General features: G+C 44.9%; 3 protein-coding genes across 3 annotated transcripts; all 3 read left to right on the forward strand.

Moving 5' to 3' along the window:
• Positions 1-9,375: 9,375 nt before the first annotated feature.
• On the forward strand, positions 9,376-14,543 carry LOC124655714. The gene is made up of 13 exons (XM_047194567.1): positions 9,376-9,434; positions 9,785-9,870; positions 10,030-10,221; positions 10,305-10,447; positions 10,555-10,824; positions 10,907-11,061; positions 12,791-12,852; positions 12,951-13,019; positions 13,103-13,276; positions 13,350-13,474; positions 13,554-13,922; positions 14,066-14,208; positions 14,486-14,543. The coding sequence occupies exons 1-13, from the start codon at positions 9,376-9,378 to the stop codon at positions 14,541-14,543; spliced, it is 1,905 nt and encodes a 634-aa protein (XP_047050523.1).
• A 20,812-nt stretch (positions 14,544-35,355) lies between these two features.
• Positions 35,356-37,083, forward strand: LOC124654290 (zinc finger BED domain-containing protein RICESLEEPER 2-like). Its single transcript, XM_047193305.1, has 3 exons — positions 35,356-36,102; positions 36,190-36,747; positions 36,830-37,083. The coding sequence occupies exons 1-2, from the start codon at positions 35,357-35,359 to the stop codon at positions 36,734-36,736; spliced, it is 1,293 nt and encodes a 430-aa protein (XP_047049261.1). The 5' UTR covers position 35,356; the 3' UTR covers positions 36,737-36,747; positions 36,830-37,083.
• A 1,253-nt stretch (positions 37,084-38,336) lies between these two features.
• On the forward strand, positions 38,337-45,135 carry LOC124657992. Its single transcript, XM_047196446.1, has 15 exons — positions 38,337-38,425; positions 39,604-39,783; positions 40,120-40,205; positions 40,365-40,556; positions 40,640-40,782; positions 40,890-41,159; positions 41,242-41,396; positions 43,125-43,186; positions 43,285-43,353; positions 43,437-43,610; positions 43,684-43,808; positions 43,888-44,256; positions 44,400-44,542; positions 44,631-44,699; positions 44,821-45,135. Exons 2-15 carry the CDS (start codon positions 39,725-39,727, stop codon positions 44,855-44,857), a joined length of 1,953 nt encoding a protein of 650 aa, XP_047052402.1. The 5' UTR covers positions 38,337-38,425; positions 39,604-39,724; the 3' UTR covers positions 44,858-45,135.
• Positions 45,136-72,089: the final 26,954 nt, after the last annotated feature.

The raw sequence follows: 72,089 nt of genomic DNA on the forward strand, positions 1-72,089 counted from the left end.
AGTTGTAATAGGAGGTGTTGTTTGTAATCCGCGGGATGAGTTAGAAACCGTCCCGACTCGTAACTTGTACAAAACGAAACCCTCGGCTCCGCCTCCTATATAAAGGGGGAGTCGAGGGACGAAGAGATCATCGAATCATTGTTCACAAACCCTAGTTTTCATAATCGTCGAGTACTTTTCGGCTGAAACCTTCGAGATCTACTTGCCCTCTACTTCTAACTAAACCCTAGCCTATAATCCATAGGCATTGACAAGTTGATACCTTGTCAGTCGTGGGCGGTGCTTCCGGGCCCGCTTGTATCCTGCCTCCGGGTCGTTCTTTAGATCATTGACCCACTTGCAGTTGCGGTTGGTGTGAGTGGACTTCCCTGTAACCGGATCCAGGTGGGCCAGGCAGGGCATGTCTCTATACTCCTCGTAGGTTTGCGGGCGCGGGATCCGCCGGCTCGTGACCTCGGTGCCGTGCTGCCGACCCTGCCGGCTCCGCCTCCACGGCCGCGTCCTCTTCCGCTTCCTGAACCTCCGCGTTGGAACGCCATGGCGACCATCTCGGATCCGCCACTCTTCTGGTCATCAGGGTTTTTGCGTTTATGGCTGCTGCTGTTGCCGTTATCACGGATCTTCTTTTGTTTATGTAGGGGGATTGCTGTAGCTGCGATGTCACTGCCTGCGTCATCATCGGCGGCAGTATGGTCACTGGCAATGGAGATCATTTCATCCAAAGTCAGTTTATTTGCGTTAGCCAAACAAGTGAGCTTATGCCTCAGACAATCCTCCTCTCCGCTAGCCCACCAATGAAGGCGTACATGGCAGTGGGTGTGGTCGACGTTTTCACACTCGTTCCTCGCATGCCAACCATAGTGTGAGGAAGTTTCTTGAGGATTCTCCCTTCTTCTCGGATACAAGCTTGTAAGTCGCTTGCCGTGGCAGGTCTTTTGTAGGTGCCCCTGAAGTGTTTCTCGAAAGCGGTCTTCGAGTCAAACCAACAAAAGATGGAGTTTTTCTCGAGGTCGCCGAGCTAGATCCCGGCTGGACCTACAAGGTACAACTCGGAGCATGCGGCGAGCGATATTAGGGATTCCTCCGGCGAAGGTTACCGCATTATAGTAATCCTCAATCCAGTATCCGGCCTTTCGGTGCCATCATAATGCTTCAGTGTTTCCGGGTAGCTTGAGGTTCATCCTTGGCTTTGGTTCCTCTCGAATCATCCTGCCAAAGCACTTCGGACCGATGTAGTCGGTTCTGTATTCGTTGAGGCGTTCCCGCGCGTCGCGCGAGCCGTGGCGGGGAGACTGTGAGCGAGAGCGAGATCTCCGGCCGCCGCCTCCGCCTCCACCTCCGCCGCCACCGCTAGGTGGTGGTGAGGGAGACCTGCGAGGGGGCCGATCCGACTTCTTGCTTCCGCCTTCAGATTCTCCCCGGCCTTCCCGGTGCTGGCTCCGGCTCCTGTGGCTGCCTTCGCCGTGGCGCTGGCTGCCCTGGTCGTTCCGGCTCCGGCGAGGTTCCGGGTCGCGCTCCTTGTTCCGACTCCTCCTGGGCTCGGGCTCACGATCATTGTTTTGGTTCCGGCGAGGTTCCGGCGTGCGCTCCCTGTTTCTGTTTCTTGAAGGCAGCACGTTGTCGCGGATAACAATTCCACCATGCCCCTGGGGCCTGGTGTTTCCGGCTGGACTACGGCGGCGAGGGGGACGCGGGTAACCATTGGGTGGAGGAGAGGGGTTGCGGTACTTGTCCCGTCCGGAGTACATTGCATCCTTTCCCTTTCTTGGATCTGACGGAGGCGTCTTTGATGGTACGGGGATCGGATTTGGATGTTCTCTGGCTTTCCTTCTGCGTTCCGAAGATCCGGTTCGCGATTCGTCATCTCGATGGTGATTGCCGTGGGCGTCCTTCTGCGCGGTGGAGACGCAATGCTCTGGGTTAGACTCTAACTTGCGCGAAGTGTCTGCCTTGCTCTGCTGCCTTACTGCTGAAGCAACGAGCATGCGAACATAGTCGATGTCAATCTCCTCGTTGTTTTTCTTCAAGATCTCCGCAGCCTTCGTCATATTGTCCTTTGGGGTTGCGAACGGCTGCTGCTCCGTTGGAGTTGCGAAGGTGATCCTGCGGGGAGCTATCAACTCACGCCGGACCTTTTCGATCTCCTGATGAGCTTCAACGATCTTGTCCTCCCAATGCTTTCGGAGTTCCTTGACCTTTGCCAGTCCTTCGTCCACCTCCTGCTCACGCTGGATGAAGTCTTCCACAAAAGCTGCAGCGTGCTTCCTTTCCTCCAGCATGGCGGCTGCGGTGTCCTTAAACTTCTTGGCTGTGGCCAGCAGCTCCACTCTCTTAGCTTCTAATGCTTCTACGTCTTCGGGAGTGATGGGTTTGTTAAGAATATCCGAGTGATAAACCGCATCCATGCCTGCTTGTGCAACCATCTCTTCAGGCGACAGGAGGTCCTCCGACGAAGAATCCTTACGGGGTCGCTCCCGCGACATTGGAGATCCTTGATGGATGGCTGGGGGTCGGATTGGGTGCCAGCCTCTTCTGATCCATGTTCTCCCAGCGCCGCTACAGTCGCGAGTACCTGCTTTGGCTGGGCGGAGTCAACTTCAGGCTGACCACCGTATCCATATTCCTTCACCTTGCGATCGAACTCTTCAGTGTCCATGGATTGGGTATCTCCGGAAATTGGGCTTAGGTTGCCCAAAATTGACTCTTCAACCGGATCTCCGCTTTCTCCGACAGCCTCTTGCTGATCCGGAGCAGCGTTGTTTTCCGGGGCCACGACCTGCTCGGGACCAGCCCCGACTTCTTGAGGGGCTGTTCCGGCGGTATGGGCCAAGAAGTGCACGAAGTGACACCTTTGCTTCTCTAACACCTGGCAGACCCAGGCGGATCTGCATTGGTCTTCCACCTTTATTTCCTGCTCAGGGGCGGATTGGGTGGGTTTTGATTTTTTTAGATCTAAGGCGGAATCTTCGCTAGGAAGTTCCTGCGTCTCAGATCGGATCTTCGCGACTGCGTCCTGCTCAGCGGCGGTCGCGTCAGCGCTACTTACCAGTGGGTTTCCGTCGGAATCGACGGTTTCCCCGATGAAGATGTGTATACCGCCAACTGGGACGATGGAGAGCTTGACGGGGTCGGTTTTAGCCGGAATCCAGCACTCATCCGGAGGGACGATCGGCAGATTTCCGGCGTAAAGGACACGCCCCACAGCCGATGGTGTCGTCGTAGCTTCCCATGGCGGAACCCTCCCGGCTCCGGCCTCCGCACGCCGCAGCCCCACGGTGGGCGCCAACCGTCGCTGCCTCATCGACGGTACCTCGGAGGAGGGATCCTCACGAGGGGAGAAGAGGTAGGGGCCATAGGGCGGAGTGCACACGGGACGGTGGTACGCGATTTACCCAGCTTCGGAACACCCGCACGATGACAGGGCCTACCGTCGCTTGTCCGGAATTATCTGGGCGTTTTCGCGTTGTTACAATGAGTTGTGGTTGTCCCTCTTGGGCTCCCGGGATCCGGCTTATAAAGGCGCACGGATCTAGGGTTTACATGGAGAGTCCTAGCCGGTTTACAGGTTTGCCTAACTACGGTACTATGTCTTGCCGTGTACGTCAAGGATCCGCCTTCCTCTATACGTCGTCCCGGATCCGGGTTCCTACAGGACCTTCCTAGATCCGGGTTCCTCCTAAGGTCGGTCGGATCCGGCTCCCCTGCTCCTGGGCCGGACATCTTCTGCCAGGATCAACAGCAACTGGGCCGCCCGATGGGCCACACGCCTCATCACCATCTGTGGGCCACCCGGGCTTGCCGGATCTAGGCACTGTCGATGGTATACCCATGAAGTATACCCACAACAGGCATCGAGCTGAGAAATCGCGGCGCCCTCGTACAGAGGCTTCTTAGCCGCGGCAATCATACCATAGAAGGCCTTCGCGGTTGGCTCTGGTTCCTCCGGTTCTGGCGGCGCTCCGGTTCCGGCGGCGCCTCCGGTTCGGAGGTGGCGAATCCGGACATCGGCATGGACGAGATCATCTAGAAAGTCTCTAATTCCATCGTACTCATTGCCATTGAGCCGCCGCCGCATCACCTCACCTCCGTCACGTTCGCGCTCATCAAAGTCGATTTCCGTGACGTACCCATGCATATACCCATATTGCGGAAGGTGTCTATACATTTCATCCTTCCCACGACGTTGACGCTTCAAGCAGCGAACACAGGGCAAAGTGCCCGAACCAGCCCCTTTGTACCACGCGCTAACTCATTCACTAGAAAATGGGTCTTCCTTGTCCACTCAGCTGTTTTCTCGCCGCACTAACACGCTCATTGTACATCCACCCATTATCAGCTATCCTCTGCTTTATTGGGAGCCAAACCACATACATAGCATTTATATCAAATAGGAAATTAAATGCATCATATTTTTATTTATTTTACCGGGCGAAACGCATGCATCAACCTACATCTCTACTAGGTGGGCTCCTAGCAGCCGCCGGATCCGTAGTTGGCTACGTTCTCCATGCTCTACCCGGTCCAAGTCAGAACTTCGGCAGCACCTCCCCGCTGCTCTCCCGATACACGTCTCGGCAAAAGCCGAGAGGATGTGCATCCGGAGAACAACAGGGAGGCGCCGCCGAAATCCTGACTCGGACCGGAGTAGAACATGGAAAACGTAGACAACTACGCATCCGCCGACTGTCCCGTAAATGCCGCAAGCGTTACGGTTTAAAATATGCGAATTGATCCTATTGATAATACATAGAAAGGGCATGTTATCTCTATCAAGATGATTCCAAATTCGTCAGATATTATTTATTCTAGTATCTGGAACACGAAATAGATAGAGCGGATCAAAAAAATGGAACTATGATTCACCACTAATGCATATTTATCCGCGTAACGCTCGCGGACGGGAAGTGACACCTAGCTTACGCAACTTGACTTGGAAAATGAATCTAGTGACATAAGAAAATGCGGAGAAGGGGAGGCGATCTTTTAGCTCACCCTCGGCGGACGGAGAGAATCACGGACACGACGACAAGGCGGTCACGACGGGGCGGTCACGACGGAGCGGTCACGACGGGCCGGTCACGAGGTCGGCGGTCACGACGGCACCTAATTCCATTCAATAAAAAACAAATTATTTCACATTTCACATTTTCTATTTGTATTTCTATTTCACATTTTCTATTTCACATTTTCACATTTTCCATTTTCACATTTCACATCTATTTTCAAATTTCACAAACATTTCACATTTCACAAACATTTTCTATTTTCACATTCTACAAACATTTTGTATTTTCACATTTCGCAAACATTTTCTATTTTTATTTCTAAGTAGCATACAATACAAGAAATAAAAGTTACAAAAAATGAAAAAAAAATTGAAAATGAACTTCCCGGAGGTCAGGTCTCTGACGGAAGCTCAGAGTCTCTCTACTGAGCCGCTACTTCGCTCACAGGGCGAAGCGCGGCGGTACAGGTCTGGCCAGCGGCGGATTGATACCACCAAGGCGGACGAGCAGTTCATGGCACAGTGGCGCAGAGACCATCCCGGAGACATCGAGGCAATGCGCGCATTCTGGAAGGACAAGCAGACGTACAGGAGAGAGAGGAGGGCGGGAAAGCGGCAGAGGAAGGCCGCGGTTGAAGCAGAGTACGCCAAAGGAGAGGCGTCGACATGGGGGGAGAATGATGAACGGTGGTCGTGGAACCTCACAACCACCGCTTCAGAGGACACCCCCAGCGAGGATGAAGATTTCGACTTCTCTGATTAATATGTGTGTGTCGAGTCCGTGTGTCTAGCGGGTCATGCGTCGATCCGGTGTTAAGTGCTTTGTTCGTGTGTGGGTGTAGTTCTTTAAATGTTTTGGTTTGTGTGTGGGTCTAGTTCTTTAAGTGTTTTGGTTCCTGTGTGGGTGTAGTTTCTTTAAGTGTTTTGGTTCCTGTGTGTGGGTGTAGTTCTTTAAGTGTTTCGGTTCGTGTGTGGGTCTAGTTCTTTAAGCGCTTTGGTATGTGTGTGGGTCTAGTTATTTAAGTGTTTAGTATCGTGTGTGGGTCTTAAGTTCTTAAATGTATCACTTTTCTCTCCAGTTCACCTCCGAGGGAGTTCCCCCTATACATCCAGAATCTGCCTAAGTGTAGGAACCCCCTGTCCGAGAAGCCGGGCACACCTTGGGGGGTAGCCTTGGATATAAAACCATCTCAAATCACTTTTGTGCATGCCATGTGGACACACACAAGTTTTCCAGCGATTCCGACGCTCCGGTGGTCTGTATCTTGGAAAACCCTAGGGCGGGACCCCGCAGATCTACCCCTATAGCTTTCTCCGTGCGAGGGTTTACCAATGGACTTTTTTATTTGTTTTGATTTGTTTAGGACATATGTACATGGAAACCATATGTTGGGCATACTTTACCATAAAATAGGCTCTGTTTGAGCCGTGGCAGGAGTTTCCACATACAGATCCTGGATTTTACCAAGTGCTAGCACATGTATGCGGAAATCGTCAACGCCGGGTACAGACAAGGATAGCCAAACCCTAGGGCGGGGACCCCGCAGATCTACCCCTAGGGTTAGGGTTAGGGATAGGATCCGGGTGAGGTTTAGGGTTACCAAAATGTTCGCAAAATAGAAAGTTGGCCCGCAGAAGCGGGAAACCCTAGGGCGGGAATGGCCTCGGTTAGGGTTAGGGTTGGAGTTAGGGTTAGCAATGGAATTGTTCCTAAATGTTTAAGGACATATGTACATCGATATCAGAAGTTGGGCCTAGTGGCTCCGGTTGACCCGTCTGCGAAGAGCGTCACCCGTGGGACCTACATATATGCCATCTACGAATTCTTAAAAAATAGAACCTTTTTTACATAATTCATACTAGTAAATAAATAATAGAAACATAATATAAAGTAATATGAGAGAGAGAAAAAAGAAAAAACTAAAAAAAAAAGCTATATGCCGAGGGTGGCCGTCGGCATAGGGGGGCCATGCCCTATGCCGAGGGTAGCCCTCGGCGTCTTACCTGACGCCGTGAGAGGGCAGTGACGGCGCGGATGGAGCAGGCCCTATACTGGTGTCTACGCCGAGGGCCAGGTAGACGCCGACGGCTGCCCTCGGCATAGCAACCTCTACGCCAACGGCAAGTATACGCCGACGGTCGTCTTCCGGCGCTGCCCCGGCGAGGCCGTACGCCGACGGCCCCGATAAAATGCCCTCGGCGTAGGGTTTGGCCGTCGGCGTCTCAGGCCATTCCTGTAGTGGCAATGGACCGTTATATTGTTACAGCTCTTTTTTTTTCCTTTGAATTATGCTCGCAACATATTAGACGAGTGAGAAGGTACATGTGCTTTCCTATTTAACCATACTTTCCAGTTGACATGGACATAATTGGTTGATGTGTTCAACTCAAATACCTCAACAACCATGGATATGATCGGATACAACTATGGTGTTAAATCAATTGCACATTAGCTCATTTTTTATGTATCTTCTAATATTGTCTCACAATGATTAAACCAACATACACATGCAATCACCTGCGGACGGACGAAGGGAGTAGTCATTATGGCCTTTAGTAAAATGTTGTCCAGAAACAATCTGTGAAGGGTAACGTTAGAGCTAGCTCTTGGGTTGTATATCTTTCACCAAATATTTTAGGTTGTAAGTACGGAGTATATGTTTTACATGTACTCTGTATTGTGTGTATGTAAGAGGTGACATTCGGATCAATTAAGAAAAGCCTTATAAACACGTGCACGTTTACTAGTTGAGGTATAAAACTGTCTAATTTCCCCCCGAAACACATAGGCCACGAGACAGGACCCAACGCCGCCGCACGTCCCCAGTGTCGCCGACCGTCCTGCGCGGCCGTCGCCGCCGCCCTTCAGCAGATCGGCCTTCGCCAGCGACCGTCCCCAGCGCGCCGCCCGTAACCAGCGCGTCCGTCCTCGACGAAGCCGTGTTCCCGGACACCTCCACCCTGCCCGTCTCGTGTACGCCGCCGCCCGTCGCCTGCTCCCAGCTCGAAGGCTTACTCCCCCACTAAGCCCGCATCCCTGCACACGGATTATTCGACGCAGAAATCTGAAGGTACTTGAATTGCATATTCTGAACCTACCTAATATAAGCGGATTCCCTTTGAGATCGAAACCTAGGCTACAATAGATGGAACGTGAGCTGGATATATGTGTACTTCGTGGTTTTTGCTGTCTTGTTGTTTATTCCATCAAGATGTATATTATTCAATCTAATATTGGGGCATGAGTCCATGGAAAGGTATACAATTAATGGTAAAGTGAATGATATGGCTTTCCTGACAATTTTGAGTTGCGTTAATTCAGAGATATTTGAAATATAAATTATAGTGCCTGAAGCAATTGATCTGTGCAGAAACATCATACTTACTCAGCCTTTTAACAATTTCTAAATAAGGAATGAGTTTGGGTATGTAAAAATTTGCTTGTGTGCAAGTTTTGGAAAAAGTACTTATCTACTTGAGTCGTTGTTTGATTTTACGAAGAGGACAACTTTGCCAGTTTCCTTTTGTATTTGTGAGATTTTGATTAAATTTGCATTGCATGGTCTGTCAGCTTATATTTCTGTTTCTTGATGATTTTTTCCCTAGGTTAAACTGAGAGCACGTAGGAGAGACATTGCCATTAGCCGGCTCTATTAGAAAAACAATACCCTGAGCTTACCATTTGCAAGCTTGTGGTGTAAATTTCACTTTATTTATTTGGTAAGTCTATTGGATTACTAGAATTGAGACGTTTATCTCTTTCTTGATCGGAACCGCCGCTGGTACATCACCCTCTGACTGCCACCGATGTCGATCCTGAATGTCTCTTTCCTGGCACATATACGTATGGATCTGCATCTAAAGCTAGCTCCTTATCTAAGAAATATATGCCGTTACCTGAATGTCACTTTCCTGCACATGCATATGGATCTGAAACTGTCGGAACTTCTTATGAGTTTGTAATTTCTTTTGAAATAATTAGTTATTTATTGTGTTACAGTTTTCATTGCTCAGTGCTATAATGTCCACGAGGTACTTTGATTTGTGATATTAGTATGCCATTCATATATTTTTCACATCAAGTATCTAATCTGGGCAATGCTATTTTGGTTTGGGATACTAATCCCTATATTGTACTCCGTATATCAGATCTGCTTGGTCTCTTCGACAGTTATCCATGATGTTCTTAATACAATTGTCTGATGGATTTACTAATGTGGTCCTTTGCGCTTGGTGCTGCAGCTTATAAGTATTTCACTAATCTGCACGTGCAACATTACTAGTAACAAACAGGGGGACAAAAACCTCCAACCCTAGCTGGCAGGGCACGCTGTGGAACATTCCGCAATCTCGATCGCCGAAGACCGGCGATGTCTGTTTTCTCCAGTTCTGCCCCTGCTCCTTCCCCAGCTGCGAAAAGCTGCGCGTTGTGAGTGTCTCTATCTCCTCATGTGCTTAATTGCTCATGGAGCAGTTGTCCAATCGAGTCGATCCCTCATAGACTCGAAGATTCTAACTCAGTTATGTTTCAGTTCTGTCTCCAATCTCCACTGCGGATTGTTTTTCCGTCAATCCATTGTTGTTTTTCCGTCAATCGTAGTCACCCCCTCTCTAATCACATCAATAATTAGGTCAATTTACCAATTTTAGATTTCAGTTTCTGCTTTCCTTTAACCCAACTCTCTGATTGTGCCATTTATAAAATATAATGGGATTTCGTGAGGTTTGTTTATTTAAATAGGTATGCACATATATTTTCTGAGATATTTTATGTCGCAGAACTGCAGAGATCACCATCACGGAGGAGAGCAGCGGCAGTCGGCGGACCTTTCGTGTGGATGAATCCGTTTTGAAGAAGTGGCAATGTGAGTCCTGGATCGATCTTTGAGCTCTCTTGTTGCAGCTGGTTCTTCCTTTCATTTCTTGTACTTGCTAGGGCACAGTACTGCACGCCTAATTAGCTGCTGGGTCACTCACGATGTGCTCGTTTATCATGCATGTTCTTTTTAATTCTTTTCATTTAGTTGAACGGGATATGATAAAGGAGCAAGACGATGAGGAACAGAAGTACAGGAATGAGATGAAGGAAAAGATGATGGATGCTGCATTCATACCGGAAGCATTTGGTGACCCAGTCAGCATTTACCAAAAACCACACCACACTGACCAAGCTTCACTTTTGATATCCAGTGTTGTCTCAATTGCTTTGTTCAATGGTGATTATTCTGCTATATGCATAAGATTATCCATTCTTCTGCATTCCTTACCAGTTAATGATCTAAATCATGATCCTGTGCAGGAGACGTGTTGGTATATGCATGCTCCGGAATAGCTGTACGCCACTGGCATGGTAATATAAAAGATTTCCATACAATATTTGCGACTTCTGCACGTTTGGCCCAGAAATTTAATGACAATAGAACCAGAGATGATAATTTGAGGGTTGGTGCTTCTACTCACTGTTGTCATATTTATTTTGCTTCGCGTATCTTGAAGATAATTGGGGTCAATCATTCTGTGATGTTGTACTGAGGGTTTTCTCACTGTAGATCGAAGTTCGTACTTCTGATAATAGAACTCTAGTTGGCTTTTTGGGACTATATGATGAAAAGAATGGTATCGCTATTGTCACGTCTTTGAGCGTTGAATGTGTCTACACTATGGATACCTGTAATCCTGTGGATCTGTCCCGAGGCCAACCCGATGGTGAGCTATTTGCATTTGGCTGTGCTACCAATGGCACTTTGATGAGAGCAAATTGTTCCCATCCTGTTTTCGAGGATAAAGACCTTGTGTCAGTCAACTGTATGATAACAGAGGTACACTCTTGCATTTGTTTTCTTGCTTCTTTGGCATTATTTGTGCCAACCTTTTCCTTTCTGATTCCTGACACTTTACTAGAGTGGATGTGGAGGGCCAGTTATGTATTTTGACTTTGGTGAATCTGTACATATTGATATTGCTGGGCTTATCGTTGAATCTTGTCAAGGCAAGATCACCCTTCTATCAGCGAAGAAACTTCATAATTGGTTGCAGCATGTTCTTCTGATAACCAGGTATATCTTCTTTGCAAGTCTAATATTTATGAGCCACTAGTAAATAGTCCGGGCAGAAAACATATAAAAACATTAATTAAATTGTTGCCCTATTTGTTGAGTGAGCACTTAGAGCTAGTTCCATGCAAGTAGGTTCTCCGACAGAAATGGTTATTTAGAAGAAAGATTGTAGAGGGAAAGAACCTATTCAAGTAACATCTTAGCCGAGGAATAATAAAATTATATTTTATGCGTAGCACTCACCCAAAGAACTTGGCAGCAACCTAAAATAAGTGGCAATAACATTGGGAGACTGTTCCAAACTTGAAATTTAAATGCAATCACCATTTAAGACACAACTAGTGCAGAAACAGGATATACTATGTTCTAGAATAATCACTACTTGTTTGTCTTTCCAAACAAATAACAAAAGGAACACTTCTTACAAAAGATAATGTTCATTGAACTATTTACAGTTATGCTACAGAGGTTGTAGCTCATGCTCAATACTACCACATTAAAATTCATTTATCATACCAGAAATGTAACTAACATAGTATGGTGGCATGGTCTATACAAAGGTCACGAAAATTAAGATGCAGTAGCTTATTATTTGCGTGCCGCTTGTCCAAGAAGCAGCAACTTGCTTTTTTCCATCATATTTTGAATCTTGCTATGCATGTCGATCCAATGCCAAGAAGTATTGGCCACTCTCAGGTTCATTCGTAGTTCAATTTTTTGGTTTGGAAGTTTGTAGATCAACCCATCTGTTGCCCACAAAATGCATTTTAGACTTATAAGTTGAAGAAACAAAAGACAAATCAATACTGCCTGTAGTGATGGATTTAACTTACTGCCTTTGCCACTATCTCAGCTTGTGCTGGAATGTGTACTTTAACCTCAGATTAAGAGAACTACTTACTTGGGAAAGTATCAAGTTAACAATTATCTAACATTGGCACTCCAGGGCAAGTACAAAACAGATATGTTGAGTTCAACTCAAAATAGGTAAGAGGCACCGCTAGCCAACACCAACAACAAAGAGTTTAGACAAAGCTGTACATGTATTGTGGAGTAACATCCAACATGGTCTACGACCAATGTACAACTAAACAGGCATACAACGGGTTGCTGAATACCACCACAGTATCATTTTATTACATGTCTATAGTCCACTGCAGCAAAGTAAATTATCATCAAACTATCACATTGCATAAATATAATGATGATTACAAGGTAGAATGACAATGTCAGGTGGGATCCAACTGGTGACAGACTTTGAATGGTATTACCAAAGTCTATAGGAACTGAGAAAGAAAACAATAGACATATGCAGACCAAAAAGACAGAATAGGAAAAAACTAACAGAAGGGCAGGCCAGATAAAGAGCCAATTATTACAGAAGACTACATACGCATGGTAGATCCAGAAAATATATAGAGCAAGAATATGAAGTCCAAAGGCTTTGCTCATAGGCTCGTGGGTAGTTTAGTCATGTTTGTTCAGGAAGTTTATTTGCCTATGTGCAGTGTTCTATAAGTATTGACTTCATATTCATCTTCATCTTCATCCTCACGTCATTTTTTTAACATCTTCATCCCCACGTCATTTAAAAAAAAATTATAAGTTGATATCCAAGTATTATTGAATTTTTATAAGTTGATATCCGAGTATTATTCATACTTGTCTCCTGTTGTAAATTTTGGTTTATGTGCACTTTTTAACCTGTATTCAACATGTTTCTTTGCAGTACAACTTCCCACTTTCGTGGATATTCATTGCCTGAAGGTGTAGAAACAGTCATCCCTTCAGGTGTGAATTATCATGCTTGCCACCATTCTAAATGTTGCCTGCTGGCCATTAATTTTGCGCACCATATTGATTATGTGAATGACACCTTGTTGCATCAGGATTTATGGTAGAATCTAAGATTCTTCAGTCCTTGGGCTATCCCCTGCCGCCGCCACTCTTGTTTGAGCGTAAGTGGTGCTTTTATATTGCTCACTTCTCCCTTGTGCACTTGTTCATTGCTAACTTGTGTACGCCTGTCCTAATAAACCAGTCAATGGGAGATTGGCTGGTAGTTTTGAAGAGCATTTTGGTCAACTTCATTATTGGGAAGGGTACCCTTTCGATTTCTCTTACGATTATGGGAGGTATCCTATCTGGGATCAACTTGGTGGAACATTAACTCGGCAAATTTCCGAAAGTGTTGTCTCGGTTGCTTCATTCAAGGGTGATGTTTACAGTTTTATGCAGTAATAGTATTTTATCCTCACTAACTAATGCTCAAAAGTTCTGATGTGCAGATAACAAGAGGTGTTTTGCTTGCACAGGCCTGCTTATAACAGGCGGAGACTGCCAGTTTGTTCTTACTTCGGCCAGTTTGGTCAGGACTGGTGCTGTTGAAGGCGAGATTGATGAGAAGTTGACGGTTAGTGACCCTATTCAGTTTTCTTGGTCAAGTTAGGTGATGCTAAATTAGTTGAGCGTGATCGCTATGTTTGTTGCAGATTGAGGTGTTCCTCCCGCCAAACCCCCCCGTGGAGGGGTTACTGGAACTGTATCATCAAAGTTACAACATTGCCCTTGTCCGTCTAAAACGTGATCCCATTGCTGGTATTTCTCCAGAAGGAATCTTGAATGTCCAGCAGTTTAGAGATACAGAGTGGATGGCAGATATGCAGGATGACAATATGATAAGGCGTCGCCGTGACAGGCATCAGGTAGTAGCTATTGGGCGTGCGACTAAACAGTCTCATGGATTATTGATGGCATCAATTGGTGAATTGAAGGGTAAATACAAGGCGTTTCTCTCTACTGGTATGTCAAAAAAGCCTTATTGCCCAGACCTTCGTTTGTCCACATGTCAAATCAAGAAGGTACAGTGGTAAATTTCCCTGGTCATTCTTTACATGGTACGGATGTGGATAGTTAATCTATTGAGCAGTATGTTCAATCTATTAATACATCTACTGAACTGTTGGCACAAGTTCTTGTAACTGTCTGTGCTCTTTGCTATTAGGTTGGAATTGGAGGCCCCCTTATTAGTTTGCATACAGGCATTTTCTTCGGCATGAACTTTTATGATGAAAGCAGAACAACTCCTTTTCTGCCAAGGAAGGAGATTCTAACAGTTTTGATGGAGGGGTTTGATCTGTTAGAAAGGTATTTTTTTATTCCAAGCTTATTGCAGACACATATATGTGTTGTTTAGGTTTTCAGCACCAACTTAAATAGAACATATGTTGGACAGTTCTACTTTGGTCGGTCGTCCCTTAAAGATGGATTTGTCTTCCAAGACCCTAAAGAGAAAGAGAAACCAGTAAGTAATTGTTCTGTTTCTCAATGCCAATTGCTTTTGGTAGTATATACCATCTATTCAACAATGAACTTATATTAAAAGTAATCCTAAAAAACTTGTAATTTTTTTTTCTGATGGCAGGTGGCCTGTGTCCAAGCCATATTGGTTTCTTGGTGGTCAAGACCATCCTGTAGACTAGCTTGTTGGAAAAGTTCTCATGTAGAGGTGAAGCTGCTGCTGGAATGCTCTCAGATGTGCAAGTATCTATTTATGGTGTTTGTCTATGTGTATCCTTGTGAGGTATTTAAGGACATATTTGTCCTAGCAGGAGATTACTCAGGATTCTTCAGTCCTAGTAAGAGTAGGGAAGTTTAATGTATGTGCTAGTTCGTGTTGGAGCAGTTGGCTAGACATTCAGATATCTTTTGAAGTAAAACATGTAGCCTATCCCTTGATTCTCGTGACCAATCAAATATCTAGCTAAAGCTGTACCCAACTACTTCTCATTCTCTTATGACCAGTTTAATCCCTATAGCTTCCCCGATCTTGGTCGCCTGCCCATCTTTGTTGTATTGCTTGCCGCTTCCCATGAATAGCTTCTGCATAACTTCTGTTTGTTGTGAACTAGCTCATGAACTTATAATAGCTACGGCTGGATGTTTGTATCGGAACATCATATAGCTGTTGGCGCAGGTTCACGGGAAGTCCCCTGTGTCAAGCTAGCAAAAGATGCGGTGATCGATTCGGTGCTGTAACCGATTGATTTTGCCTTCGCTACCTAGGAAGTAATTTTAGATAAATAGTAGCAAGAGGTATTAAGGTCACTACTAGTAGCTCCTCGTAGTTCGAATACTCTTATTTTGAAACTAGCTACAACTAATCTGTGTTCTTGCAGTTATCAATTGCCTATGAACAACTCCTACAAATATAACTACATGCAAACATTAGTCAATAAAGATTACTATTAATTACCAAAACCACACATGTAGCTCCATGGACTTCCAAGCGTTTGAGCCACCTAATCGACCATAAGGCCTAGGGCACCAGCTTTGTGGGCATGAATCTGCCACCACATCAGATACTCTAGCTAAGGATCTATCTTGGCAAGTACTACGCCAACATGTATTGCTGCCCTTGGGGCCATGGGTAGGGGATGCATGCATGGATGTGATGGTGATGACGATGGTGTGTTGACTTCATCATGATGATGATGATGATGATGATGATGATGATGTACATTTTGCTTGTAGCTAGAGATTAAATACTTGTTATGCCTTGTAAGTTTGACGAGGTGGTATATACTAACCCCTCATGTGATGGTGAACTTGCAGTGTTAGGATGGCATCCACTTTTATTGTGGTGGTAGGATTACACCACAGTTGTGATCCACTTTATAATAATCATGCATGTTCCACTTAGCTTATGTTGTGTTGTCAACACTCTGTTGCTATGTTCTGACTTGTTTTTGTTCTTGTGATCATCAACAACCTTACTTGCTCTTCTAATACCATGCTAGTGGTATGTGGTGTTTTGAGAAAGGAATCCAGTTATCTACAACTCCGTAGCCACCGCCAAGATCGACGCCAACGACGGAATGGGTCGGCGGCGACAAGCGAACATGCTCGATGGCGCTAGGGTTCGTCCACAGCGACGCGGGTCATTTTTCCAACAATTCCTATACACCGACCAGGTCGGCCGCTAAAGCGCGCCACACACACCCCGCGCGCGGTATGGGCCAGCCTAGTCGGCCCATAACGCTGTTTTTTTTTTCTATTTTCTCTTTATTTTGTTTTCGTTTTTCCCTTTCCCTTTTTCTTTTATGTTTCTTTTATGTTTTATGTTTTTCTTTTTTGTTTCTTTTATGTTTTATGTTTTTCTTTTTTGTTGCTTTTTATTTTTTTCTAGATTCGAAAATTATAAGATTTAAAAATTGTTTAAATTTTGAAATTGTTGAGATTTTGAAAAGTGTTCATATGTAGATTTAAAAAAATATTCAATTTTTTTAAAATGTTCAAATCTCAAAAAATGTTCAATTTTTGAAAAAAAATCAAAATTTAAAAATGTTCAAACTTGAAAATTGTTCAAATTCGGAAAAAGTTCATATAAAAAAATGTTCGTATTCAAAAAATGTTCATCTTTGAAAAATGTTTAAATTTTAGAAAACAAAAAAATTTGAAAAAATGTTCAACCTCAAAAAATGTTAAAATTTGAAAAATGCTCAACAAAGCATTTAGATTTAGAAAATCATTTTAAAAAATAAAAAAATTGAAACTTTCATATTTTTAATCGGATTTAAAAATATTTCATTTAAAGATAGGAAAAGAAAAAAATCAATTTTTATATATTTAAATTCATTCAATATTCAAAATGTGTTGATATTTTGAAATTCTTCCAAATTTCGGGAATTGTTTTTCTTTTGGGATTTCTAGTTTCGTGCCCCTGGTTCGTTAGTTGTACTCAGTTTTCCCCAGTCCCTTAGTTTTTCCTCAGTTTTCCCCTCCTCTAGTTTGAAACACGCACAAGTGCTGGAACGGCCGGTAGCCGTCAGGTCGCAGGCCTTGACCGTTAGTCCGACCGGGTGGGGCCGCACAGGGCAGCTCCTCCCCGACCGTCTCGTGCCGACGGGTAGGGTCGGGAGACACGTCGGAGCAGCCATCCATCTATCGCCGACGTGTGGGCCGTTTTATTTCATGATTTTATACGCGGTGCCGCCAATGATAAATGGGGCCGCTCTATAGGGCTGCCGCAGCCAATGACCGATGGGGTCGTATATTTTTCAAGTAAAAGACATATATTGCCGCTCTGTGGGCTGCCGCAGCCAATGACCAAGTGGGGTCGTCTATTTATTTAGGGAAACTCATATATTGCCGCTCCGTGGGGCCTCCGCAGCCAATGACCAAGTGGGGTCGTCTATTTTTCGGAAAAGACATATATTGCCGCTCCGTGGGCTGCCGCAGCCAATGACCAAGTGGGGTCGTCTATTTATTTAGAGAAACTCATATATTGTCGCTCCGTGGGGCCTCCGCAGCCAATGACCGAGTGGGGTCGTCTATTTTTCAGGAAAAGACATATATTGCCGCTTCCGTGGGCTGCCGCAGCCAATGACCAGTGGGGTCGTCTATTTATTTAGAGAAACTCATATATTGCCGCTCCGTGGGGTTGCCGCAGCCAATGACCAAGTGGGGTCGTCTATTTATTTAGAGAGAAAAATCATATCTTGCCGCTCCGATATATGTCTTTAGAGAATATCATAGAGAGAAGCAACAAGTTCGCTAATTAATTATTCTTAAGCTAGACCGGAGAACCGCCGGCAGCTCGTTCCCCACCGTCGGACGGAGCAGCCATCGCCGGCGGCGCGCCGGCGCTCGTCGCGCCGCCGGCTCTGTCCCCGGCGGCGTCGGACGAACCGCGGCGCTGCACGTCAACCACGGCTCCAGCACTTGTTTCGTCCGCACGCATTGTACCCACCGCAGGAAAGTCCGCCGCAAGCGCATCCGCCGCCCACGACGACCGGGATTTGTTCCGCGCACCAATTGGTAGACCTCCGCTTCGCCTCCCCCGCCCCTAATCGATTCGGTTCCCGTAATTTATTGGAGTTTGCAGGTACGAAATAGTCCTCAATGTCTCGTCGTAGCGGGTACACCGGCGAGGGTGGGGATTCGATCATGTCGTGGCCACGTTCTACTTCTCCTACCTCGTCGGAAGTGCAGGTATATAGCTTCAGCTCTCTGCACTACCGTTGAATTTGAAGTTCCGTCATGGCCTGTTGGGGTGATTTCAGTTGTTCTTTTTTCCATTATTGTTACGGTTAGCCGAGCAAGCCGATGATCCATGGTACATTGCATACCAAGATGAATCAACCCGATGGTGTAGCCAGAGGATGGATTTGGAGGAGAAGGTGGCCAATTTAGGTGATGAATTTGCCCGTAAAAACCTGATGATATTCGAGCTGAAGCGTATTGTGGATGAAGAAAAGAAGAATTCAGAGCTTATTCGCAAGGAGAAGTTGAGAGTTGAGACAGATCTTGCCGTATTTGATAAAGTGGTAGAAAATCTAGAACATGAACTTAAAGTGATGGGAGAGGAGAAAAGTAGATTCATCTCGTGCAGTTTTATTAGGTGTCATCCCTCGTCCTAGCGCTTATGTGGTTCTGGTAGACGATTTAGTATAGAATTGTTATTCAGCAGATGGCTCTAACCACCGTATTTTGTTGTGGCTCTAAGCACCGTATTTCGGTGTACAATTTCCTACTTGTGCTAAGTAATGTGCACGATAATTTTAGCAAGGGATCCCAAAAGTGAAAGCATGTACCAGCCTCCGGATCAAATACATATCAATATCTTCCCAATCAAGTTGGGATAGAATTCAAATCATACATACGGATGTACATGGACACATCAAGAACGTGAAGAAGCTTTTTTTGAGACGGAGGTAGTAGTTCGAACAATTTTATCCCATTTGAAAATTGAAAAATACAAATTTATAATAATTTATCCCAATTTGCGGCGTCGAACACGGTCGCGCAGCGATGGGCAAGAAAGGCCGGGACGACGGGCGGCTGAGGGGTGGTCATCTCGCGCCATCAAACGTTGAAGCGATGTTATCGGCGATGGCTTCAATGTTCGTGGCATCGATGACCAAGTGTCGGAACCGCCGCCGTCTTGGTGTACTTCATCGGCGACGGATCTGCGGAGGGCTGGATCGGCGGCTTTGCAGCGCGGTTGTAGACGATGGCTTCAATCGTCTTGGCATCGATTCGCACTCTCGGCACCGGAAGTGAGACATCAACGAGCTCCGACATTGAAGGCTGGGTCCGCGCCGTCGAAGCGATGTTGTAGGCGATGGCTTCAATGTTCGTGGCATCGATGACCACCTGTCGGCATGGCCGCCGTCTTGGTGTTCTTCATCATTCAACAGATCTGAGAATAGAATCGAAAGTGAGACAGAGAGAGACATTTCAACTATTTCTGACGGTTAGATCCTCACCGGCACTCTTAGATCCACGGCGCACGCACGGTTAGATGCACGCCGCCGCACGCACGGTTAGATCCGCGCCGACGCACGCACGGTTAGATCCGCGCCGCCGCACGCCGCCGCACGCACGGTTAGATCCGCGCCGCCGCACGCACGGTTAGATCCGCGCCGCCGCACGCCGCCGCACGCACGGTTAGATCCGCGCCGCCGCGACCGCCGTAGTAAGAGAGGAAATACGAGAGAGGAGGATGCGACTGGAATATGCGACCGCCAGTGGTTGGTAGGTATGTGCTCTGCTCTTGTCTCCGTATGCGTCCATCGTGGTAGAGAGAGAGATACGTGCCGTCCGATCATAAATGATCGAATCGGTGCAAGCGTTCGTTGAGCTTTCAACTAACCAAGATCCGTGTGACATACATCTCGACCAATCGGAGATCAGCCGATGAGTACAAGTTAGGAAAACCGAGTAGAACTAAGAGGGGGAAAAGTGAGGAAATGTTTATCTGAAGGGCAAAACTGAGTATGACTGAGTAAAACAAGTGGGCCCGGAGGGGGAAAACTGAGTAACACTAAGTAAAACAGGGGCACCCAAATAATAAACGGACTAAGGGAAATTGAAGATTTTGGCATAAAAATTGTAAAATTGTGTTATTTGAACAATATATTACATTTTGGCCGACTAGATATTGTTTGCAACTCAAAGATACACAAGTGTGACGAATTTGGACTCATTTGGACAAAGTTTGTAAGCATAGTGGGTATTTGGGAGGTGTATTGAGCAGAAAAGCCCTGCATCTTCATATCTAGTAGCTCATGGACTAGGAAGTGGTTTTGAAGCTTTTGGCATAAAAACTTCATATCGCTATATTTCCTTTTCCATTATTATTTCTCTAGGTTGTAGGTAACATAACAAGGCTCCATGGGAAGGTTCCACCATGTTTTGAATTATTTTGAATTGAACCCTAAAACCCTAAAACCCTAAAACCCTAAAACCCTAAAATGATAAATGTGGCTTAAATGTGGCATACAAATTGTTCATACAAATTCAAATTGTTCAACACAAAGGGATCCCCAATACAAAGGGAACCACAATACAAATTGTTCATACAAATTCAAATTGTTCAACACAAAGGCATCCCCAATACAAATTGTTCAACACAAAGGGATCGCCAATACAAAGGGAACCCCAATACAAATTGTTCATACAAATTCAAATTAGTTGTTCAGAATAAAATCTTTCTCTTGCTCCTCGGTGTGACTCGCCGGGCCACCACCTTACTCCGGGTAACCCTAACAGGGATATTACCGGTGTCTACCTTCCTTTTGCCCTCTTTCTTGTTCTTCTTCTTCCGCAAAGCTTGTGCTTTTTCTTCTCGCCATGTACTCTTCGAAGTTAGCTTGTATCATGGCCTTACCACTTTCGTGGCATTCTCGACTATACTGTTCCCTCTCCTCTAGACTCATCGGTTGAAGCCATTCTATATCCATCTTTTCCCTCTGCTCTCCATCCAATGGTTCAAGCAGCTCTACATCCATCCGTTCCCCCGCTCTCGATCCATCTGGCTCAATCTCCTCATGTTGAACTGCTGCTTCAATCTCCTCTCGCATTTGCTGCTTCAATCTCCTCATGTTGAACTGCTGCTTCAATCTCCTCTCGCATTTGTCGCTTCAATCACATCATGTTGAACTGCTGCTTCAATCTCAAGTTGAATTGCCGCTTCATTCTCCTCTCGCATTTTCTCGCTCCCGCCTCGATCTTCCATTCCAAAAGTTGGGTCAACTCCATTTTTACAAAGCCTAGCAATGTGTCCAGGGATTCCACAACGTTTGCACTTACGTTTTCGAATCGGTGCACCACCCTCCGCACTAGCTCGATCCTATTCTTCCTCGGCCTACCTGCCGGTCTAGTCAATACTGGAGAGTACAGCTTGAAGCCTCGGATCGACTTTCATCCATTGGTCTTTTCCCAACAAGGTAGGAACATTCATAGCATATGCAGCCCTAAATTTGGCAACATGAGAAGTACTCGACACATACCGATCAACTTCACCATCTTCACCCCCTATAACACTCATGAAAAACAATGCGTGTATGCGTGGGTATCCCACGGATCCGCCATCCCCTACAATGGCATGTCCTATCAACCAAACTCCACCGGATACCTCCACTGCCTCGTTTTCTTTGTCGGTGTAGGTTACCTCAGCCTCCATTCCTTTTCTCGACGCACCTGCATCCTCAATTGTTTTGCCCCGGCATGCAAAGACTTAATCAAAGACGGGAGCATGAGATGGCCAACATAATTTGTGGATGCAATTCTTTGACGTGCATCGATCTTTATCATGATCATCTCGCCTAATCTTATCAAATATTTGCCACAAAGCATAAGCCCTTTCAATGACTTGACCTTTGAATTGAAACTCTCCGCAAGGTTACTTGTTACATAGTCTACCTTGCAAATTTCATTGAATTGGCTTCTTGACCACACCCTACCATGATGTTCATCCAAGTACTCCTTCACCCCAGGTTTTTGTTTATACAACACATCCAAATGAAACGAGATGCTTCCTAGAGCTGCATGTGTATGAAGCTGGCCATAGGTTGTCGATAGAAAACTTTACCCTTGAATTTCTTTGTAAAATTCTGTACCAAGTGTCGCATACATTCCCTATGCTCCACTCCGGGGAATACTCGCTTCTACCGCAGTCTCCAAACCTTTGCAAGCGTCTCGTGTGGATAACAAGTCCCGTTGGATGACCTATAAGGTCGCGCAAATTCTGCGTAAAACCAAGTCCAACTTTCCCGTGACTCAACCTCCAAAACCCCATAAGCAACAGGGAACATCCAATTATGTCCATCAACTCGCAGTAGCAGCAACTAGCTGTCCTTTAAACCTGCCATGAAGAGCTGATGCATCCACGGCCAAATAAGGCCACGCAACCGTCCAAAAGCCTTTCCAAGCAAGCTTTGAAACAAACAAAAGCCCTTCGAAACATTCCTTGTGCATTACCTTCCCGCTTTTCAATTTGTAGGGAACCGTATGCTTGTCTATCGCTACAACACCGCTCGGACTAGCCATCTCCACTTCAGCTTTGAAAGTGTAAAGCAACCGAAAGCTTTCATTCCATGGACCATTGATCTTGTCAAGAGCCATTTCCTTTGCATAGAACATTCTCATGTAAGGTACTTTCATTTTATACTTCTCAACCACCTTTTTACGAGTGCTCGTTGGACCAAGTGAAGGATCTTCTCTCAGCCAATCTAGGATTACATCCGCCAACCACCTAGTCTTCGCTAGCTTTGTTTTCAGCTCGGCTCTCCCCTAGAGGTGGACACCTATGGATCTCATTATTCTTCTTTATCCGAAACATAATGATAAGGGATGTCGAGTAATAGATAACAAATTTTACACCGTGATCTAAATACACAACCGGTTGGCGTAGTACCCGAACCAAGCCGCCTCGCGCATTGTGGATGCATGCAGCCTAAACCTACACCTTGGGTATGGGCATTTAATTGTGAACCTACCGGCTCACTTTTAATAACCTCGAAATTATTCTTAGTGAGAATGTGATATGTAGTAATTGCATTACGGCAGTCCATCATCGTTTGAAACACGGTGCCTTCTACAAGCCGGGGTTTCTCCCCTGTTCCACTCAATTGTTGGCAAGTCTTCACCTTCGTAATCGGCTAAAACGAGGCTGTCATCATTCTCATTCTTCTCTTCATCATCGGTGTCATCAAATCCGGCACCAAAAGCCATATCTTCCATGTATTGATCCTCCATTGCCTCGCTTATCGCATCGATCTACCAATTCGAGAAACATCAACTCATCCTCATCATCTTGAGGAGGCTGATCCTCAATGTCCGCATCGTCCTCCACATCGACCGTACGAACGATCCGGCTACCACTAGCACCGGGGACGAGATGGTGCCGCCGTGGACCTACAAGGAGCGCCACGGCGCACACTATTAGCGAGAGGCAAGCAGCAGTAGAGAGACATGATGCCCGACCACCCGATGATGCCCCGGCCACCGGATGATGCCCGGCCCCCGTCCACATGGATACGAATTTTACCGAACCGGCAAGAAGCATTCAAAGCAAAAAGAAATCCCGGATCGTCTTCGGAAATTAGTGGAACAAATCTTCCCTCCGAGCTGTTGAAATATTCGAAATGAACTGCATCGAGAGAGCTCCAAGTGTAGTTATCGTAGATGTTAGCTTTGAAATCCGTTAACGAGATGGTGGTTGCAACCACCGCAGGGAAGTTAAACCCAGTCTTACAGCGTTTAGAATCACGCGTAAAGCTAGAATCCAGCCTAACCACCAGCCGAAAAGCCAGCCATGGATCCATCCTATTCGAAAAGCAACGCAGTTAGTTGAGCAACAACGATTGGCGCTCAAAAACTGCCACTCGTTAATTCACATGGGATAGGCAGACGATGCTTACCCAGATGGAATCCATGCGTTAGATCCCTCCGATTCCCAATCTTCTCCACGGCTGGCGGGAATAGTATGCACACCAGACGGAATTACAAAGAGGACAGGGGTAGATCCAGATCTGGTGGAGGCGGAGCCCGGGGGTGGTGGTGGGGGCGGGGCCGGCTCGGCGGCGGACGACGCCATAAGGTAGGTGGGCAGGATGGCGTGGCGGCGGAGGGGCGGTGTGTGAGCTCCTCCAGGCCTCGGACGGAGGGGAAAGCTCTGGGTCAGCTCTTCCAGTCAATAGTCAACACATTTCGAAAGCAACGGTCAAGTCAAAACCACCGCGGCTCCCTAGCCGTCACCGCGAATCGGAAGGCCTCGCGAACAGACGGCAACCCTCCCGTCCGAGCCTCTGGAAGGGGTTTCAAACTAGAGGGAGGGGAAAACTGAGGAAAAGTTAAGAGGCTGGGGAAAACTGAGTACAACTAACGAACCAGGGGCACGAAACTAGAAATCCCTTTTCTTTTTATGTGCCGGTTTTGGAAATGGTTATATTTTGAAAATTGTTAAATTTTTTAATTTCTTCATATTTCAAAAAAGTTCAAATTTCAAAATTGAATTTGTCGAAAACTATTTTGATTTTCGAAAAAAAAAAGTTCAGATTTCGAAAAATGGAAAATAAATAGAAAAGCAGAGAAAATAAAAGGGGGTGTGCGGCACGCTGTTCCCGCCGACCTGGTCGGCAGACAGCAGCCCCCGTTTTTCCTCGGCCCAATGTTTGACTACAGAAAGCCCATGATTACGTTGGGATGCAATAGTAGCAAGAGGAGGTTTCTGGAAGCGGAGAGGAAGCGAGCCGCCGGCGGCGACACTGCCGGAGAAGACGCCGACACCGCTCACCTCACCGTCGTCTCCGGCGCACTCATTCTCTACAAGGCATGCTCTCCGTCTCTCTCCCTTTCCCCTGCCCCTCGAGATCCTGAACCTCGTTTCTCTTGTTTTCTTCGTTTGTCTAGCACATATATATAGGCCTTTGTTTGGGATGCAATAGTAGCAAGTTGTAGAACGGACCTACAAACTGGATTGGAACCAGCATAGGATTTGGAAGCGGCTGTGAGGTTTGGTGGGCTTTTAACACAAATTAGTCTGAAATGTTGCCGCTTACCCCACGAATCGATCTGTGAATGGGAAAGGTCAAGGGGGGATTAAGACCACCAAAGTCGAATTTAGACTTTGTTATTAGTAGAGAGCTAGAGATAGAACGGCCGCTGTCTTTTTGCTGCATATATATACTAGGGGAAAAGAAGGTAGAACCATCAGTAGTCTGCCGTTTCCGTGTCATGATCTGAAGATACATATGGGTCTAATTTTGACACAGTTTTCTTTTTGGTAGAAGATTATTCCACTTTGTGTTGCAATGTGTTGGTATTTCCCCATGAATACAACAGCTGTCCGCATACTTCCATGTGATGGGAAGCACGGCTGTATGTATTTTTTTGTTTCATCTGTTGATATTGCCGGTCCAGCGTGTTGAACTAATCACCGATGTTTGCAGGAAAGGGCAGTCAGAGTAGTATGTAGGCCAAAGTTATAAAAAATCTACTGTGTTTGATTATCGATGCTGTTGTCAGCACCAGACTAGTCTATAAGAATCGAATCTATTGATCTGTTAATTGTGTCACTAGTTTTCATGTTTTATCGAGTTAGCTCATATAGTCATACATGTTGTGCTTAAGAACTAGTGTCTCAGGAACCACACACGCAGTAGTCATTTTCACTTGGCACTCCGCGCATTGCTTCTCTGCTCGTTACTTCAGAAATTACTCACTTCATTTTTCTCTTTTCATAATTTGTTTCAGAGAAGCTGTGATCGTCTATAACACCAAGTCCTGCTGCATTTGTGTCTCTACCATCTCAGGTAGCTATGTCCGGACTTGAAGGCTGGGTTGACCTCCCGGAAGGCCTCCTTCACTCCATCGTTGCTCGGTTGGGATCCTTCCCTGACCTTCTTGCTTTCGCTGCCACCTGCCTCTCTTGGCGTGCTTCCTTCTCCTCTTATCCATCCAAATCGACGCTCTTGCCACCTCTCCTCCTCCAACCTAATGTTCCTGTGTGCTCTCCTCGTCCTCGCCCATTTAGTAACAGCCTTGTACCGAGACGTTCATGTTATGTAACTGATCTCGCCAACCAGGGCACCTACAGGTGCTGTCAAGTTCCCCTGTTCAATGGTTTTAGTAACAGCAAATACCCACCGAGCTATCTGGATGGTTTTTCTTTCGGAGCTGTTTCCTATGGCCATCTCATCTTGTCCAACCAACAACGATCATGTCTTGTTGTTGATGTGTTCACTGGTGCTAGTGTCTCAGCTCCACAACTACCGGTTGACGGATACGTTCTTCTCTACTATGCTGCCCTCACGGCTCCACTTACGTCACCTAACTCACATCTCCTGGTCAATGCTAGATGCCACAATTTCTTTTGGCGTGTTGGTAGTCAATCTTGGTTGTCTCCTCGCAAGGGAACAATTAAGCAGATCGTGGTCTTCAAAGGGCAGGTCTTTGGCATGGATCATGACCGCAGGCTCTATATCGTGCACTTGGTACCTAAGATTCGCATACAGAATATAGCAGTTGATCTGGATGGAAGCATGACCAGCAAATGGCATCTTAAATACCCATGGCTTGTTGCGTGTGGCGACATGCTCCTCATGGTTGGTAGTCAGCAATATTCTCCATCAACGGGGGATGCCTTTGAAGTCTTCCGACTCGACTTATCGACTGAACCTGCAAAGTGGGTGAAGGTGGAAAAACTAGAGAATTGGGCAATCTTTATCAGCATTGACCATAGGAGCCAGGCATTGTGTTGCGTGAACCCAGAGAGATGGGGAGGAAAGAGCAACTGTGTATACTGCTATGGTTCTAAAAGATGGACCGAATTTGAGTTGGGCCAGCCACTGCAGGGAGATGCTTCCACTCCAAGAGTCTTTATTTTATTTAACTGTGGCAGTATGTTGCAATGTATGTGGGTCGTACCCAGTATGTTCTATTCATGCTACGATGATCGATAATTTTTTCGTTTTTGACATGTGATGATCCATAGTACCAGTCTTGATGCGTGGTTTCTATTGCTCTCGCTGTGGAGCTTCTGCTGTAAGAGTTTGTAAGTTGCAGGCTTGCAGCAGTATGATGCATCTGTGTACTATCCCTTGGGTTAGAGGAATATTTGATGGTATTATGCAGAGTGTTGTTAATTCTAGCATCATATATAAAAAAAGAAGCCAACTGTAACCTCGTTTGGTGATATATCTGATGGTACACAAGTTCTTGTTGATCCATTTAGTATGTTTTGCTTCCTGAGATTTTTGCAGCAATATATACATGTTTATACACCTGCTTGGCTTTAGTCGGTGAAACAGAAGTATAAAGTTCATTTCTTGGCAATTTTTGCTTGGTTGTAGCGGAGAGGTGAAGATCACCAAAAAAAAAAGTATCAACTTCTATGGCTGTGCTCTTCTTCTTTCATGTTCAGAGAACGCAATGCCTGGGTGAACCTATGGTATCTGTTCTCTCCATTTAACCAAACATAATGGAACTGCGACATGAAATGCTTTCCGCTCCATTCTTGAGTCTTCCTCATACGACAATTGGGCACTGTTTGCTATAGGTTACTCTTTAAGTGCCTCATTCAACGGTGGCTAGTGAGAGCCTCTTTGATAGTAGAAAGGTTCCGCTTTGTGCGATGCTTGAGTAAGTCTGGCAGCTTCTCCTTAATCGAGCGGTCAAATAGCCGTTCGTTATGCCAGACACTGGTGAGCTGCCCCGTCTGCGATATGGAACACCACCGAAGCAGCGAAGATTTGCTGCACCCCATCGTCTACCGGGACTGGCAGCCCAAACCAGAATCGTCCATCCAACGCTGCCACAGCCACGCAGAGCAACACCATGGAAATGAAGGTTTGAGATGCCCATCCCAGCAAATTCCTAGTTCGTTATAGTTGACTGATCCCTAGTTGTTGATCGCCTCGTATTCCTTCTCCTTTTAACGAATGACATGATCAATTAACGAGAAGGACATACTGCACGCTAGTTTTGGTTCAAAAGAAGGTATAGGGAAAATCTTGTTATTACACATTTTGTACTTTTTTCGATAAAGGGAATATATTAATATCAGGAGATACCAAATACATCCAGCCTCTGCAACAACATAATAAATTGTAATACCGGTGCACACAACTAAAAAAAGTAAGAAATAAAAGTCTCATTATATTATTCCAGTTCTAGCAACAACAATACAACCACCACCACCAAGACAACACCTAAATTTCAGGCTCTCCAAAAACGACGCCTCCATGAAGAGAACAATGCACAAGCATCGTCGTCGTCAGATTAAAGATCTTAGGTTTTCACCCTGAAGATAGTGTCTACTTTTAAAATAATGTCTTCAACAAGGTCATTGTCAGGCACAACTAATTATGCCCAGACCTTGGATTTTCACCCTGAAAAGTAGGCCTCTAAACTTCACCTGTGCTGCCGCCCCTACTTTCTTACTATTGCTACAAAGGCCGGAACACCAAGCAAACCCCTCAAAAGTGCAAAGACTTGACCCTCCACTGCTAGTCCTCTAATCCGGCCTTCATGATATTCTCCGTATCTGACTTCATCATGGACCCAAATGTCACCAGATGACAACATAGAGCAGAGCTTCGCGGCACTCCCTCCAGAACCAAACGGTCGGAATAAAAAAATAGGTGTGCACACGACCGAAGACCACCCGATCCAGCAAACTCTAGGCAATAGGTGCACTGTTACATTCGTCGGTGGAGCCTTCCGGGACTCAACACTTCGGCCAAATCAAGAAGGACATGACTCAGGAAGGTCTTCAGCTTCGCACAAGAGAAATCGTAGGAACGCCGCCTTCATTAAAAAGCCGCGCCGGTAGCCCCCACGCCACCAGCTGACAACGGAGAAGACGACGAACTATTGGGTTGCCGAACAGGAAACTAGCGAAGCCACTCGCGGCCGCAAAGCGCAAACTGGAGCATAGGGAGCAACCAAGGACGCGTCCCAACCAGACGCGAGAGGGCAGCCATGGCCCACTGGACCCAGATAGATCCCAGATCTGGCCCGCGCCGCTTTTAGTCTGGGCACGGTGTGCCGGCTGTGGCCATGAAGGCACCCGCGGAAAGTCGCACGTCCAGCGCCCCTCCACCTCAACGCCTCCACCGCAGCACCACCTGCCCACCCGACGCCGTCCCCCGCCACCTGGGGAACAACAAGACGCGACCGATCTGGTCACTGATCTCCACCTTTGGCGGGATAGGCGCTACCACCGTCGCCGGCACCGGCGGCAGCAGCCAGACAAGGACGGGGTTAGGGGAGCTCGAGGCGAGAAGATGGGGTGGCCTACCGGGATCACCCAAGCAGTAGCGACCCAAGAGGCAGAGGTGGCTCCAGTCCGTGGAGTTTTTCTCCGTGCGTGATAGGACTGCCACACTTTGTTTAGACGAAATTTTAAATATATTAAAAAATGTTAAAACAAATATATATAAATGTCTTGCATATATCTTGACATGTTGCATGCTCACAAACTTTTTTCAGCAAAAACCGACATATTTTGTGCCATATTTTTTTTTATCTTTTTTACACATGGCATAAAAATATCAGTTTTATGTGAAATTTTACGAGCTGGTATAGAACATGTTCGGCTGCATGCAAAATTTATCGAGCGGGCATAGACCATGTTCCTCGCACCTGAGTTAGTTTTGAGTTTGGTTTTGAGTTTCTGTGCAAATCTAGGTAGGTGGGTTTTTTTCCCGCGAAACACAGTACAAACACGACACCCATAAATATGCAGATTCGCTTATCCCTACGAACGCATCATACAGACACTCTACCTCTATAAGAATCTCTGAGAGACTGGGTAGAGATTAATCGATCTGGTAGGTCTTGAGACTGACGAAGTCACCATAAACCCCTCATTATTGATAGGATCGTTGACTACCGCTAAAAATATATTCCAAATTTATAAGACACCTAAATATCAAATATGTGGTTTGATCCCTGATATGCGGGGAGTGTCATGCCATCCTAACATTCAACTATGGTTCTCCGACTATGCAGGACTTTTTCGGTTGTCCTTTACACCACATTTTTCAACCACCGTATAATTTATTTTGAGACATACCGGCTCTACAATTTGGTAAAAATATACCTCTTCAAATAACTCGAAAATTCAAGTGGCTCATCCGACTAGATAGTCTAACCATTAGTAGTCCCTCGATCCTAAAATATCCTAAAATATGATGTATGTAGTGTTTGGTCAAAGTTAAACTATTTGAAGTTTGACTAACGGTATATTTCGCTCACTTCACTAATATAAAATGTTTTAGCTTTTTAAGATTCGTCTATTTTACTACTCGCTCTGGAATGTATCTAGATACATTCATATTAAAGTCAATTAATATGAATCGGAGGGAGTACTATTTTCTAGTCTACGTTTAGTATGTAGATTCATTCACTATGGCGTGTATCTAGTTCTCTTCAAAAAATCTTTAAAAATTATTTTTATGAGAGTAGAAAACAACATAAACATCTACAATACCAAATGCACACAGTATAAAAGTATATTTTACGATCCGTGTACCCATATTAGCTTGAAATTAGAAAAATTGGCACATTTTTCTATACAGTTGATCAAACTTTAAAAGGTTTAACTTTGAATAAAATCTATATGTATTTTATTTTGGAAGGAAGGGAGTACAAATTATGAAAACCCAGTTTTTTAGATAAAGGGAATATATTAATATCAAAATATACCAATTACACCCAGTCTCTGCAACAACACCCCACCCTAGTGGCAGTACGGATGCATACAACCAAAAAAGAGTAAAAAAAAACTAAGAAATAAAAGTCCCGCTACAGCATTTCAGACCTAGCAGTAGCAATACAACCACCACCGTGACAATACCTGGAATACAGACTCTCCAAAAGTGACGCCTCCAAGAAGGAAACAGTGCACCAGCGTCGTCGTCGCCCGACCAAACGTCTTAGGTTTTCACCCCGAAGATAGTCCCCACTCTCAAAACAATGCCTCCAATAAGGTCATTTCCAGACACAACCAGTTAAGGCCAGACCTTAGGTTTTCACCTGAGAGGTAAGACTCTGAACTTCATCTGTGCTGCCGCCCCCACATGCATACCACTGCTGCGAACCCGGAACGCCAAGGAAATCCCTATATTCCTTCTTCTGACTTCACCATGGACCAAAAAGTCACCTAGTGTCAACACAGAATAGAGCTTCGCGCCGCTCCCTCCGTAACCAAACGGTCGGAATAAAAACATAGGTGCGCGCGACCGAATACCACCTGATCCAGCAAACTCCAGGCAAAAGATTCCATTCCATGAGAGCGCGCTGCTCCACGATCCAGCGCGCGCAACGAAGGTCGCCGTTTCGCGCGCGTGCCGCGGCGGCTTCGCCACCGTCTCGCGCCATTGCTGGTCGACTCCGCCGATGGTGAACACCTCTATCCGGGCGGTGTAGCAGTACCCGCCAGACTTTGTGGTGTAGTGGTATAACTCATCTACCGCCGGCGCCGGAGTGGGTCGGTAGAAGAAACGTGCCACCTTGTATGTGTTGGAACGTGGGTCACGCCCCAGGCCGAACACCAGCCAAGAAGTCGGCGGTGAGAGTGTGACCGTCTTGGCTCGGCCTGACGCTGCCGTGTGGCCGGCCGGGTTGAGGACGCGCACCGTGCCCACGTACGGTCTGCTGCTCGGGTAGAAATGGCGCATCTCGGCGTCGGTGGCCACCAGCACCAGCCCGTGCATCGTGTCGGTCGATGGCAGCCGCGTGGCGTGCACGAGCGGCGCCTCGGTGCCCTGGCTCGCCTCCCACCTGTACAGGCCGACCTTGCGCCAGAGACAGACGCCATGGTGTTCGAACCACGTGTTGGGTGAGAGGAGCAGGCATGGCTTCTGGAGGCGGAGGTGTGCGCACGGTGGAAGGACGCGTCTGTTGGTGAAGGCCTCAACCTGCAAGTGATCGGGGTGGAAGAAGAAGTGGACACAGGGATACACTCTGATTTTTCAGCGCACAAACACTGCCGCACTGACGGCTTTTTCTTCTTCCCGAGCTCAACCTCGTGGTCATTTTGGAGATTACAGAGGAGTGGGTTATATAAGCGCTCGGGCTCGCACACACGACACCACGCCCGCGCATACGATGCGCACACACGCGCCCACGCACCCATGACCAGCATGCCCCAGCTGGCACACGATGCCCTCCAGCGCGATCGCTACGGCCGGCCCGCTGCTGGACCAATTCCTCCGATCCTCTAGCTAACTACTAACAGAACGCAACTAACAGACGCACTACACACACGCCACGCGCGCGCACCATGCCGTGCACGGAGCTGACCTTGGCGCGCTCACGCCAGCCCACCGTGCACGCCATAAACGCCATGGCTTATTGCTAACAGCGTCGCCGAAGATGGTGGATCGCCACGCCTTGCACGCGCAGCTGAACCGCAGCAGCGACACGACGGTCAGAGGGCCAGGATCACCGAGACCAGCTCGTGAGGCATGTACGGCGTCCCCGTTGGCCTGCTCTTCTTGGCTGCTGGCGGTGCCCCCTCGCCGTTGTCCATGGCCTGGCCGGCCGCCGGATGTGTGATGCCCCCGCCTCGTCGGTATTTAGAGCATCTCCAGTTGTCCCCCAAACGACACCAGATCGAGTCTTTGGGGGAAGTGTTTCGTTCGTGCGGCGTTTGGGGGACATCGCTCCCCAACCGCGTCCCCAAACGTCCACCCCAAAACTTAAAATTAATTTTAATATATAGAAAAAAACTATGTACTAATATTTAAATCGGTGCAATATAAACAAATTACATATAAAAACTTCGAAAAAATATAATCAAATTACATATAATTTTTTTAAAACTACTTCTTCTTCTCTGATTCCCGCCTCGTCGTCCTCATCACGGTGGCGCTTCCTGCTCATCACCACTTCCGAAGAGGCGGTGTCGGTCGACGCGTCGGAGGAACATGTGTCCTCCTCGTCGTCGCTAGTGCTCGCCGGCTGTGCCTTGGCCTTTGCCTTGGCTTTCGACTTCGCTTTCGTGTCCGCCTTCGCCCGGGCCGTCGCTGTCTTCGCCTCCTCGGACCCTTCCTCCTCCCCCTCCTCCTCCATGGCCTGCCATTTCTCTGCGATGTCCAGTGGCGGCGGAGAATCATTACCGCTGCTGGGCATCCGGACTCTGTCCCACCAATGGCGCCATCCTGGAGACTTGCCCTCGTTGTCGGTGTCTGATGGAAACCCAGAGAGGTCGCTCATCGTGAGAAGCTTGGATGAATGACGACCGGTTGAAGATCCGAAAGCGCCGGATCTTATTGAGCGCGGATGAACGGCGGCGCAAAAGTCGAAGAGAGCAGCGGTTGCTCTTCCGAGGAGTTCGCGCTCCATTCCAGCGGTTGGCGCGTCGGTCGACGCGGTTGCCAATACGATGGTTCCCCTTCCCGGCAACTGCATCGTCGCTATGTAGGCGACGGTTGAGCGTCCGAGCCGCTGACGCGTCGGGTCCGCGCCTCCTCGCCTCTCATTTCGTTGTGTCCAGCGTGCCCGGACCGTTCCATGTGTAGCGAGGACGGGCTCGGGGCACCAGACACCGTATCAGACCACGTCAGATAAAAAGGGCTTTGGCACACGCGGCTAGGAACGATCTAGCGCACCCCAAATCGTTTTGGGGAGGGTTTGGGAACACGACTGGAGATGTCTTATGTATGCCAAAACGAGGTCAGGCACGGAATAGAAATTGCGTTGATTTATTCTTGTGTGAAAAATACAAGGGGCAAATTTGGAAATTGAAGAAAATGAGCTTTCTCTAGGTTTCGTGTCGACCCCTTGTCCCGCCGCCACTGAGTAGAAACGTTGAGGTTGACCGCCGACGCACCGCCGGCCACACCTTCACGGGCTGCCGCCGGACCGTCGGACGTCTTCGCATTCGCAGTGCAGGCTTCGGCTCCACTGCTCTGCATCTCCCGGACCCGGCAACGGCAAGAGGTATGCTCCCGCGCCGCTGCATTTCTTTTCTGCTTGCGCTGCATCCTGAATGCATACATTCACGCTGGGCTGCTGCTGGCTACTTGGCCGTTGCTGATTTCTGGCTGACAGCCTGAGACTTCCCTTCTAGTTTCACTTGCTAGAACATTTCCTGTAATAAGACTTTGGGATCTTAGGCATTTCAAAGAAAATTCTGTTATGCTCCTGGCCCATACTGTACTGAGGCACTGCAAATCGCACTTTGGCTGTGGTCAAATGTTCAACTTCTGAATCAGTGCGGATATGCCAGCCGCTGATGACCCCGGTTCTTCAATAAGACTTTGAAGTGCGCCAGACTTGAGAATTCAGGCATCGGATGCTTTTGCATCTCACTATCCAAGGTTCTTGCTGTTATGTCAAATACAATACCAAAATTGCCAAGTCTGAAATATTTTTGCATAGCATAAAAATATATATTCTTTAGAATCTTAAAAAAAAAAACCTGATAGTGAACCGATGAACCAGCGGTCCAACCGGTAAAAACCTGAACCGACAGTCTCACCGGTCCGTTTTTTAAACTATGATTGGCGGCCATCGCCAATCCAATCAGCCTCGCCCTCACCGGTTCCTACTCCCCGTCGCTCTGGTCCTCGTACTCATCTTCTGTCCACCTGCAGGCCCTGATCTCCCGATGCGATGACAACCCCAAGGCAAGCCGAGCAGCCGAGCCACCAGCTAGTTACTTTCACCTATTGACCTGCCCATTTTGGTCAGCAGGAGTGGCGGTGGAGTGAACACAGGATCTTCCGAGGTAATCTCCTTCCCTATCTTCTATTGCTGATTCTTTCTGTATGCCCTGATGCTAATTCGTGTTTTCTACTATCTGGGTAAAATTTCAGATGTCTGAATCTGGCACTACGCCGCCTCTTGCTTCGCCATTGCACAGTGACAAATCCGTCGGACCAAAAAAGCTTAAGAGGAAACAGATGAGTCCCAGCTCAGATATCTGGGAGCAATACAAACGGATGAAAGATGACCCCAACAAGGCTATATGCAACTACTGCTCTGATGTGCTTTCCTGCCATTTAAAAAAGAACGGCGCGTCCTCGCTGGTCTCTCATGCAAAATGGTGTACGCAGAATTCTGACAGCAACGAAACTCAATGTTTTGTTCGACCTGATCCTGATGACCCATCTCGCCCCACCCTATTTCGTTGGAAATACAATGCTCGAGAAGCTAGGACAGCTTTTGCCCGTCTTATTATTGAAGATGAGCATCCACTTGTGTTTTCACAACGCCGAGGTTTTAGCAGCTTCACATCCAAGATTTGCACTCGGTTTAGCGCTCCTCCCAGGAAAACAGTATGCAAAGATGTTCTTCGCATTTATGAGGATGAGAAAGCAAAGGTAAAGAGCTTCTTTCAGGAATCTCATCAAAGGGTTAGCCTCTCCGTCAGAATGTGGACATCTTCAAGGCTTCAGAAGTACATGCATCTCACAGCCCATTACATTGACAGCAAGTGGAAACTTAACCACAAAATACTCAACTTCTGTTTACTAGACAGCCACAAGGGGAAGACATGGCCAAAGCACTCGATTCATGCTTGCTTGACTCGGGTATTGAGAACGTCACTGCTATTACTATGGAAGATGCAAGCTCAAATGATATGGCTATAGAGTACATTAGGACAGCTTTGAAAAATCGGGGTGCGAGCATTTTACAAGGTAGATATCTTCACATGAGATGCTCGGCTCATATTGTTAATCTCGTGGTTCAAGATTGCTTGGAGGCAATTTCACCTTCTGCCTCTCGTATCCGTGATGCTGTGAAATATGTTAAAAGCTCCACTTCAAGAATGAGTACTTTCAACAAATGTGTGCAATACAGCAAGGTAGATAGCACTGAGTTGTTGTGTCTTGATGTGTGTACCAGATGGAACTCAACATATGTTATGTTAGATAGGGCTGAAAGGTTTGAGGAGGCATTTGAGAGTTTTCTACTTAAAGATCCTGACTACAAGACAGAGCTGGGGGAGGGTAATGGGGTTCCACAACACACAGATTGGAAGCATGCTCGTAAATTTACCAAATTTCTGAAACATTTGTACAGACTCACATGTAGAGTTTCAGAAACTAAGGATGTTAATTCCCACATGTTGTTTCGACATGTTGCTGGTATAAACCAGCGGTTGATACGTTTCTGTGACGGCGATGATAATACCTTCAAACCTGTTGCTATTAAGTTGAAGGAGAAATACATTAAGTATTGGGGGGATCCTGAAGAGATGAACATGTTGATATTTGTTGCTGCTATTCTTGATCCGAGGTACAAGCAATCTGAATATTTGTTCCACTTTTTTCTTCATTTTATCTACCAATCCATACTAATGTTTGTTCTCTTGCTCAATGGAAGGAACAAGCAATCTGAACATTTGAAGATACCTGTTTTATTGACATATGGTGAGACTAGAGGTGAACAAGTATTGAAGAAGGCAAATCAGACATTGCACTCTCTTTTTGAAGAATACAAGTGTATGTATGAGCAAGTTGGAAGCCAAGGTGATGGCTCAGAAACACAACCTAGTTGTAGTAGCAGATCAAAGGTTAATTACTTCTTTTCTTTATGGCAAGAAAAGGAAAGAAAAGCTGCAGCTGCTGCAGCTGCTGCTGATGGCAGAACTGAATTAGAGAGGTATATTTCTGAAGAGGTTGAATGTGACGATGATGGTTTTGACATTCTCCTTTGGTGGAAATATAGAAGACACCAGTTTCCAATACTTTCGCGCATGGCTCGTGATATATTGGCCATCCACATGCCAACAGTTTCTTGTGAATCAGCTTTTAGTACGGGCGGTTGTGTTCTTGACGATTTTAGAAGCTCGTTGCCTCCTTTGGTGGTGCAAAGTTTGATATGTGCACAAGATTGCGTTCGTCAACCGTCGAATGGCGCGAAGAGTTGAGTGAATTCAAGGTAATAAAATTCTGTGTAAATATTCAATGCGTCTTTTTCACCGTTACTTACCTTTTGCATTATCATTTTTGTTGTCATTTAGGCATCGTACTACAATGCAACTGATGTTTTGGAACCAGTTCCAACTTCCAATTTCCAACAACAACCATCTGCTGACTCAGAGTGGCACTGATGCTTCAAGAATGATCGAATGGCGCCATGAATATGTGTTGGAACTTTTGTAATTATGGCACACGATAGTTCAGAATTTGGATGTGCTATATAATCCTGTAGCGTTGGAGCTGGACTTTTCTTGAACTTAGTTGAAAGTTTGACTCTAAATCTGTTATACATATATTGGGGCATCATATATTTTAGAACTTCAACTTTGGAAATGAAACTGTTTGCACTTCTGCATCATTTATTTTGTCTTGATCTGTTTTAATGTGTGCTAGTGCTGCTTGGGCTAGCCAATGTTTTATGATCGATTGGGTCGTGAACTGGCTTGAACGTGTGCTGCTGAAGATGAAGGAAAGATTTTTTTTTTTTTGCTTTCCCAATTTGCTCAGTGTCATGCTTTCTTTTCTTGTTTGTTTGCTTACTTGCTCTGAGTGTCAAGTATAGATTAGTATGGTGCTTTATTTCGCTGAATAGCATTACCGGTTAAATGTTTCCTTGTCCTAGCGTTTGTCTGTGTGGGTCTAACGCAGCAGTTTTTTTTGCGAATACTGGTGCAGCAGCTCGATATGATGCATGTAGCACATTTCAGGATGACTCATCCTGGATGAGTGAACCGTTGCCACTTATCTTTGTTCTCGCCTTGACCAAAGCAAAAGCCAGAGTCAACAAGCTGTCATGGGCATCATCAGCGATTGTGACCATGTGTGGCCTTAAATTTTCAGGTAAACGACGTGGACAACAAGGATACATAATTTAGCGGATGGCTTGTCTGAAAGAATGTTGAGTTCAGCTGGACGTGAAGTTCTGATGAAGGCTGTTATGCAAGCGATCCCCACTTATTCCATGAGTCGCTTCAGTCTTTCAAAAAAAAAAAACACTTGCAAGAGACGACAACTTCAATGGAAAAGTACGGGTGGGTACGAGATGCAGACAAACAGAGAATGCGTTGGGGAAAATGGGAAGAAATAACACAACCAAAAAGGCAGGTGGCATGGGTTTCAGAGAAATGCATCTGTTTAAGCTAGCCAAATAGTTTATATCTTTCACCAAATAGTTTAGGTTGTATATGTTTTACATGTACTCTGTATGGTGTATGTAAGAGGTGATATTCGGATCAATTAAGAAAAGCCTTATAAATACGTGCATTGCACGTGCACGTTTACTAGCGGGGGTATAAAACACAGGGAGCGGACAATTCCAATCGCTGTCTAATAGGCCACGAGACAGGACCCAACGCCGCCGCACGTCCCCAGCGTCGCCGCGTCGCCGACCGTCCTGTGCGGCCGCCACCGCCGCCCTTCAGCAGATCGGCCTTCGCCAGCGACCGTCCCCAGCGCGCCGCCCGTAACCAGCGCGCCCATCGCCGCCCTGCTCCCACGCCGCCGTCCTCGACGAAGCCGTGTTCCCGGACACGCCCGTCTCGTGTACGCCGCCGCCCGTCGCCTGCTCCCAGCTCGAAGGCTTACTCCCCCCACCAAGCCCGCATCCCTGCACACGGATTCGACGCAGAAATTTGAAGGTACTTGAATTGCATATTCTGAACCTACCTAATATCTGCGGATTCCCTTTGAGATCGAAACCTAGGCTACAATAGATGGAACGTGAGCTGGATATATGTGTAATTCGTGGGTTTTGCTGTCTTGTTGTTTATTCCATGAAGATGTATATTATTCAATCTAATATTGGGGCATGAGTCCATGGAAAGGCATACAATTAATGGTAAATTGAATGATATGGCTTTCCTGACAATTTTGAGTTGCGTTAATTCAGAGATATTTGAAATACTCATACTTCAAATATAGTGCCTGAAGCAATTGATCTGTGTAGAAACATCATACTTTACTCAGCCTTTTAACAATTTCTAAATAAGGAATGAGTTTGGGTATGTAAAAATTTGCTTGTGTGCAAGTTTTGGAAAAAGTACTTATCTACTTGAGTTGTTGTTTGATTTTATGAAGAGAACAACTTTGCCAGTTTCCTTTTGTATTTGTTAGATTTTGATTAAATTTGCATTGCATGGTCTGTCAGCTTATATTTCTGTTTCTTGATGATTTTTTTCCTCGGTTAAACTGAGAGCACGTGGGAGAGACATTGCCATTAGCCGGCTCTATTAGAGAAACAATACCCCGAGCTTAGCACTTGCAAGCTTGTGGTGTAAATTTCCCTTTATTTATTTGGTAAGTCTATTTGGATAACTACAATTGAGATGTTTATCTCTTTCTTGATCAAAACCGGCGCTGGTACATCACCCTCTGACTGCCGCCGACGTCGATCCTGAATGTCTCTTTCCTGGCACATATACGTATGGATCTGCATCTAAAGCTAGCTCCTTATCTAAGAAATATATGCCGTTACCTGAGTGTCACTTTTCTGCACATGCATATGGATCTGAAACTGTCGGAACTTCTTATGAGTTTGTAATTTCTTTTGAAATAATTAGTTATTTATTGTGTTACAGTTTTCATTGCTCAGTGCTATAATGTCCACGAGGTACTTTGATTTGTGATATTAGTATGCCATTCATATATTTTTCACATCAAGTATCTAATCTGGGCAATGCTATTTTGGTTTGGGATACTAATCCCTATATTGTATATCAGATCTGCTTGGTCTATTCGACAGTTATCCATGATGTTCTTAATTAATACAATTGTCTGATGGATTTGCTAATGTGGTCCTTTGCGCTTGCTGCTGCAGCTTATAAGTATTTCATTAATCTGCACGTGCAACATTACTAGTAACAAACAGGGGGACAAAAACCTCCAACCCTAGCCGGCAGGGCACGCTGCGGAACATTCCGCAATCTCGATCGCCGGCGATGTCTGATTTCTCCAGATCTGCTCCTCCTCCTTCCCCAGCTGCGAAAAGCTGCACGTTGTGAGTGTCTCTATCTCCTCACGTGCTTAATTGCTCATGGAACAGTTGTCCAATCGAGTCGATCCCTCATAGACTCGAAGATTCTAACTCAGTTATGTTTCAGTTCTGTCTCCAATCTCCACTGTCAATCCATTGTTGTTTTTCCGTCAATCGTAGTCACCCCCTCTCTAATCACATCAATAATTAGGTCAATTTACCAATTTTAGATTTCAGTTTCTGCTTTCCTTTAACCCAACTCTCTGATTTGTGCCATTTATAAAAAATAATGGGATTTCGTGAGGTTTGTTTATTTAAATAGGTATGCATATATATTTTCTGAGATATTTTATGTCGCAGCACTGCAGAGATCACCATCACGGAGGAGAGCAGCGGCAGTCGGCGGACCTTTCATGTGGATGAATCCGTTTTGAAGAAGTGGCAATGTGAGTCCTGGATCGATCTTTGAGCTCTCTTGTTGCAGCTGGTTCTTCCTTTCATTTATTGTACTTGCTAGGGCACAGTACTGCACGCCTAATTAACTGCTAGATCACTCACGATATGCTCGTTTATCATGCATGTTCTTTTTAATTCTTTTCATTTAGTGGAATGGGATATGAGAAAGGAGCAAGACGATGAGGAACAGCAGTACAGGAATGAGATGAAGGAAAAGATGATGGATGCTGCATTCGAACCGGAAGCATTTGGTGACCCAGTCAGCATTTACCAAAAACCACACCACACTGACCAAGCTTCACTTTTGATATCCAGTGTTGTCTCAATTGCTTTGTTCAATGGTGATTATTCTGCTATATGCATAAGATTATCCATTCTTCTGCATTCCTTACCAGTTAATGATCTAAATCATGATCCTGTGCAGGAGACGTGTTGGTATATGCATGCTCCGGAATAGCTGTACGCCACTGGCATGGTAATATAAAAGATTTCCATACAATATTTGCGACTTCTGCACGTTTGGCCCAGAAATTTAATGACAATAGAACCAGAGATGATAATTTGAGGGTTGGTGCTGCTACTCACTGTTGTCATATTTATTTTGCTTCACGTATCTTGAAGATAATTGGGGTCAATCATTCTGTGATGTTGTACTGAGGGTTTTCTCACTGTAGATCGAAGTTCGTACTTCTGATAATAGAACTCTAGTTGGCTTTTTGGGACTATATGATGAAAAGAATGGTATCGCTATTGTCACGTCTTTGAGCGTTGAATGTGTCTACACTATGGATACCTGTAATCCTGTGGATCTGTCCCGAGGCCAACCCGATGGTGAGCTATTTGCATTTGGCTGTGCTACCAATGGCACTTTGATGAGAGCAAATTGTTCCCATCCTGTTTTCGAGGATAAAGACCTTGTGTCAGTCAACTGTATGATAACAGAGGTACACTCTTGCATTTGTTTTCTTGCTTCTTTGGCATTATTTGTGCCAACCTTTTCCTTTCTAATTCCTGACACTTTACTAGAGTGGATGTGGAGGGCCAGTTATGTATTTTGACTTTGGTGAATCTGTACATATTGATATTGCTGGGCTTATCGTTGAATCTTGTCAAGGCAAGATCACCCTTCTATCAGCGAAGAAACTTCATAATTGGTTGCAGCATGTTCTTCTGATAACCAGGTATATCTTCTTTGCAAGTCTAATATTTATGAGCCACTAGTAAATAGTCCGGGCAGAAAACATATAAAAACATTAATTAAATTGTTGCCCTATTTGTTGAGTGAGCACTTAGAGCTAGTTCCATGCAAGTAGGTTCTCCGACAGAAATGGTTATTTAGAAGAAAGATTGTAGAGGGAAAAAACCTATTCAAGTAACATCTTAGCCGAGGAATAATAAAATTATATTTTATGCGTAGCACTCACCCAAAGAACTTGGCAGCAACCTAAAATAAGTGGCAATAACATTGGGAGACTGTTCCAAACTTGAAATTTAAATGCAATCACCATTTAAGACACAACTAGTGCAGAAACAGGATATACTATGTTCTAGAATAATCACTACTTGTTTGTCTTTCCAAACAAATAACAAAAGAAACACTTCTTACAAAAGATAATGTTCATTGAACTATTTACAGTTATGCTACAGAGGTTGTAGCTCATGCTCAATACTACCACATTAAAATTCATTTATCATACCAGAAATGTAACTAACATAGTATGGTGGCATGGTCTATACAAAGGTCACGAAAATTAAGATGCAGTAGCTTATTATTTGCGTGCCGCTTGTCCAAGAAGCAGCAACTTGCTTTTTTTTTTCCATCATATTTTGAATCTTGCTATGCATGTCGATCCAATGCCAAGAAGTATTGGCAACTCTCAGGTTCATTCGTAGTTCAATTTTTTGGTTTGGAAGTTTGTAGATCAACCCATCTGTTGCCCACAAAATGCATTTTAGACTTATAAGTTGAAGAAACAAAAGACAAATCAATACTGCCTGTAGTGATGGATTTAACTTACTGCCTTTGCCACTATCTCAGCTTGTGCTGGAATGTGTACTTTAACCTCAGATTAAGAGAACTAGTTACTTGGGAAATTATCAAGTTAACAATTATCTAACATTTGGCACTCCAGGGCAAGTACAAAACAGATATGTTGAGTTCAACTCAAAATAGATAAGAGGCACCGCTAGCCAACACCAATAACAAAGTATTTAGTCAAAGCTGTACATGAATTGTGGAGTAACATCCAACATGGTCTACGACCAATGTACAACTAAACAGGCATACAACGGGTTGCTGAATACCTCCACAGTATCATTTTATTACATGTCTATAGTCCACTGCAGCAAAGAAATTTATCATCAAACTACCACAATGCATAAATAAATATAATGATGATTACAAGGTAGAATGACAATGTCAGGTGGGACCCAAGTGGTGGCAGACTTTGAATGGTATTACCAGAGTCTATAGGAACTGAGAAAGAAAACAATAGACATATGCAGACCAAAAAGACAGAATAGGAAAAAACTAACAGAAGGGCAGGCCATATAAAGCGCCAATTATTACAGAAGACTGCATACGCATGGTAGATCCAGACAATATATAGAGCAAGAATATGAACCCAATACTTATAAAACTGCACATAGGCAAATAAACTTCCTGAGCAAACATGACTAAACTACCCACGAGCCTATGAACAAAGCCTTTGGAAAAGTACAAAGTGACACATTTTTTTTAACATCTTCATCTTCATCCTCACGTCATTTTTGTTAATTTTTATAAGTTGATATCCAAGTATTATTGAATTTTTATATGTTGATATTCGAGTATTATTCATACTTGTCTCCTGTTGTAAATTTTGGTTTATGTGCACTTTTTAACCTGTATTCAACATGTTTCTTTGCAGTACAACTTCCCACTTTCGTGGATATTCATTGCCTGAAGGTGTAGAAACAGTCATCCCTTCAGGTGTGAATTATCATGCTTGCCACCATTCTAAATGTTGCCTGCCGGCCATTAATTTTGCGCACCATATTGATTATGTGAATGACACCTTGTTGCATCAGGATTTATGGTAGAATCTAAGATTCTTCAGTCCTTGGGCTATCCCCTGCCACCTCCACTCTTGTTTGAGCGTAAGTGGTGCTTTTATATTGCTCACTTCTCCCTTGTGCACTTGTTCATTGCTAACTTGTGTACGCCTGTCCTAATAAACCAGTCAATGGGAGATTGGCTGGTAGTTTTGAAGAGCATTTTGGTCAACTTCATTATTGGGAAGGGTATCCTTTCGATTTCTCTTATGATTATGGGAGGTATCCTATCTGGGATCAACTTGGTGGAACATTAACTCGGCAAATTTCCGAAAGTGTTGTCTCGGTTGCTTCATTCAAGGGTGATGTTTACAGTTTTATGCAGTAATTGTATTTTATCCTCACTAACTAATGCTCAAAAGTTCTGATGTGCAGATAACAAGAGGTGTTTTGCTTGCACAGGCCTGCTTATAACAGGCGGAGAGTGCCAGTTTGTTCTTACTTCGGCCAGTTTGGTCAGGACTGGTGCTGTTGAAGGCGAGATTGATGAGAAGTTGACGGTTAGTGACCCTATTCAGTTTTCTTGGTCAAGTTAGGTGATGCTAAATTAGTTGAGCGTGACCGCTATGTTTGTTGCAGATTGAGGTGTTCCTCCCGCCAAACCCTCCCGTGGAGGGGATACTGGAACTGTATCATCAAAGTTACAACATTGCCCTTGTCCGTCTAAAACGTGATCCCATTGCTGGTATTTCTCCAGAAGGAATCTTGAATGTCCAGGAATTTAGAGATACAGAGTGGATGGCAGATATGCAGGATGGCAATATGATAAGGCGTCGCCGTGACAAGCATCGGGTAGTAGCTATTGGGCGTGCGACTAAACAGTCTCACGGATTATTGATGGCATCAATTGGTGAATTAAAGGGTAAATACAAGGCTTTTCTCTCTACTGGTATGTCAAAAAAGCCTTATTGTCCAGACCTTCGTTTGTCCACATGTCAAATCAAGAAGGTACAGTGGTAAATTTCTCTGGTCATTCTTTACATGGTACGGACGTGGATAGTTAATCTATTGAGCAGTATGTTCAATCTATTAATACATCTACTGAACTGTTGGCACAAGTTCTTGTAACTGTCTGTGCTCTTTGCTATTAGGTTGGAATTGGAGGCCCCCTTATTAGTTTGCATACAGGCATTTTCTTTGGCATGAACTTTTATGATGAAAGTGGAACAACTCCTTTTCTGCCAAGGAAGGAGATTCTAACAGTTTTGATGGAGGGGTTTGATCTGTTAGAAAGGTATTTTTTTATTCCAATCTTATTGCAGACACATATATGTGTTGTTTAGGTGTTCAGCACCAACTTAAATAGAACATATGTTGGACAGTTCTACTTTGGTCGGTCGTCCCATAAAGATGGATTTGTCTTCCAAGACCCTAAAGAGAAAGAGAAACCAGTAAGTAATTGTTATGTTTCTCAATGCCAATTGCTTTTGGTAGTATATACCATCTATTCAACAATGAACTTATATTAAAAGTAATCCGAAAAAACTTATAATTTTTTTTTTCTGATGGCAGGTGGCCTGTGTCCAAGCCATATTGGTTTCTTGGTTGACAAGATCATCCTGTAGACCAGCTTGTTGGATAAGTTCTCATGTAGAGGTGAAGCTGCTGCTGGAATGCTCTCAGATGTGCAAATATCTATTTATGGTGTTTGTCTATGTGTATCCTTTTGAGGTATTTAAGGACATATGAAGGACATATTTGTCCTAGCAGGAGATTACTCAGGATTCTTCAGTCCTAGTAAGAGTAGGGAGGCTTAATGTATGTGCTAGTTCGTGTTGGAGCATTTGGCTAGACATTCAGACATCTTGTGAAGTAAAACATGTAGCCTATCCCTTGATTCTCGTGACCAATCAAATATCTAGCTAAAGCTGTACCCAACTACTTGTCATTCTCTTATGACCAGTTTAATCCCTATAGCTGCCCCGATCTTGGTAGCCTGGCCATCTTTTTTTTTTTGAACCAATAAATATAAATAAAATCTCCAGCAAGCCGTCTCATTAAAAACCTTCCAGTCCCCTTAGGTACGCTGCGTCAGAAACTTGTTGGATCCAGAGTTACATCACGGTTATATCTTTTATAATACTACTAAGTAAAAAAGCTAGGAAGCTAGGAGGCCCATCGTCCCAAATACAAGAAGATTTACTATCAAACCCAAACCTAGCAAGCTCATGAGCTACCATATTTGTTGTCCTTGGGCAGTGTTTAAAAAAGACATCTCCAATCGACACTGCCAAGTCGACACAATCAGCAAAGATCGTTGTTTGCTCACTCCACCATCTATCACCGTTATTGCATGCATCAACTGTCTCGGTAGAATCAGATTCTGCTTGAATGTGATTGAGCTCAAGTCTGTCCGCAAGTGCAAGACCCTCTTTCATTGCTACAGCCTCGGCCATAGATGAAGTCATCACATGTGGAATGAAGGATGCCGCAGCTGCAACAAACCTACCTTTGTAGTCATGAAGGATCGCCCTAGTAGCACCAGTACAGCTCTCAGCAAAAAACGCAGCATCAGCATTCAGTTTTATGAATCGAGGCTCAGGCGGTGACCATTTTTCCTATTCCCCATTTTGTGTCTTCGAAGTCTTAGCAAAGTTTGTAGCCATATAAAGAATTGACACTTTGCAATTGGTAACCAAAGGGACATCTTCACCATGTGTTCGTCCTTCTAATCCACCACAAGTACCATCATGAAATACCAATGAACTCCTTAAGGCCGACTTCAAAATCGTGAAAGGGTGAATCTTGGCGAGTGAGAAGATATTCAAGAACCGCATAACCTGACAAATCAATTTGAATTCCTTCTTGAATAACCTCCAATACCCCAAGCGATGCCCATAGCTCCATTGCCACAGGGCATCTGAAAAGAAGGTGAAGAACATCTTTCAGCCCAGAATTGCAAATCGGACAACCACCTTCAGTCCTAATATGGCGATTAGCCAAGATGCATTTGAGAGGGAGAATACCGTGTAAAACTCGCTAGAGGAATTTTTTGATTTGCTTGGTATCTTCATCTTCCAAAGCAATTTCCACACTGGGTTCACTGCTGAACCACTAGGAAGCGCAAGTAACCCAGCATAGGGCCCAAATTGATGTTTCCATTGAAGGTAATGTCCAGACCGAAAAGTGACATGCTTTGTATGACCCCAAGCAATGAAATCCTCAAAACCCTGGTTATTGAGAGGAATTTGCAGAATCCGCTGCTTATCCACAGGTTCAAAGAGATCATCTAGGAGGCTCTCATCCCACCTACCAGTGATTGGACAGATAAATTCACTAACCTTTGTATAGATCGATCCTCCTCGAGCTGTAAAAACTTTCTTTGAGGGACTATTGGGATCCAAGGATCACTCCAAATGTTAATCTTCTCACCATTGCCTACACACCAAATGTAGCCTCTCTTAAAGGTAGCTATACTAGACACAATACTTTGCCAAGTGAACAAGGAGCCTTCCTTCGGGCCAGCATTAAGAATATCACCGTGAGGATAGTATTTGGCCCTGAGAACGCACGCACATACCAATAATCTCCATACTTGTTTAGCAAGCATAGCAAGGTTAAAGGAGTGGAAGTCCCTAAAACCCATGTCACCTTCATTTTTAGGGTAGCATAGTTTCCACCATGCATACCAATGCATCTTATTGCTACTCTCGTCGTCACCCCACCAATATTTTGAGATAGCATCCATCATGCTCTTACATACATTCTTTGGAATCAAGAAAACAGACATTGCATAAACTGAGATGGCTTGGGCGACAACTTTTAATAGAATCTCTTTACCTCCGACGGACAAAAGCTTCGATCTCCTTCCAACCATTAATCATGTGAATGATTCTTTCAACAAAATGAACAAAGTTATCACTTTGACCAGCTCCTACAATAGCAGGGAGACCTAGGTACTTATCTGATAATGCTTCGGTATCAATATGCAACGTCTCACAAATCTCAACTCTCACAAGCACATTTGTATTGGGAGAGAAGAATATACTTGACTTTGCAAGACTCACCATTTGTCCTGAATTAGCACAATAATCATCCAACACTCGTTGCAAGGAAGTTTCATTGTTCATATCAGCTTTCATGAGGATTAGGGAATCATCGGCAAAAAGGAGATGTGAGACTAATGGTGCATTTCTGCACACCCCTACCATATCAATACCACCAACTTCTTCTTCATGCAACAGGAGACTGGATAAACCATCCGCACATAATAGAAACAAATAGGGAGATAGAGGGTCGCCCTCACGGAGCCCTCTAGTAGGTATAAATCCGCCAGTTTCTTCAGAGTTGAATCTAACTTGATATCTTACTGACCTAACACACGCCATCATAATGGAGATCCATCTTTCAACAAATCCTAATTTCCGCATCATGTTCTCAAGAAAAACTCACTCCACTCTATCATAAGCCTTGTGCATATCAAGCTTGACAGCACAAGTTCCATTCTTACCTGCTCTTTTATTTTTTTATAGAATGGATACTCTCATAGGCCACCAGAACATTATCAGTAATAAGACGCCCAGGGACAAACGCACTCTGCATAGGTGATATAACCTCATGCAAGATTCCTTTCAGACTAAGAGCAAGCATCTTCGATATAATTTTTTATATCACATTGCATAAACTTATAGGCCTAAATTGAGTAACCAGCTCCGTATCATCAGTCTTTGGGATAAGCACCACAGTTGTATCATTCCACCCTTCCGGGATAACCCTTGTGTTCAAAGCATGTAGTACTTCATGGGAAATTTCAGCTCCACAAATATCCCAATTTTTTTTATAAAAGACAGCATGAATCCCATCAGGCCCTGGAGCTTTGAAATCGCTAATACTAAATACTGCCTTTTAAACCTCGTCTATAGTAAAAGGAGCGGGCAATTTCTCATTCATATCATGATCAACCCGAGGGATTACTTTTTCCAGCAAAGCTGGATCAGTTTCTTGTACTTCCGACGTGAAAAAGGTTAGCAAAATAATGAAGAATAAGAGGCTTAAGAGCATTTGTACCTTCCACCCAATTATTGTTATCATCCTTAAGATTTTTAATAAGATTCTTCTTTCGATGAGTAGAAGCAAAATTATGGAAGAAAGAAGTGTTTCTGTCACCGTGCTGAATCCAGTTAGCTCTCGATCGCTGGGCCCAATAGACTTCCTCATGTGCCATTAAAATTTCAATCAGATTTGCCATTTCTTTTTTGCTTTTGCATCGTTCTCATCAGACATGTCACCATTCATCGCATCTTGCAGGTCACGTTGAGCTTTCCTCAGTCGTTTCTTAGGAGCTTTTAGAACTGTGACATCCCACTCATGAATAGCCGCATGCATGTGCTCTAGCTTGCCAAGGACGCTGCCAGGTGCAACGGCTGCGTCCTCCCATGCCTTCAGGACTACATACCTCTCGGAAGCCTTTTTCATGAAGCCACTTCGCTTCAAATCGATGAGGGCCCGGCTGTTGTCGAGGATGCATATCATAGTAATTTGTATCAAGAAGGATAGGCCTATGATCAGAACGGATATAGCCCAAATGCTGAACAGCATCCCCGGGGTACATCATCGACAAAATACCATTAGACACCAAATGGTCCAGTCTTTCTCGAATTCTACCACGCCACGTAAATTTCTCACCCAAGAAACCCAAATCTTCAAGCTCACAATCCGTAAGAGCATTCTGGAATGCTTGCATGCACCTCAAAGGATGTGGATTGCCTCCTTCCTTTTCATGGGAGAAGAGGATCTCAGTGAAGTCTCCAAGGATAACACACGGTAGATTAGAATTATTTTACAGTTCTCTAATTTTATCCCAAGTTTTGTACTTGCCCTCCCAACAAGGCTCCCAATAAATACTGGTCAATCTCCAAATTTTATCAGGAGCTTTAGTAATCTAGACATCAATATATTTTGGGGCTGAGAAAAGTTGTTGAAGTCTGATTTCTTTTTTCGACAACATCATAACCCCTCCACTTCTACCATCACTCGGGTTCACAATCTTCACATCCATCTGGAGCCTCCTTCTCAGACATTCAGCAGGGCATCTAAATGTGTCTCCGACAAAAATATCACATCGGGGTCAATGCGCCTTCGGAGGTCCGAAAGATCTCGAACTGCCGGGTCGTTCCCCAAACCCTGGCAGTTCAGGCCTAATATCCTCATTGCGATCGGGCAGAGCCCCCGCGAGACTCCGCCGATCCTAGTGAAGAGGAGTTTCTAGGGATTCGTTGCATAGAAAACAAAAAATTTCCTACCGCGAACACGCAATCCAAGCCAAGATGCAATCTAGAAGACGGTAGCAACGAGGGGATTATCGAGTCTCACCCTTGAAGAGATTCCAAAGCCTACAAGATGAGGCTCTTGTTGCTGCGGTAGACGTTCACTTGCCGCTTGCAAAGCGCGTAGAAGATCTTGATCACGGCGCCACGAACGGGCGGCACCTCCGTACTCGGTCACACGTTCGGTTGTTGATGAAGACGACGTCCACCTCCCCGTTCCGGCGGGCAGCGGAAGTAGTAGCTCCTCTTGAATCCGACAGCACGACGGCGTGGTGTCGGTGGTGGTGGAGAATCCCGGCGGAGCTTCGCTAAGCGTGCGGGGAAGAAGGAGGAGTGGGGCGGCTAGGGTTTGGGGAGAGGGGGGCGCCGGCCATCTAGGTGGTGCGGCCACCTTGTTGTGTTGGGGTAGCCGGCCCCCTCCCCTTGGCCCCTAATTATATAGGTGGAAGCCCCAAGTGTTGGACTACAAGTCTCCGAATAAGACCCGAACCCAAAACCTTCCATGTGATAGGGAAACCTACCCAAGGTGGGAATCCCACTTGGGGTGGGATTCCCCCCTTCCATGTGGGGGTGGCCGGCCCCCTTAGGGAGTCCACTTGGGACTCCTCCCCTTAGGGTTGGCCGACCATGGGAGGTGGAGTCCCTCCGGGACTCCGCCTTCCTTAGTGGTTTCTTCCGGACTTTTCTAGAACCTTCTAGAACCTTCCATAGAACCTTCCGGATCATTTTAAATCTTATAAAATGACTTCCTATATATGAATCTTATTCTCCGGACCATTCCGGAACTCCTCGTGATGTCCGGGATCTCATCCGGGACTCCGAACAAATATTCGAACTCCATTCCATATTCAAGTTCTACCATTTCAACATCCAACTTTAAGTGTGTCACTCTACGGTTCGCGAACTATGCGGACATGATTGAGTACTCACTCCGACCAATAGCCAATAGCGGGATCTGGAGATCCATAATGGCTCCCACATATTCAACGATGACTTTAGTGATCGAATGAACCATACACATACGATACCAATTCCCTTTGTCACGCGATATTTTACTTGTCCGAGGTTTGATCATCGGTATCACTCTATACCTTGTTCAACCTCGTCTCCTGACAAGTACTCTTTACTCGTACCGTGGTATGTGGTCTCTTATGAACTTATTCATACGCTTGCAAGACATTAGACGACATTCCACCGAGAGGGCCCAGAGTATATCTATCCGTCATCGGGATGGACAAATCCCACTGTTGATCCATATGCCTCAACTCATACTTTCCGGATACTTAATCCCACCTTTATAACCACCCATTTACGCGAGTGGCGTTTGATGTAATCAAAGTACCTTTCCGGTATAAGTGATTTACATGATCTCATGGTCATAAGGACTAGGTAACTATGTATCGAAAGCTTATAGCAAATAACTTAATGACGTGATCTTATGCTACGCTTAATTGGGTGTGTCCATTACATCATTCATATAATGACATAATCTTGTTATTAATAACATCCAATGTTCATGATCACGAAACCATGATCATCTATTAATCAACAAGCTAGTTATACAAGAGGCTTACTAGGGACTCTTTGTTTGTTCACATAACACACATGTATCAATGTTTCGGTTAATACAATTATAGCATGATATGTAAACATTATCATAAACACAAAGATATATTATAATAACCATTTTATTATTGCCTCTTGGACATATCTCCAACAGTCTCCCACTTGCACTAGAGTCAATAATCTAGTTTACATTTGTAAAGATATAACACCTTGGCCTTCCTGGTGCTTTATCATGTATTGCTCACGGGAGAGGTTTTAGTCAACGGATCTGACACGCTCAGAAACGTATGTATTTTGCAATTTATTTGCGTCTCAACGCATCACTCATTTTCCAAATGAGTTGGCATTAAATATGTTTGGTCTTCTGGTGGAACCTTAATTCCGCGGTCTGAAACATGTCACTAATATTGTCACACACAATATAGCTTCAAAGTTCTGACACTATCGGAACTACACCAAGTTCTCAAAGAACTTCTTGACTTAACATCCTCAGTTATTGTCAAAACAATGACATGCTCTGCCTTCTTCTGTAGAATCCGTCACAATATTTAGAACACATCTAAATCTAGCATAGACTTATTCTAGCTCATTGTGCTACATTTTAAACAACACTTAGCCTAATTGAGATTGAAATTTATTTTTATATGTGACCAAACAAATATCGGTGCAACACATTACAGCGATTTGTTTGTCATTACCCCATACAAAATAATATATATATATCCTTGGTTCTTCTTAAGTACTCAAGAATATTCTTTACTGTTTTTCAATGATTATCATATGAATCATTCTGGTACATGCTCATAACATGTTTAGAGCACAGGACATCTGATTGTGTACATTTTATTCGTGATCTATAATCACTCATGTATTTTTACTCATTGAGTGTCAGATACACTCAAGTCTTGTTAAACCTTCACATGACAAGAACATTTTCTTAATATTTCTATATTGAACTACTTCAATATCCATTCTATGTACTTTGACTTAAACTTTATTATGTGTTTCAATCTATCTTCATAGATCTTGACACTAAATTTGTTTCGATCCATATCCTTTCATTGAAGTTAATTTCTCAATGAAATCTTTTTAATCAAGTATATAATTACATCATTTATAACCAACTATATGTCATCTACATAAAGTATTATAAATATGTCTCAGCGCTCCCACTTAATTTCTTGCAAATGCAAGCCTCTTCATCGTCTCTGATGAAATAAAAAACTCTTTGACTATTTCATCTGGTGAAAATTCCAACTCCGCGATATTCACTTCATCCAATTGAAGTTCGTATACCTATCTAGTATTCTACGGACTAGCAAAACTCTTGGTTGTATCTTGTATACACCTTTAATACGCACTTCTGATAAGTAATGTATTTTGCCATCCTACTAGCATATCTCATAAAAGAAATATGTAGTGATTACTAGAATAATCCACATAGACTATAAGCATTGCTACGGAAGATCTAATCTTATCGTAGTCAACTCTTTGAACTTTGTCGTAAACAACTTTTCGACAAGTCGAGCTTCTTCAAGGATATTTCATCCAAGTCCATCAATTTTTATAGATCTATTTACTTTCAAAAAGTATTCATCTATCTTGGATTTCATGGCGTATAGCCATTTTAACGAGTCGTGGGCCCATCATAACTTCCTTGTTTTGTAGTTGGTTTATCATTGTTCAAAATCAATCCTTTGTCCACAAATCATTTATTTGATCACAAAGTAAACCATACCTGCAAGGTTCAATAAGTACTTCGATCTCCATGGCTAAAACACTTTGTAGTCATGGAAGCCATGATCGTCGTGGCCGCTTCCGGAATCAATTTCCGATGCTGCGCTACTCTGATCATTATGCTCAGGTTCATAAACCTTATCAAGTTCTATTGTCCTCCCACTCAAATACTTCGCTAGAAAACAATTTCTTGGAAATAAGCAAGTAACATTAACAAACATTTTTGTCTTTTACTTCATAGTGAAAAGAATTCCCAATCAATTCTTTGGGATAACCAACAAAGACATTTATTCGATTTTGGTTGTAAACTTATTTACTTATGCTATGCATACCAAAATTTAAGAAAAGACTATTAGGGTTCATACCCATGTCATAACTCGTATGATGTCATTTCAACGGATCATGATGATGCTCTATTTAGTGTAAAAGCGGTAGTCTCTAAAGCATAATCCACAAAAATATAATGGCATCAATATTTTATCTCATCATTCATCCAACAAGGTTTGGATACATTTCTGGATACTTCATCATCACTATGATACTCCAAGAAACGTGAGTTGTATAACTCTCTTAGATGTTCACTAAAACTCGTAATTCAAATATTTCCACCATGATCCAATCATAGATATTTGATTTTTCTATTATGATGATTTCCACTTCATGCTGAAATTTATTTGAATCTATTCAAATGTTTCAAACTTCTTCCTTACTGAATATATCCACACATATATACTCAATTCATCGTTGGAAGTTTTCATGAAGTAGAAGAATCTTCCGCACACAACTATGCCCAGTGAATCACATACATCATCATGTATTTTTCCACTAAGTTAGTTGCCCGTTCAACTCTTGGCCTATGAACGGTATTTTAGTCATTCTCTTTAGAAAAGATTTGCAAGCGCCAGACGATTCAAAAATCGAATGACTCCAAAAATCCATTTACATGGAGTTCCTTCATGCATTCCTTTCTAACATGACCTAAATGGCGGTTCCACAAATAAATGGAATTCAAATCATTTGCCTTATGGAATTTTAGCGTCAGTATTATGTATGTGTGATTCACCATTAAGATTTATAATAACTTATCCATCGTATATGGAGTAATGTCATAATTTAAACAACTCATTGTTTTTATTTGACCAGAGCAAAATAACAATTATTAAGTTCTTTATTATAAATTATAAGGGCTAGATAGAATGCCAACGATGAACATAATAACACTTTATTTTTGTTCCATACGTGCATTCCTATCATATTCCTTGTCAGTCACTTAGGCCATTGTATGACACTTCATACCAACCAATATGGTACTAATACCCAAGAATTTCATTGTGTGACCAAACAAGGAATACATTCATAACATGTATATCATTTATATATACCTGAGCTAGAATTTCTAGTCTTTTCTTTCTTTCTGCCAATAATCTTTTTGTAGTTTCTCTTTTAGCTTTCCTCATTATTCAGAAAAACACTTCAACATCAATAACTTCTAGGTTTGTTGGTCAAATACCAATAACCTTGAGGTTCTTATTTTGAAGTTGATCATCATATGACAAGTGTTCCGGATTTCACTATTAGTAACCTTTTAATATGATGAACAATTTCACTCATAATATTATCATATCATGAAGACTTTTTGAGACCATGTCTGTACATGCTAGGCTCGTAAAGTATAACCTTAGTATTCGCATGTGCAAATCTGGCTTGCACCCGTTGTATGCACACGTAGAATCTATAACACCCGATCATCACGAGATGCTTCGAAACGACGAATCTTAGCAACGGTGCATACTAAGGACGATCACTTCATGGATATGCGAATATTGTTAGTGCCCCAATAGTTGGAGGATTGGGACGCCTTGCGTCTTCAACCTTCGTACATTCCCATAAAACTTATGAGTTTATGTAGTCTCACCAAATTATATTCTATCATCTTGCAATAAGGTCTTAGATATCATATATATCTCATACCTTGATTATTTCGAAAACTAAATTTTCAGCTCCTTACTTTTCAAACAGATTTGAACTTCAAGTTTCACGGAGACAAGATAACTTTAGGTACTAATTGAAACCATAGCTCTCTGAATCAACAATGTGAGGTTTACTAAAAGTTTGCAATAGGACTTAATCATTTCTTGATTCTTTAACAATACGGTACCAATCCGTAAAGTTTCTTGTCAGATTTTAACAGTATTTCTATCTCAATAACAAGACTAGCATGGTAGAAAACGGATGCCAATACTACAAAATTAATTCAAAATACTACTCAGACTATGTTCATGATAATTAGTTCATGTTTTAATCTAATTACTAATGAACTCCCACTTAATACAACATCCCTCATAGTTGTTAAGTGGTACACGATCCAAATCCACTACACCAAAACCGATCATCACGTGAGATGATGTAGCTTCAATGGTGAACATCAACATGTTGATCATATCATCCATATGACTTGTGTTCAACCTTTCGGTTTCCGTTGTCCCGAGGCCATGTCTGTACATGCTAGGCTCGTCAAGCAAACCCTAGTATTCCGCGTGTGCAACATGGCTTACACCCGTTGTATGTGAACGTTGAGTCTATCACATCCGATCATCACGAGATGTTTCGAAACGACGAACTGTGCAACGGTGCATACGAGGGGAGAACACTTTATTATCTTGATATTAATGTGAGGGATCATCTTATAATGCTACCGTCGCGTTCTAAGCAAAATAAGATGCATAAAGGATTAACATCACATGCAATTCATATGTGATATGATATGGCCCTTTAGTCTTTGCGCCTTCGATCTTCATCTCCAAAGCACGAACATGATCTCCATCATCAACGGGCATGATCTCCATCATCGTCGGCGTAGCGTCAAGGTCCATGGTGCCGTCTTCATGGTTGTTCACCTCATGTAGCAACTATTACAACTACTTCGAAATACTACTCAACATGAAATTTAAAGACAACCATAAGGCTCCTGCCGGTTGCCACAATACAATAATGATCATCTCATACATATTCATCATCACATTATGGCCATATCACATCACCAAACCCTGCAAAAACAAGTTAGACGTCTCTAATTTGGTTTGCATATTTTACGTGGTTTAGGGTTTTCGAGTGAGATCTAATCTACATACGAACATGAACCACAACGGTGATACTAGTGTTGTCAATAGAAGAGTAAATTGAATCTTCACTATAGTAGGAGAGACAGGACACCCGCAAAGCCACTTATGCAATACAAGTTGCATGTCGAGCGTGGAGCAAATCTCATGAACGCGGTTATGTAAAGTTAGCCCGAGCCGCTTCATCCCACTACGCCACAAAGATGCAAAGTATTCAAACTAAAGACAACATAAGCATCAACGCCCACAAAACTATTGTGTTCTACTCGTGCAACCATCTATGCATAGACACGGCTCTGATACCACTGTAGGGATTCGTTGCATAGAAAACAAAAATTTCCTACCGCGAACACGCAATCCAAGCCAAGATGCAATCTAGAAGACGGTAGCAACGAGGGGATTATCGAGTCTCACCCTTGAAGAGATGCCAAAGCCTACAAGATGAGGCTCTTGTTGCTGCGGTAGACGTTCACTTGCCGCTTGCAAAAGCGCGTAGAAGATCTTGATCACGGCGCCACGAACGGGCAGCACCTCCGTACTCGGTCACACGTTCGGTTGTTGATGAAGACGACGTCCACCTCCCCATTCCAGTGGGCAGCGGAAGTAGTAGCTCCTCTTGAATCCGACAGCACGACGGCGTGGTGTCGGTGGTGGTGGAGAATCCCGGCGGAGCTTCGCTAAGCGTGCGGGGAAGAAGGAGGAGTGGGGCGGCTAGGGTTTGGGGAGAGGGGGGCGCCAGCCATCTAGGTGGTGCGGCCACCTTGTTGTGTTGGGGTAGCCGACCCCCTCCCCTTGGCCCCTCATTATATAGGTGGAAGCCCCAAGTGTTGGACTACAAGTCTCCGAATAAGACCCGAACCCAAAACCTTCCATGTGATAGGGAAACCTACCCAAGGTGGGAATCCCACTTGGGGTGGGATTCCCCCTTCCATGTGGGGGTGGCTGGCCCCCTTAGGGGAGTCCACTTGGGACTCCTCCCCTTAGGGTTGGCCGGCCATGGGAGGTGGAGTCCCTCCGGGACTCCGCCTTCCTTAGTGGTTTCTTCCGGACTTTTCTAGAACCTTCTAGAACCTTCCATAGAACCTTCCGGATCATTTTAAATCTTATAAAATGACTTCCTATATATGAATCTTATTCTCCGGACCATTCCGGAACTCCTCGTGATGTCCGGGATCTCATCCGGGACTCCGAACAAATATTCGAACTCCATTCCATATTCAAGTTCTACCATTTCAACATCCAACTTTAAGTGTGTCACCCTACGGTTCGCGAACTATGCGGACATGATTGAGTACTCACTCCGACCAATAACCAATAGCGGGATCTGGAGATCCATAATGGCTCCCACATATTCAACGATGACTTTAGTGATCAAATGAACCATACACATACGATACCAATTACCTTTGTCACGCGATATTTTACTTGTCCGAGGTTTGATCATCGGTATCACTCTATACCTTGTTCAACCTCGTCTCCTGACAAGTACTCTTTACTCGTACCGTGGTATGTGGTCTCTTATGAACTTATTCATACGCTTGCAAGACATTAGACGACATTCCACCGAGAGGGCCCAGAGTATATCTATCCTTCATCGGGATGGACAAATCCCACTGTTGATCCATATGCCTCAACTCATACTTTCCGGATACTTAATCCCACCTTTATAACCACCCATTTACGCAGTGGCGTTTGATGTAATCAAAGTACCTTTCCGGTATAAGTGATTTACATGATCTCATGGTCATAAGGACTAGGTAACTATGTATCGAAAGCTTATAGCAAATAACTTAATGACGTGATCTTATGCTACGCTTAATTGGGTGTGTCCATTACATCATTCATATAATGACATAATCTTGTTATTAATAACATCCAATGTTCATGATCACGAAACCATGATCATCTATTAATCAACAAGCTAGTTATACAAGAGGCTTACTAGGGACTCTTTGTTTGTTCACATAACACACATGTATCAATGTTTCGGTTAATACAATTATAGCATGATATGTAAACATTATCATAAACACAAAGATATATTATAATAACCATTTTATTATTGCCTCTTGGGCATATCTCCAACAGAGTTAGCTCCGTCCTTCTTGGTACGCTTGTATCTATCCTTCTCATTCTTCTCATTATCCTGTCCATCACTCAGTTGTCCTTCCATGATCATCGCTGCCTTGCCATTATTATTACCAGCAGTTTCAGTAGTATTATCCTTGTCATCGGATGGTAAGTCTCCCATCTCTAGTGCTCTCTTAGCAGCTGGGTTTGTGGGATCCTTCTTATCAAGCTCCATGTCTTTCAGTTTTCCCGGGCTAGTAGTAGTATCCTGAAGCTCGGAATCCAAGGTATCATCCCCGGGATTTCGTGACGCATTGTAACGCCACCGGATAAGGGATCGACCAATGTCTCTGCCTCCCCTTGCACCCAAACCTTCTCCAAACCGTCCAAAGCGACCACCCCTTTGGCCACTTCCACGAAAATTGGAAGAACCATGGCCAAACCAAGTCTCCCATTTAGCTTTCAGAAAATCACCCCATTTGATTTTGTCTTCCTCATGTTTCCCAGAACCGCACTCTAAGTGGCTATGACCAAGCATACCACATGCATGCACCGCATAATCGGGGCATTTTCTCATGTATCTTGTAGATTTCACGCTGACCTTCTCTCACAATAGATACAAACCTAGCTTCTGCATCTTTGTTGTATTGCTTGCCCATCTTTGTTGTATCTTGCAGCCTGCCCATCTTTGTTGTATTGCTTGCCGCTCCCATGAATAGCTTCTACATAACTTCTGTTTGTTGTGAACTAGCTAATGAACTTATAATAGCTACGGCTGGATGTTTGTATCGGAATTAAGGATGGCAATGAGCAGGGTATGGGCAGGGTAGAGCAATACCATGCCCATACCCGTATAGTCGATGGGTACAAACTTCTACCCATACCCGTGTCCATGGGTATAAAACTTTACCCATACTCATACCCGATGGGTACCCGTACCCATTGGGTACCTAGTGGGTAGGCTAAATTGTACATAAGTTTCTCGCAATTTTACATTTATCGATAATAAATTCCATTAAAAATGAATCATCTCAACTCGATAACAGGTAGCTGAGTACATAACAATTTAAAAAATATAAAAAATCTCATTCTCATATAGTACTCATAAGTAAACAGAAGTAGACGTGTAACGTAAGAAATTGACAATAAACGAGCAGGGTATGGGTATACCCGCGGGTACAAAGCTATACCTGTGCCCTATCCATGACTTAACGGATAGGGTATGGATACTACCCATGAGCATAAAAGTGTACCAATACCCTGACCATGCGGATACGGTACCCGCGGGTACCCGTACCCATGGGTAAAATTGCCATCCTTAATCGGAATAGCATATAGCTGTTGGCGCAGGTTTACGGGAAGTCACCTGTGTGAAGCCAGCAAAAGCTGCGGTGATCGATCCGGTGCTGTAACCGATCGATTTTGCCTTCGCTACCTAGGAAGCTAGGTTCAGAACATATCGATCTAGCACTGCGCACGTGAAACGCAATAGGCAAGCTGTTATTTTCTTTATAGTACAAATGCCTGTATGTTTTTTTTTTCGTGAAAACACAAATGCTTGTATGTTGCAACGGGAGAACAAAACAAAATGACAACAACACATGGTTGGAAAAAATAACTGGCAATGGAACAAATAGCAATCGGCAGCTTTGGAACTTCACTAGACCTGTCTAAATTAGATTTGCTTATTACTAAATAAATTCAAATGATACCCATGGAGGTGATAAATAATCATGGTAAGAATAACCTGGAGTAGTCTCCACGGACGAAGGGTAAAGAAACTATGAGCATCTCTAGTCATGTCCGCATCTCTAGTCATGAGAGAAATTTGGGATGTGCCGGACATTTGACCATTTCTAGCCATGCGCTCCAAATCTCTTTTCCATCTAGCGCGGTCCAATTCGGTATTCGGCGCTTTGAGCCCACCTCCGCTACACAAGGGGCGTTGCGGGGCATCGGACGCAAACAAAATCCGCGTCGCGAGTGACGGGTCAGCCTCGCCAGCCACACATGGTTGCCATGCACCCGTCGCCGACCTCTCGTCGTGCCTTGTCCTGCGTGCCGGTGTTAATGGGCGCCACCGCTCCCTCGCCTGCCTCTGGCGTATAAAATTGCGTGCTTGTGAGTCGCCCCTCACACACAACCCTACCACCACGCAACCACAACCCTAGACGCCACCAACCACCTTTCTCCGCACGCGCTACATGGCGTGTTCAACTGGCCGCGGTCGAGGACGTGACCGCCGCGGCCGTGGCTGGGGCATGGGCGGTCGTGTTGCACGCTCGCCGTCACCATTGCCCGAGGAAGAAGAGATAGAGTGTCCCCACGACAGGTGCTTTGATTTCGTCGGCCTCATCAACGACGACCCTTTCCGCAAGAAGAAGCTGCCGAACAAGTTTGCCGAATTTCTTGCTGGCTGGGAGCCAGCCGAGGTGAGCCTGTGGGAAGCAAGGCGCGGCTTCTGCCGGTGGACCATGGAGGTCTTGTCCGACGGGGGAGGCAAGATGTACCTCCCACCGGCTGGAAGAAGTTCGACTGCGACCACAACATTGAGGGCGGCTGCTTGGTGAACTTCTTCTACAAAGACGACATTAAGATGAGCATCAAGATGTACGACAACAAGTTTTTCCATATCCACTACCACGGCGACAATTCTGTCGATGACATCGACGATGACATTGAAGAGGACGAGGGCCAGCAAGACCTCTAGTCTAGGTTTTTATGCCCTCCCTTGGTGTATTCCAAGGTTTTCTGGATGTTCTTTTCCGACCATTTCAATGTTTTTTCCATGTAAAAGCGATGAAGTATGTCCAAAATTATGAATAAAGAATTATTTTAAATAAAACATTGTTTGGAGGTCGCGGATGGAGAAGGGCTTCACTAATCATGATGTTCTGTAATGGTTTTTTTATAAGCTTAATTATATCATGCAGATGAAATCGGCAATGTATATACATTGACCGACGCCTTCACGAGTTCACTGTGGGCCTGAAATTTTTTATCAGTGTGGCCGAGGAAAACAAACGGAATGGTTTATATATTGTCTATGTGTTAAGTGTCAGAATAATATAAATTACTCTTTCTCGAAAACCCTTCACACCGGTTCGGTTTCATGTCCAACTACAATTGTTGGACCAAGCACGGAGAAAGAGGGGTTATGATGGAAAACAATGAAAAAGAAAAGGATGATGGCAACTATCCCATGTTCCCTGAATACGGTGATACTGCAAAGTGGGATTGTTTTCCATCAAAAAACAATAAAGACAATGAAGCAGAAGATCAAGAGGCATCAGATAAGCCTGCTGATGATCTTGGTCGGGTCATTGCTGATGCAAGAAGAGACTGTGAAATTGAAAAGAAAGGTTGAACTTCGACCAAAGGAGTGACTGACCCTCTAATGATTGAAGCTTTGGCTTTTCGAGATGTTGTCGCATTTGCAAAGGAGAAACATTACAACCGAGCAGTGTTCGAGGTACACTGCACGGAGCTGGTGCAAATCTTGAAGATGGGAAGGAATGATCGGTCCGTGATTTCGCCCATTTTAGATGATATTCGTGAGCTTGTTTCATCTTTTGATTTCGTTAGTATTTGTCCAGTCCGCCGGATAGCCAATATTGTAGCCCACAATTGTGCTAAGTATGCTTGCAACAATGTGGTGTCACAAATATGGCTGACGGAGTGTTCGCGGATTTTAGTCCACAACCTAGAGAGGCTGATTGCAACTTGGTGTTTTCTGATTAATAAAGCTCACGACATTCTCTAAAAAAAACTCGGAATGAATGTATAACTTGTGCTATTTCTGGAATTCTAATTAGGTCAAGATATGCCTACAGTCTTTGTGCTGGAAGTTTACAAGATTAATTTTCTAAGTCTATAATTATTCGCAACGTACGGGCAATTTTGCTAGTAAAAAATAAATAAATAAAAAGAGAGAAAAAAAGGAGAACGTATCTGACAGCAGCCCCCGTTTTTCCTCGGTCCAATGTTTGACAACAGAAAGCCCATGATTACGTTGGGCCCTGTATAGTGAAAAGAGACCGCCGCCGCCTGAGGTTTCTGGAAGCGGAGGGGAAGCGAGCCGCCGGCGGCGACACCGCCGGAGAAGACGCTGACACCGCCCACCTCACCGTCGTCTCCGGCGCACTCATTCTCTACAAGGCATGCTCTCCATATCTCTCCCTCTCCCCAGCCCCTCGAGATCCTGAACCTCGTTTCTCTTGTTTTCTTCGTTTGTCTAGCACATATATATAGACCTTTGTTTGGGATGCAATAGTAGCAAGTTGTGGAACGGACCTAGAAACTGGATTGGAAGCATCATAGGATTTGGAAGCGGCTGTGAGGTTTGGTGGGCTTTTAGCACAAATTAGTCTGAATGTTGCCGCTTACCCCACGAATCGATCTGTGAATGGGAAAGGTCAAGGGGGGATTAAGACCACCAAAGTCGAATTTAGGCTTTGTTGTTAGTAGACAACTAGAGATAGAACGGCCGCTGTCTTTTTGCTTCATATATATACTAGGGGAAAAGAAGGTAGAACCATCAGTAGTCTGCCGTTTCCGTGTCATGTTCTGAAGATACATATGGGTCTAATTTTGACACAGTTTTTTTTTGGTAGAAGATTATTCCACTTTGTGTTGCAATGTGTTGGTATTTCCTCATGAATACGATAGCTGTCTGCATACTTCCATGTGATGGGAAGCACGGCTGTATGTATTTTTTTTGTTTCATCTGTTGATATTGCCGGTCCAGCGTGTTGAACAAATCACTGATGTTTGCAGGAAAGGACAGTCAGAGTAGTATGTAGGCCAAAGGTATAAAAAATCTACTGTGTTTGATTATCGATGTTGTTGTCAGCACCAGACTAGTCTATAAGAATCTAATCTCTTGATCTGTTAATTGTGTCACTAGTTTTCATGTTTTATCGAGTTTGCTCATATAGTCATATATGTTGTGCTTACAAGCTAGAACAGTAGAACTAGTGTCTCAGGAACCACACACGCAGTAGTCATTTTCACTTGTTACTCCGCGTATTGCTTCTCTGCTCGTTAATTTTTGAAAATATTCACTTCATTTTTTTTTAATTTGTTTCAGAGAAGCTGTGATCGTCTATAACACCAAGTCCTGCTGCATTTGTGTCTCTACCATCTCAGGTAGCTATGTCCGGACTAGAAGGCTGGGTTGACCTCCCGGAAGGCCTCCTTCACTCCATCGTTGCTCGGTTGGGATCCTTCCCTGACCTTCTTGCTTTCGCTGCCACCTGCCCCTCTTGGCGTGCTTCCTTCTCCTCGTATCCATCCAAATCGACGCTCTTGCCACCTCTCCTCCTCCAACCTAATGTCCCTGTGTGCTCTGCTCGTCCTCGCCCATTTACTAACAGCCTCGTACCAAAACGTTCATGTTATGTAACTGATCTGGCCAACCAGGGCACATACATGTGCTGTCAAGTTCCCCTGTTTAATGGTTTTAGTAACAGCAAATCCCCACCGGGCTCTCTGGATGGTTTTTCTTTCGGGTCTGTTTCCTATGGCCATCTGATCTTGTCCAATCACCAACGAGCATGTCTTGTTGATGTGTTCACTGGTGTTAGTGTCTCAGCTCCACAACTACCGGTTGATGGATACGTTCTTCTCTACTATGCTGCCCTCACGGCTCCACTTGTGTCACCTAACTCACATCTCCTGGTCAATGCTGGAGGCCACAATTTCTTTTGGCGTGTTGGTAGCCAATCTTGGTTGAGACGTTCTCCTTGCAATGGAACAATTAAACAGATCGTGGTCTTCAAAGGCCAGGTCTTTGGCATGGATCATGACCGCAGGCTCTATATCGTGCACTTGGTACCTCAGATTCGCATACAGAAAATAGCAGTCGATCTGGATGGAAGCATGACCAACAAATGGCATCTTTCCCACCCGTGGCTTGTTGTGTGTGGCGACATGCTCCTCATGGTTGGCAGTCAGCAATCTTCTCTATCAACGGGGGATGCCTTCGAAGCCTTCCGACTCGATTTATCGACTGAACCTGCAAAGTGGGTGAAGGTGGAGAAACTAGAGAACTGGGCGATCTTTATCAGCATCGACCAGAGGAGCCAGGCATTGTGTTGCATGAACCCAGAGAGATGGGGAGGAAGGAGCAACTGCGTATACTGCTATAGTTCTAAAGGATGGACCGAATTTGAGTTGGGCCAGCCGCTACAGGGAGATGCTTCCACTCCAAGAGTCTATATTTTCTTTAATTGTGGCAGTATGTTGCAACCTATGTGGGTTGTACCCAGTATGTTCTATCCATGCTGTGATGATCGATAGTTTTTTTCTTTTTTGGCATGTGATGATCCATAGTCCTTATGCGTGGTTTCTATTGCTCGCTGTAGAGCTTCTGCTGTAGAAGTTCGTAAGTTGCAGGCTTGCAGCAGTATGCGTCTGTGTACTAGCCCTTGGGTTAGAGGAATATTTGGTGGTATTATGCAGAGTGTTGTTAGCCAACTGTAAACTCGTTTGTTGATATATCTGATGGTACACAAGTTCTTGTTGATTCATTTAGTTTCATGCTAAATGAACGAAATGAAATCTAGATTATGCTTCCTGAGATTTTTGCAACGAAATGTACATGTTTATGAACGTGTTTGGCTTTAGTCACTGAAACAGAAGTATGAAGTTCGTTTCTAGGCAATTTTTGCTTGGTTGTCGCAGAGAGGTGGAGAGCACCAAAAAAAAAATGTATCAACTTCTATGGCTGTGACTCTTCTTTCATGTTCAGAGAACGCACTGCTTGCGTGAACCTATGGTATTTGTTCTCTTCATTCAACCAAACATAGATGGAGCTGCGACAGAAAATGCTTTTTGCTCTCGTTCTTGAGTCTTCCTGGGACGACAATTGGGCAATGTTTGCTATAGTTAAACCGTGCCTTTTCTGTCTGTGTAAACTGTAAACTGATAAAGTTATTTCAGAGTATTGGTTATATTTTCTGTTGGTAAACAGTAGGTAACGCAGAAAATGATGTTGTGGACCCTTGCAGTTCATTATAGTTTTTCTTTTTGACGAAACGCAGTCACAGCTTAGGGTCCGAAGCACCCCTGATTGCAACAACATGCCATCTATTTTTTTATAAACAAGGCAACCGTTTTGCCTAGTTCATTGATTAAGGAGGGTTTAAAGTACACCCAAAGCCAAGAAGGCCAAAGCAGAAAACAAAACAAAGCCACTACTTTCGTGGCATGATGGCACTCAAGTGTTTTGCCCCCGCGGCGCCCCAAAGTGCGGCATTCCGCTTAATAGCCCAACTGGTCATCTATTAGAGGGCCAAAAACTATCAGCTAGCACTCTAATCTGGCTTCGTTGGTCTTTGTGCCCGCTGCTGCAGCAGTGATCTTCCTGCATATTGCCAATCAGCTGCAGTGTCAACAATTTTGAAGAAGGTGGCCGAAGTTGAATGTTGGTTCACAAAAGTGTGAGCATTTGTTTCTTTCCGGATGCACCACCAGACAGTGGTAACCAGCGCATTCCAGGTTCTTCTAGCCTTCTTCTGAGTGCTAGCCGATCGCTCAGACTACCATTAAGAAGATCAGTAGCATCAGCGATTGGCGCTGCCAGGACGATGTCCATCTTCTGCAGAACCATAGGCCAAACTTGCAGCGAGAAAGCACAAGAGGCAAACAAGTGCAGCGTTGTTATCAGGTTCAGAGTTGCACAAGGAGCAGACAGGGTTGCACGGGACGGCGCGCTTCTCAAGGTTATCTGCAGTTAAACAGAGGCTCAAAGATGCAAGCCAAGCAAAGAATTGACATTTCAGCGAGGCATCTGAATCCCAAACCGTAAACGAGAAAAACCGAGCCATTCAGAAGAAGGCTATTGTTGTCCACTTCGATCCCTGATATGTAGGGGTGCCACTACTCTCCTAACTTGTGCCAGTGTCCTCCTAACCATTCAAGTACAGTTCTCCTAGTACGTAGGACTTGTCGACTGTCTTTTACACCACATTTTTCAACCATCTACAATTTTTTTTTGAGACATACCGGTTCCACTTGGCTTTACAATCGGGCAAAACTATACTTTTTCAAAGAACTCAGAAATTGAAGTGGGTCATCCCACTAGATAGTGTAACTAACCATCAGTGCTCCCTTCATCCCAAAATAGGACGCATATAGTGTTTGGTGAAAGTCAAACTTTAAAAAATCGACTAACTATATATAGAAAACAGCATGAACATCTATAATACTAAATGCACACAATATGAAAGTATATTTTACGATCCTTCTAATAATATTGGCTTGGTATTATAAAGGTTGACACATTTTTATATATAGTTGATAAAGTTTGCTTTGAACAAAACAATATGTATTTTATTTTAGAAAGGAGGGAGGGAGTACCAAACAAAACTCGATTAATTAGCAGATGTACGATGTAGAATCTGAAGCTAGAAATTACAAGAAGCAACAACGAAATCCTCGAATGCCACAGGTTTCACTTAAACTGGAATCAGGCTCTGAACGTAGGGAATTACGTTGACAGAAGAAATACAAAGCGGGTACTCTGAAGAAATCTCATCGTCGTCCTCTTGTCGCGGGCTCCATGCTTTGCGCTGGTACTCAACCGTGCCCGTGCTTGGGTTTTTTTTTTTTTTTTTTTGAGACGTAACCGCGGTTCATTAAAATAAAACAGCAACATTACACAGGCCACACACGCGGATACACCTAGAATCCTCGAGGAAGACACGCACCCAGGCACAATTGCAGAAAAAACCTCCAAAGAAAGAAAAATTACAACTAAAGTCCTGGAGGACCTGGACCCTGCAATCACCGTCTTCTCCACCTCGCCGGATCAGAGCCAGCATCCTCGCCATCCTTGGCTTTGTGAGTCGCAAGAGAAACTCCCCACAGGCGGAGGAGACAAGTCGGTTGTGCTGCATCGACCGGGAACCATCCCGATGCTGAAGCTCAGATCGCAGAACCACCGATCTGGAATCGGCATGCCTGCCACCATCAAACCACCTCCCTGTACCTGAAGCAATATCCTTTCCCGACGATCCGCACCGCCACCCGAAGTGACGGCCACCACGTCCAGAAGCAGCGCCCCCTTCTCCCTCTCCCTCGCCGCCACGGCCGTCCAAGAGGAAGAAGACAACACCACAAACAGAGACGCGAACCTCCATATTATTAAGAAAGCTTCGGCCACCTCCATCCCTGCAGTTAATCCACCATAGATCGAATCCACAGAGAAGAGCCGGCCTGGTTCCGGCGTAGGAGATCACCGGAGACCAGCTATGGAGGAGAGCAAAAGACCGGGCATCCGCCACGAACACGCCAGAACTAGCAACTCTACTACCTAATCTACTGCTATACAGAGAGGGCCGGCACCCTACAACATCTCTGCACCAACCGGCGACGACGCCGGCGGTGGACTCTCAAGAACAGAGGGCGGAGAGTGAGAGAGAGGAAAAGAAGTGGGCCCGTGCTTGGGTTGTGATACCTCAAGTCCGTCATGCTAACTTTGTCCATGGCGGTTCTGGTCTCGAGATTGTACCTTCTAAGAAGCTGCGTTGTTCTATCTCTGAACACGACATCGCCATCTATCACGCCGATCGGATAGAGGTGCGCTGTGGTCATGGGGACGACGACCTCGTGACGCAGCTCCCACCGCGGGTTGTCAACGTCGGCGCACATCCACAGCTCGACCGCGGTGTGCACACGCGCCACGCAGAGCTCCCCGCGCAGCTCCGCGAAGCTGGTGACGGCGGCGCGTTTGGAACCCGTGGTGCGGCGTCGAGGAGGCAACGGCACGAGCCCGAACACGTCTCGTCCGCCAAGCTGAAGCGGAGGAAGCCCGGCGGCACGGCGGTAGCCTCCATGAGAGCACGCGCCGGTCGACGATCCAAAGCAACGACCCCTTGAAGAAGGTCGCCGTTTCGCGTGTCGCGGCGGGGTACGGCGGCGACTTTGTGGCGTAGTGGTACTCGCCGGCTCTCGCGGGCGCGAGAGTGGATCGATAGAAGAAACGTGCGACCTTGTACGTGTTAGAACGTGGGTCTCGCCCGAGGCCGAACGCCTGGTGGCTGCCATGCAAGAAGCTGGCGTTAAGATGGTGAGGGTCTTGGTGCGGCCTGACGCTGCCGGGGCTCCACGGCAGCCGGAGGACGCGCCGCGTGGCCGGGTTGAGCACGCGCACCGTGCCCACGTACGGTCTGCTGCTCGGGTAGAAATGGCGCATCTTGGCGTCGGTGGCCACCAGCACCAGCCCGTCGCAGTGCGCGAGCCCGTGCATCGTGTCGGTCGCCGGCAGCCGCGTGGCGTGCACGAGAGGCGCATCGATGCCCCGGCTCGCGTCCCACCGGTACAGGCCGACCTTGCGCCAGAGACAGACGCCATGGTGTTCGAACCAAGTGTTGGGTGAGAGGAGCAGGCATGGCTTCTGGAGGCGGAAGGACGCGTCGCCGGAGATGGTCGATCGCCACGCCTTGCACGCGCAGCTGAACCGCAGCAGCGACTCGACGGGCAGACGGGCCAGGATCTCCGAGACCAGCTCGTGAGGCATGTACGGCGTCCCCATCGGCCTCCACTTCTTGGCTGCTGGCGGTGCCCTCTCGCCGTCGTCCATGGCCTGGCCGGCCGCCGGATGAATGGATCTCTGATTCTCTCGCCGCCTCGTCGATATTTATGGAATAGAAATTGCGTTGATTTATTCTTGTGTGAAAAATACAAGGGGCAAATTTGGAAACTGAAGAAAATGAGCTTTCTCTGTAGGTTTCCTGTCGATACTTGTCCCGCCGCCACTGAGTAGAGACGTTGAGGCCGACCGCCGACGCCGCGCCGCCATAGTCGCTTCAGTCTCGCCGTCCGCTGCTTGAGACCAAGCTCGTCTGCGCGGGCCGGCCTCCGCTCGATTCCACGGCCGCGAGCCATCGACGCTTGCTGCCGCCCGATTTCGCGCCCACCCGCCGTTCGCTGCTAGTTCCGCCGCCCCGCCGGCCACACCTTCACGGGTTCCGCATCTCCCGGACCCGGCAACGGCAAGAGGTATGCTCCCGCTCAGCTGCATTTCTTTTCTGCTTGCGCTGCATCCTGAATGCATACATTCATGCTGGGCTGCTGGCTACTTGGCTGTTGCTGATTTATGGCTGAAAACATTCCCATCTACTTTCACTTGCTAGAACAGTATCTGTAATCAGACCTTTGGATCTTAGGTATTTCAAAGAAAATTCTGTTATGCTTCTGGCCCATACTGTGCTGAGGCACTGCAAATCGCACTTTGGCTGTGGTCAAATGTTCAACTTCTGAACCAGTGCGTGCGGATGCCACCGGCTGATGACCTCAGTTGTTCAATAAGACTTTGAAGTGCGCCAGACTTGAGAATTCAGGCATCGGATGCTTTTGCATCTCACTATGCAAGGTTCTTGCTGTTATGTGAATTTACTATACCAAATTGCCAAGTCTGAAATATTTTTGCATAGTATAAAAGTATATATTCTTTAGTATCTTAAAAAACCTGATAGTGAACCGATGAACCAGCGGTCCAACCGGTAAAAACCTGTCTGTTTTTAAAACTATGATTGGCGGCCATCGCCCATCCACTCAGCCTCGCCCTCGCCGGTTCCTACTCATCTTCTGTCCGCCTGCAGGCCCTGATCTCCCGATGCGATGACAACCCCAAGGCAAGCCAAGCAGCAGAGCCACCAGCTAGTTACTTTCACCTATTGACCTGCCCATTTTGGTCAGCAGGAGCGGCGGTGGAGTGAACACAGGATCTTCGATGTAATCTCCTTCCCTATCTTCCGTTGCTTATTCTTTCTGTATGCCCTGATGCTAATCGTGTTTTCTACTATCCGGGTAAAATTTCAGATGTCTGAATCGGGCACTACGCCGCCTCCTGCTGCGCCATTGCACAGTGACGAATCCGTCGGACCAAACAAGCTTAAGAGGAAACAGATGAGTCCCAGCTCAGATATCTGGGAGCAATACAAACGGATGAAAGATGATCCCAACAAGGCTATATGCAAGTACTGCTCTGATGTGCTTTCCTGCCATTTAAAAAAGAACGGCGCCTCCTCGCTGGTCTCTCATGCAAAATGGTGTACGCAGAATTCTGACAGCAACGAAACTCAATGTTTTGATCGACCTGATCCTGATGACCCATCTCGCACCACCCTATTTCGTTGGAAATACAATGCTCGAGAAGTTAGGACAGCTTTGGCCCGTCTGATTATTGAAGATCCACTTGTGTTTTCACAACAGCGAGGTTTTAGCGGCTTCACGTCCAAGATTTGCACTCGGTTTAGCGTTCCTCCCAGGAAAACAGTATGCAAAGATGTTCTCTGCGTTTATGCAGATGAGAAAGCAAAGGTAAAGAGCTTCTTTCAGGAATCTCATCAAAGGGTTAGCCTCTCCGTCAGAACGTGGACATCTTCAAGGCTTCAGAAGTACATGCATCTCACAGCCCATTACATTGACAGCAAGTGGAAACTTAACCACAAAATACTCAACTTCTGTTTACTAGACAGCCACAAGGGGAAGACATGGCCAAAGCACTCGATTCATGCTTGCTTGACTGGGGTATTGAGAACGTCACTGCTATTACTATGGAAGATGCAAGCTCAAATGATATGGCTATAGAGTACATTAGGACAGCTTTGAAAAATCGGGGTGCGAGCATTTTACAAGGTAGATATCTTCAAATGAGATGCTCGGCTCATATTGTTAATCTCGTGGTTCAAGATTGCTTGGAGGCAATTTCTCCTTCTGTCTCTCGTATCCGTGATGCTGTGAAATATGTTAAAAGCTCCACTTCAAGAATGAGCACTTTCAACAAATGTGTGCAATACAGCAAGGTTGATAGCAGTGAGTTGTTGTGTCTTGATGTGTGTACCAGATGGAACTCAACATATGTTATGTTAGATAAGGCTGAAAGGTTTGAGGAGGCATTTGAGAGTTTTCTACTTAAAGATCCTGACTACAAGACAGAGCTGGGGGAGGGTAATGGGGTTCCACAACACACAGATTGGAAGCATGCTCGTAAATTTACCAAATTTCTGAAACATCTGTACAGACTCACATGTAGCGTTTCAGAAACTGAGGATGTTTATTCCCACATGTTGTTTCGACATGTTGCTGGTATAAACCAGCGGTTGATAGGTTTCTGTGACGGCGATGATAATACCTTCAAACCTGTTGCTATTAAGTTGAAGGAGAAATACATTAAGTATTGGGGGGATCCTGAAGAGATGAACATGTTGATATTTGTTGCTGCTATTCTTGATCCGAGGTACAAGCAATCTGAATATTTGTTCCACTTTTTTCTTCATTTTATCTACCAATCCATACTAATGTTTGTTCTCTTGCTCAATGGAAGGAACAAGCAATCTGAACATTTGAAGGTACCTGTTTTATTGACATATGGTGAGACTAGAGGTGAACAAGTATTGAAGAAGGCAAATCAGACATTGCACTCTCTTTTTGAAGAATACAAGTGTATGTATGAGCAAGTTGGAAGCCAAGGTGATGGCTCAGAAACACAACCTAGTTGTAGTAGCAGATCAAAGGTTAATTACTTCTTTTCTTTATGGCAAGAAAAGGAAAGAAAAGCTGCAGCTGCTGCAGCTGCTGCTGATGGCAGAACTGAATTAGAGAGGTATATTTCTGAAGAGGTTGTATGTGACGATGAAGGTTTTGACATTCTCCTTTGGTGGAAATATAGAAGACACCTGTTTCCAATACTTTCGCGCATGGCTCGTGATATATTGGCCATCCACATGTCAACAGTTTCTTGTGAATCAGCTTTTAGTACGGGCAGTTGTGTTCTTGACGATTTTAGAAGCTCGTTGCCTCCTTTGGTGGTGCAAAGTTTGATATGTGCACAAGATTGCGTTCGTCAACCGTCGAATGGCGCGAAGAGTTGAGTGAATTCAAGGTAATAAAATTCTGTGTAAATATTCAATGCGTCTTTTTCACTATTTCTTACCTTTTGCATTATCATTTTTGTTGTCATTTAGGCATCGTACTACAATGCAACTGATGTTTTGGAACCAGTTCCAACTTCCAA

This window comes from Lolium rigidum, chromosome 5, assembly GCF_022539505.1.
Source record: "Lolium rigidum isolate FL_2022 chromosome 5, APGP_CSIRO_Lrig_0.1, whole genome shotgun sequence".
Taxonomy (NCBI): Eukaryota; Viridiplantae; Streptophyta; class Magnoliopsida; order Poales; family Poaceae; genus Lolium; species Lolium rigidum.

Excerpts from the sequence above, each read along its gene's own strand:
- LOC124655714 (XM_047194567.1), top strand. The coding sequence starts at position 9,376 with ATGTCTGTTTTCTCCAGTTCTGCCCCTGCTCCTTCCCCAGCTGCGAAA. Across the intron at positions 12,853-12,950 it reads AGAAACAGTCATCCCTTCAG|GATTTATGGTAGAATCTAAG; the intron begins GTGTGAATTATC and ends TTGTTGCATCAG. Across the intron at positions 13,475-13,553 it reads AGATTGATGAGAAGTTGACG|ATTGAGGTGTTCCTCCCGCC; the intron begins GTTAGTGACCCT and ends TGTTTGTTGCAG.
- LOC124654290 (XM_047193305.1), top strand. The coding sequence starts at position 35,357 with ATGGCCAAAGCACTCGATTCATGCTTGCTTGACTCGGGTATTGAGAAC. Across the intron at positions 36,103-36,189 it reads GCTGCTATTCTTGATCCGAG|GAACAAGCAATCTGAACATT; the intron begins GTACAAGCAATC and ends GCTCAATGGAAG.
- LOC124657992 (XM_047196446.1), top strand. The coding sequence starts at position 39,725 with ATGTCTGATTTCTCCAGATCTGCTCCTCCTCCTTCCCCAGCTGCGAAA. Across the intron at positions 41,397-43,124 it reads CATGTTCTTCTGATAACCAG|TACAACTTCCCACTTTCGTG; the intron begins GTATATCTTCTT and ends GTTTCTTTGCAG. Across the intron at positions 44,257-44,399 it reads CCACATGTCAAATCAAGAAG|GTTGGAATTGGAGGCCCCCT; the intron begins GTACAGTGGTAA and ends CTTTGCTATTAG.